This window comes from Pristiophorus japonicus, chromosome 18 (genome assembly GCF_044704955.1).
Source record: "Pristiophorus japonicus isolate sPriJap1 chromosome 18, sPriJap1.hap1, whole genome shotgun sequence".
Taxonomy (NCBI): domain Eukaryota; kingdom Metazoa; phylum Chordata; class Chondrichthyes; family Pristiophoridae; genus Pristiophorus; species Pristiophorus japonicus.
Window position 1 is genome coordinate 35,667,007 of NC_091994.1, and position 68,283 is coordinate 35,735,289.

General features: G+C 46.6%; 1 protein-coding gene across 1 annotated transcript; it reads left to right on the forward strand.

The window, feature by feature from the left end:
- Positions 1 to 20,452: 20,452 nt before the first annotated feature.
- On the forward strand, positions 20,453 to 55,885 carry LOC139228650 (ras-related protein Rab-11B-like). The gene is made up of 5 exons (XM_070859866.1): positions 20,453 to 20,635; positions 43,944 to 44,139; positions 45,945 to 46,138; positions 48,065 to 48,145; positions 55,134 to 55,885. The coding sequence occupies exons 1-5, from the start codon at positions 20,596 to 20,598 to the stop codon at positions 55,274 to 55,276; spliced, it is 654 nt and encodes a 217-aa protein (XP_070715967.1). The 5' UTR covers positions 20,453 to 20,595; the 3' UTR covers positions 55,277 to 55,885.
- The last annotated feature ends 12,398 nt before the right edge of the window (positions 55,886 to 68,283 follow it).

Consider the following 68,283-nt stretch of genomic DNA (forward strand, 5'->3'; position numbering starts at 1 on the left):
ACCGCCATGGGATACCTGGACATCCACGCTGCCAACGACTGGGATGGTGTCGTTTGTGTAGGTGAGCAGCTTCACTTGGATTGGGATGATTTTAGGTCGCTCGATTGGATTGTCCCAGAATTTCTCAAAGGCCACCTGATTCATCAGTGATTGGCTTGCCCCGTGTCGACCTCCATCAAGCCTGGGACACCGTTGATTTCAACTTCCATTTTCAATGGAGAACTCTCGGTGGAGCAGGTAAACACTCCGTACACCTCTTCCTGGGGCTGAGCTGCCTCCTGGACTCTCTCTTCATCTTCATCAGCGCTGGAGCCCGGGTGATCAGCCAACTCTCCAGCGACTCGGTGAGTAAAATTTCTCTTACACATTTGCTGTAGATGGTCTTTGACATTACAGCCTTTGCAAGTATAGTCTTTGTAGCGGCACCGGTGGGCCCTGTGATTTTCTCCACAGAGCCAGCATGGGGCTGGTCGGTTGGCCCCATGTGGCAGACTCAGGGTTGTGGGACTCGGGGTAGCAGCCTTGCCTCTAAAGTCGATTCATGGTACTTGCCGGTTTAGAGTCCTGGGGGTGAGTCAACATCCTCTTGGAATCGCAGGCTGAGGCCATGGATGCCTGGCTGACATTAATTGCCTTCTGCAGGGTGACCGTGCTGTCTGCAGAGAGCAGCCTATGGAGGAGGCCCTCGTGGCCAATTCCAATAACAAAGATGTTCCTCAGTGCTTCGGTGAGGTGGTTGCCAAAATCACTGTGCAGCCATTCGTCGAAGGTCTGCAGCATATTTTGTGATTTCTTGGCCTTCAGACTGCCAGTGGGTGTAGAATCGGTGTCTGGCTGTGAAGATGCTCTCTTTGGGTTTGAGCTGTTCCTGTATCATCGTTACGAGCTCCGCGTGCATTTTGGTTGTCGTCTTAATTGTGTTCCTAACACAGATGAGACTGCACACAGGGAGGTTAAAGTAACAGTGACCTCAGTCTTTATTAAGACACTTCAGAGTGAGGAACAGGCCTTAGGGGCCGGCTTATATACAGTGCTCCCAAGGGATGCTGGGATCCCTTGGGACTTCAGGGGATGTGCTCCCTGGTGGCGGAACATGGGAGTGCATGCTTTACAGATACACATCACTCCCCGCCAAAGTCAAAATGAAAACTATTTACAAGGTGAGGCGGTCGGGAGCCTTTCTTTCCCTGGTGGACCACCTCGGTACAAATGTCTGTTCTGGTGTGTTGGCTGTGCCCTCACTGGGCTGGCGTGTTGTTGGCCCTGAAGGGCTACTAGGTGAGCCTGGCCTTGCTGGGCTGTTGGGTGTGATGGGTTCAATTTACTGGTCCGTGGTGGTGTCGTTAATCCTTTGGGTGTGTAATGTGGGCTCGAAAAAGGTGGTGTCTGCTGTGGGTTGTTCAGAGCGGTCTGTGAACCGCAGCCTCGTTTGGTCCAGATGCTTTCTGCAAATTTGTCCATTGTCTAGTTTGACTACAAACACCCTACTCCCTTCTTTAACTATCACCGTGCCCGCGATCCACTTGGGACCATGTCCATAGTTTAGCACATACACAGGGTCATTCAGATCAATTTCCCGTGACACAGTGGCGCGACCATCGTTTACATTTTGTTGCTGCCGCCTGCTCTCTACCTGATCATGCAGGTTGGGGTGAACCAGCGAGAGTCTGGTTTTAAGTGTCCTTTTCAAGAGTAGCTCAGCTGGGGGCACCCCTGTGAGTGAGTGGGGTCTCGTGTGGTAGCTGAGCAGTACTCGGGACAGGCGGGTTTGGAGTGAGCCTTCTGTGACTCGTTTAAGACTCTGTTTGATTGTTTGTACTGCCCGCTCTGCCTGCCCATTGGTGGCTGGTTTAAACGGGGCCGAGGTGACATGTTTGATCCCATTGCGGGTCATGAATTCTTTAAATTCGGCACTGGTGAAATATGGCCCGTTGTCACTGACCAGTATGTCAGGCAGGCCGTGGGTGGCAAACATGGCCCTCAGGCTTTCAATGGTGGCGGTGGCGGTGCTTCCCGACATTATTTCACATTCAATCCATTTTGAAAAAGCATTCACCACCACCAGGAACATTTTACCGAGAAACGGACCTGCATAATCGACATGGATCCTCGACCATGGTCTGGAGGGCCAGGACCACAAACTTAGTGGTGCCTCTCTGGGCACATTGCACAACTGAGCACAACGCGGCATTGCCGTACACAGGTTTCTAAGTCAGAGTCGATATCGGGCCACCGCACGTGGGATCTGGCAATTGCTTTCATCATTACTATACCCGGGTGTGTGCTGTGGAGATCCGAGATAAACGTCTCCCTGCCCTTTTTTGGGTAGCACTACACGGTTACCCCACAACAGGCAGTCTGCCTGAATGGACAGCTCGTCCTTTCGCCACTGGAACGGCTTGATTAGCTCTTGCATTTCATAGAAACATAGAAACATAGAAAATAGGTGCAGGAGTAGGCCATTCAGCCCTTCTAGCCTGTATCGCCATTCAGTGAGTTCATGGCTGAACATGCAACTTCAGTACCCCCTTCCTGCTTTCTCGCCATACCCCTTGATCCCCCAAGTAGTAAGGACTTCATCTAACTCCCTTTTGAATATATTTAGTGAATTGGCCTCAACTACTTTCTGTGGTAGAGAATTCCACAGGTTCACCACTCTCTGGGTGAAGAAGTTTCTCCTCATCTCGGTCCTAAATGGCTTACCCCTTATCCTTAGACTGTGACCCCTGGTTCTGGACTTCCCCAACATTGGGAAAATTTTTCCTGCATCTAACCTGTCTAAACCCATCAAAATTTTAAACGTTTCTATGAGGTCCCCTCTCATTCTTCTGAACTCCAGTGAATACAAGCCCAGTTAATCCAGTCTTTCTTGATAGGTCAGTCCCACCATCCCGGGAATCAGTCTGGTGAATCTTCGCTGCACTCCCTCAATAGCAAGAATGTCCTTCCTCAAGTTAGGAGACCAAAACCGTACACAATACTCCAGGTGTGGCCTCACCAAGGCCCTGTACAACTGTAGCAACACCTCCCTGCCCCTGTACTCAAATCCCCTCGCTATGAAGGCCAACATGCTATTTGCTTTCTTAACCGCCTGCTGTACCTGCATGCCAACCTTCAATGACTGATGTCAACGGGGATGCTGGCCCAGCTCCCATGCAGTACACAGTTTTTTACTAGGGACAGCAGAGGATCTTGGCTGGTCCAAATTCTAATCTGGCGGGCCGTGACAGGTGATTTATCATTTTCAAATGCTTCCATGACCATCAACAAGTCTGCGGGCTGCGCCATTTCCACCCCCGTGGTGGGCAATGGTAGCCGACTGAGAGCATCCGCACAGTTCTCGGTACCTGGCCTGTGGCGGATTGTATAGTTATACGCTGATAGCGTGAGTGCCCACCTTTGTATGCGGGCTGAGGCATTAGTATTCATCCCCTTGTTCTCAGCGAACAGGGATATGAGGGGCTTGTGATCGGTTTCCAGCTCAAATTTCAGGTCAAACAAGTACTGATGCATTTTCTTTACCCCGAACACACACGCTAATGCCTCTTTCTCAATCATGCTGTAGGCCCTCTCGGCCTTAGACAAGCTCCTGGAAGCATAGGCGACAGGTTGCAACTTCCCCACAACGTTAGCTTGTTGTAATACACACCCGACTCCGTATGACGACGCATCACATGCTAGCACAAGTCTTTTACACGGGTTATACAATACAGCAGCTTGTTGGAGCATAAAATGTTTCTGGCTTTCTCAAAAGCAATTACTTGTTTTTTTTCCCATACCCAGTTCGCACCTTTACGCAATAACACATGTAGGGGCTCTAAGAGGGTGCTTAACCTTGGTAGGAAGTTACCAAAATAGTTGAGGAGTCCCAGGAACAACCGCAGCTCCGTGACATTCTGTGGCCTGGGCGCATTCCTGATAGCCTCTGTCTTGGCGTCTGTAGGCCGAATGCTGTCCGCCGCGATCTTTCTCCCCAAAAACTCCACTTCTGTTGCCATGAAGATGCATTTCGACCTCTTCAGCCGCAGCCCTACGCGATCCAGTCGCTGGAGGACCTCCTCCAGGTTTTGTAGGTGTTCGACGGTGTCTCGACCCGTGACCAATATGTCGTCCTGAAAAACCACTGTGCATCGTACCGACTTGAGTAGGCTCTCCATGTTTCTCTGGAAGATCGCTGCAGCCGACTGAATTCCAAACGGGCATCTGTTGCAGATGAATAGTCCCTTGTGCATGTTGATGCAGGTGAGGCCCTTCAAAGACTCCTCCAGCTCCTGTGTCATGTAGGCCGAAGTCAGGTCGAGCTTGGTGAACGTCTTGCCTCCTGCCATCGTCGCAAATAGGTCGCCTGCCTTATGTAGCGGGTATTGGTCCTGTAGCGAGAAACGATTAATAATTACTTTATAATCGCCGCAAATCCTGACTGTGCCATCACTTTTGAGTACTGGAACAATCGGGCTGGCCCACTCGCTAAATTCCACTGGGGAGATGATGCCCTTGCGTTGCAGCCTGTTCAGCTCGATTTCCACTCTCTCCCTCATCATGTGAGGTACCGCTCGCCTTGTGGTGAATGGGTCGTGCCTCTGGGACCAAATGGATCCGCACCTTTGCCCCGGAAAAGTTTCCAATGCCTGGCTCAAAAAGGGAAGGAAATTTGCTAAGAATCTGGGTACATGAGGCCTCATCGACATGTGATAACGCTCGGATGTCATCCCAGTTCCAACGGATTTTGCCCAGCCAGCTCCTTCCAAGCAGTGTGGGGCCATCGCCCGGGACAATCCAGAGTGACAGTTCGTGCACCATGCCCTCGTAGGTGACCTTGACCATGGCGCTGCCCAGGACAGTGATGAGCTCTTTGGTGTACGTTCTCAGTTTCGTGTGGATGGGGCTTAGGGCTGGTCTGAGTGTCTTGTTGCACCACAGTCTCTCAAACATCTTTTTACTCATGATGGATTGGCTAGCGCCAGTGTCCAGTTCCATGGCTACGGGTAAACCATTCAATTTTGCATTTAGCATTATAGGTGGACATTTCGTCGAAAATGTGTGCACCCCATGTACTTCAGCATCTGCCTCCTCTCTCTGAGGCTCGAAATTGCTTTGATCCATCATGGACCGATCATCCTCTACCACGTGGTGGTTAGCAGGTTTTGCAGAGCTTGCAGCTCGTCTGCAAGCTCGTTGAAGGTGCCCCATTGCTCCACAGCTCTTGCAAACATACCCTTTGAAGCGGCATGATTAGGCTGAATAGAAGCCTCCACAATGCCAACAAGGTGTGAATTGCCTTGCATTCATTATTTGTTGTGAACTCTGAGTCATCTGGGTCACCTGAGGCCTGCTGGCAGTTGCAGACTTGTGGTTTCTGCCCTGTACATTTCTGCTTGCAAACACAGTTCCAGTTAATTTATGAACATTGCTAGCACTTGTGTGCTGAGAGATTTGTTTGGTGTTATCACTGGTGTACATAAACGCCTGTGCTATCTCAATGGCCTTACTGAGGATCGGTGTCTCTACAGTCAAAAGTTTTCATAGGATGGTCTCGTGGCCAATGCCCAGTGTAAAAAAGTCTCTGAGCATTTGCTCCAAGTAGCCATCAAACTCACATTGTCCTGCAAGTCGCCTTAGCTCGGTGATATAGCTTGCCACTTCCTGACCTTCCGATCGCTGGCACATGTAAAACCGATACCTCGCCATCAGCATGCTCAACCTCGGGTTAAGATGCTCCCGAACCAGTGTACACAGCTCCTGATACGACTTATCTGTGGGTTTCACCGGAGCCAGAAGATTCTTCATGAGGCTGTAGGTCGGTGCCCCGCAGACCGTGAGGAGGACCGCTCTCCTTTTTGCAGCGCTTCCTTCTCCATCTAGCTCGTTGGCTACAAAGTACTGGTCTAGCCGTTCGACATAGGCTTCCCAGTCCTCACCCTCCGAGAACTTCTCCAGGATGCGCACAGTTTGCTGCATCTTTGCGTTGGATTCGTATACTCGTCGCCAGTTATTGTGTTCTGAGCACAGATGAGACTGCACGCAGTTAGGTTAAAGTAACAGTGACCTCAGTCTTTATTAAGACACTCCAGAGTGAGGAACAGGCCTTCGGGGCTGGCTTATATACATTGCTCCCAAGGGCTGCTGGGATCCCTTGGGATTTCAGGGGATGTGCTCCCTGGTGGCGGAACATGGGAGTGCATGCTTTACAGATACACAACAGTCTTCTCTGGGGCGAGCAAGTCCCTGACAGTGGAAGACACAAAAACCATTTGGGAATGTGGGAAGGGAGGACCTTGAGACAATCACTATCACTAGGGAGGTAGTGCTGGACAGGCTAATGGATCTCAAGGTAGACAAGTCCCCTGGTCCTGATGAAATGCATCCCAGGGTATTAAAAGAGATGGCGGAAGTTATAGCATTCGTTATAATCTACCAAAATTCTCTGGACTCTGGGGAAGTACCATCGGATTGGAGAGCAGCTAATGTAACGCCTCTGTTTAAAAAAGGGGGCAGACAAAAGGCAGGTAACTATAGGCCGGTTAGTTTAACATCTGTAGCGGGGAAAATGCTTGAAGCTATCATTAAGGAAGAAATAGCGGGACATCTAGATAGGAATAGTGCAATCAAGCAGACACAACATGGATTCATGAAGGGGAAATCATGTTTAACTAATTTACTGGAATTCTTTGAGGATATAACGAGCATGGTGGATAGAGGTGTACCAATGGATGTGGTGTATTTAGATTTCCAAAAGGCATTCGATAAGGTGCCACACAAAAGGTTATTGCAGAAGATAAAGGTATGCGGAGTCAGAGGAAATGAATTAGCATGGATAGAGAATTGGCTGGCTAACAGAAAGCAGAGAATCGGGATAAATGGGTCCTTTTCGGGTTGGAAATCGATGGTTAGTGGTGTGCCACAGGGATCGGTGCTGGGACCACAACTGTTTACAATATACATAGATGACCTGGAAGAGGGGACAGAGTGTAGTGTAACATAATTTGCAGATGACACAAAGATTAGTGGGAAAGCGGGTTGTGTAGAGGACACAGAGAGGCTGCAAAGAGATTTAGATAGGTTAAGCGAATGGGCTACGGTTTGGCAGATGGAATACAATGTCGGAAAATGTGAGGTCATCCACCTTGGAAAAAAAAACAGTAAAAGGGAATATTATTTGAATGGGGAGAAATTACAACATGCTGCGGTGCAGAGGGACCTGGGGGTCCTTGTGCATGAATCCCAAAAAGTTAGTTTGCAGGTGCAGCAGGTAATCAGGAAGGCGAATGGAATGTTGGCCTTCATTGCGAGAGGGATGGAGTACAAAAGCAGGGAGGTCCTGCTGCAACTGTACAGGGTATTGGTGAGGCCGCACCTGGAGTACTGCGTACAGTTTTGGTCACCTTACTTAAGGAAGGATATACTAGCTTTGGAGGGGATACAGAGACGATTCACTAGGCTGATTCCGGAGATGAGGGGGTTACCTTATGATGATAGATTGAGTAGACTAGGGTCTTTACTCGTTGGAGTTTAGAAGGATGAGGGGTGATCTTATAGAAACATTTTAAATAATGAAAGGGATAGACAAGATAGAGGCAGAGAGGTTGTTTCCACTGGTCGGGGAGACTAGAACTAGGGGGCACAGCCTCAAAATACGGGGGAGCCAATTTAAAACCGAGTTGAGAAGGAATTTCTTCTCCCAGAGGGTTATGAATCTGTGGAATTCTCTGCCCAAGGAAGCAGTTGAGGCTAGCTCATTGAATGTATTCAAATCACAGATAGATAGATTTTTAACCAATAAGGGAATTAAGGGTTACGGAGAGCGGGCGGGTAAGTGGAGCTGAGTCCACGGCCAGATCAGCCATGATCTTGTTGAAGGCGGAGCAGGCTCGATGGGCTAGATGGCCTACTCCTGTTCCTAATTCTTATGTTCTTATGTTCTGACAAGACCATAAACGGTGGGTCCACAACTGCTGAGCAGGATAGCTCTGCGCTTATCAGCCAGCGAGGTCGGTGTGTCTCCAGCCAAGTCATTCGCGATGAAAAAGTATTCGAGTTTTTCCAAAAAGGCATCCCAATCTTCCCCATCAGCGAATTGTTGAAAGTTGCCAAGGTTAGCCATTTTTCACGTGGAAATTCGTAATGTCGTCACCAGTTATTATATCTGTAAACACTCTAGTAATGACTCCACGAGGTAAGATATTGCACTCGAACTGTTGCGACCTTAGTCCATTTATCTCCTGAATGAGGGTACAGTAAGGTGAGTTCCCTTTTATACTTGGTTACCTGCAGTGTACAGGTGACCCCTAGGTCTCCGCCAGTTGCACCCTCTGGTGGTACAGGCATAGTGTATAGTGTGAAAATACATTCAGTGGTCTTATGTGACTGTACATTGAGTATACAAGGTATATACTTATTTTATACATACACAACATAAAGTGTGTAACTGACCATGTAAAATGTGCAACCAACGAGGAAAAGTCGCGCGACCGTGCTCGGACCTGTAGAGTGTCCATCATAAGTAAGGAAAAGCTGTGCGTTGCAGGATTTCCACTGCACGCAACCAATGCAGCGGGCAGACACCCATCAGATGCACACAGGTCCAGCAAGCTACTCAATGCTGTAGCCTGCGTCCCGGGGACCAGAGTCATGCACCACAAAGTGTGGCCACAAGCTGCCAACACACATGAGCTACGAAGCAAGCGACCTCAGCAGGGCAAAGGCACCGGTAGTGATACCATGCCCAGGGTCAGCTCCATCTCTCAGGCAACCAATGGCACCAACTGCCACAAGCCTGAAGGAGCAGACTGCACTAAGGCCATACCCCTAGATGTAGAGTCACCCGCCACTGTTTCCCCACAGGAAACAAGCACCAGACAGGATCTCAAACCAAGCGACGCTCAGGCCAGCGAATCAGTGGTTCCCTGTGCACTGCTAGACGACAGCTCCTCAGGGAGCAGCTGTGACCCAGGGCATAAAGAAAGGACAGAGGGGTCACAGACATCTGTGAACCTGTCTGCCGCTAGGGACCACGGCAACAGTCCAGTGAGCAGGCTACGCAAGCCAACCAGGTTCCCACTGCCAGCACCGGGCACTGAACCACCACCAGACTGCAGGAACACCACCCAGCAGCTCTGGAACTAGCTTGTCCTCGCGCACCGGTCACCGCATCAACAACGTATTTAATGCTCTTGTTGCATCACAGAACCACACACACAAAAAAATGCAAAAACCACACTTACCTGAACTTGTATGTACATGAATGCCAGGAGCCCCCGCCATATCAACGTGGGAGGGAGGGGAGAATGGAGTGGTCAGGAACACACACACACACACAAACAGCAACCACCAGCACGCTACTGCACCAACTACCCACCCAAGGTTGAGCCGGCCCGCCAGAGGTCTACCAGACAGAACCCTAAGTCCAGAGCATAATTAATGCAGAGGCGATGTGCACTGAGGATTCAGGAGGGAGTGATGTCATGTACCTTATATGGCCACTGTTGGTATTATATCAAGGTGTGCCACCAGAGGGCACAGCAGTGGGAGACTCGTAGGTTACCTGTACAGGCTGTGCCTGGCCTGGTATGAAAGGCAGGCCACCAGGTGTGATCTTCACTCTGGAGTTAACTAATAAAGGACCACACAAGAGGTTGGTGTGCAAAATCAAAGCACATGGTATTGGGGGTAATGTAGTGACATGGATTGAGAACTGGTTGGCAGACAGGAAGCAGAGAGTTGGGATAAATGGGTCCTTTTCAGAATGGCAGGCAGTGATTAGTGGAGTGCCACAGGGCTCAGTGCTGGGACCCCAGCTCTTTACAATATACATCAATGATTTGGATGAAGGAATTGAGTGTGATATCTCCAAGTTTGCAGATGACACTAAACTGGGTGGTGGTGTGAGCTGTGAGGGGGACTCTAAGAGGATGCAGGGTGACTTAGACAAGTTAGGTGAGTGGGCAAATTGCCTGGCAAATGTCGTATAATGTGGATAAATGTGAGGTTATCTACTTTGGGGGCAAAAACGCGAAGACAGAATATTATCTGAATGGTGGTAAATTAGGAAAAGGGGAGGTGGGTGTCATGGTTCATCAGTCATTGAAAGTTGGCATACAGGTACAGCAGGCGGTAAAGAAGGCAAATGATATGTTGGTCTTCAAAGCTAGGGGATTTGAATATAGGAGTAGGGAGGTCTTTCTGCAGTTGTACAGGGCCTTTTTGAGGCCTCACCTGGAATATTATGTTCAGTTTTGGTCTACTAATCTGAGGACCGGGATGGCTGGACTGACATATGAGGAGAGACTGGATCAACTGGGCCTTTATACATTGGAGTTTGGAAGGATGAGAGGGGATCTCATAGAAACATACAAGATTCTGACGGGACAGGACAGGTTAGATGCGGATAGATTGTTCCCGATGTTGGGGAAGTCCTGAACCGGGGACACAGTCTTAGGATAAGGGGTAGGCCATTTAGGACTGAGATGAGGAGAAACTTCTTCACTCAGAGAGTTGTTAATCTGTGGAATTCCCTGCCGCAGAGAGTTGTTGATGCCAGTTCATTGAATATATTCAAGAAGGAGTTAGATATGGCCCTTACGGCTAAGGGGATCAAGGGGTATGGAGAGAAAGCAGGAAAGGGGTGCTGAGGGAATGATCTGCCATGATCTTATCGAATGGTGGTGCAGGCTCGAAGGGCCGAATGGCCTACTCCTGCACCTATTTTCTATGTTTCTATGTTTCTAAGGTCATTACAGTTCAAATACAACACACTGCCTCATGGAGTCATTGTTAGAGCATTTAAGGATATAACACACTCCAAGGTCTCTTTGTTCCTCTGCACTTCTCAGTGTCCTACCATGACTAGGTGTAACCTGGTCAGTCTTTAATGGCTTCCAGAAGTGAGGATACAAAGGTGAAGTTCAGGTTATATACCAGGCCCAGCACGAGTGTACCTATGACCCTAGGACCTCCGGCGGTAGTGCCCCCTGGTGGTGGGCAGACCTTATGTACATACATTACATCATTCCCCTCCCAGTTCTTGGCACAAGTCCATATTACAAGTTCAGATGGTCTGGAGCCCCTCGCTCCCTGGTTGACCGTCTCAGTACAATCCCAGTGCTTTCCGAGTCACTCACAACTTGGGGCTGGGCGTTGACCACAGTGGGTTCTTCTGATGGCTGGACGTGAGTTCATGGTGTCTTCTTCCAACTGTTCCGGTTCGTCAGTGTGTCTTAGCTTGATTTGATGAATGTGTTTCCTGCACATCTGCCCATTCTTGAGCTTAACCATATACACCTGGTTACCCTCCTTATCCGTAACATTGCCTGGGAGCCAATTGGGCACTTGACCATGGTTAAGTACATACACTGGGTCATTTTCAGATATGTCGCGTGATACTGCGGCGCGATCGTGATACCACTGCTGGCGTTGACATCGGTTTTCGACATGATCGTTAAGGTCAGGATGGACTGGAGAGAGCCTGGTTTTGAGGCCTCTCTTCATCAATAGTTCCGCAGGCAGGACCCTAGTGAGCGTGTGTGGCCTTGTCCTGTAACTGAGCAATATGCGTGACAGGCGTGTCTACAAGGAACCGTGAGTTACCCGTTTCAGGCTCTGCTTGATGGTTTGAACTGCCCGCTCCATTTGACCATTGGGCGTGGGATTGAACATGGCTGACCTCACGTGTTCTATGCCTTTGCATTTCATGAACTCTTGAAACTCCAGGCTCATGAACCACGGTCCGTTGTCGCTGACAACGATGTCTGGCAGACCATGTGTGGCAAACATGGCTCTCAGGTTCTCAATGTGGCAGTGGAAGTGCTGGATGACATGATCACACATTCTATCCATTTGGAGTATACATCCACCACCACAAAAAACATTTTACCGAGGAAGGGGCCCGCAAAGTCGATGTGGATTCTAAACGACGGTTTGGATGGCCATGACCACAGACTGAGTGGAGCTTCCTTTGGGGCATTGCTTAACTGCATGCAAGTGCTACACTGATACATGCATGACTCTAACTCCGAGTCAATACCAGGCCACCAAACATAGGACCTGGCAATGGCCTTCATCATGACAATACCGGGATGTGTACTATGTAACTCCCGTACAAATCTTGACCTGCCTTTCTTGGGCATTACAACATGATTACCCCTCAGTAAACAGTCAGACTGGATGGAAAGTTCATCTTTGCGATGGCTGTACGGTTTGGTTTCATCACCCATTTCCTTGGGGATGGTCGACCAGTCCCTGTTAAGATCACAACGTTTTACAACCGATAGGGTTGGATATTGGCTGGTCCAGGTCTTAACTTGTTGAGCAGTGACAGGCGACCCTTCACTCTCAAAGGCATCCATGACCATGAGTAGCTCTGCGGGCATTGGCGTTTCCACCTCCGGTGTGGGCAACGGTAACTGGCTCAATGCATCAGCGCAGTTGTCGGTGCCTGGTCTATGGCGAATGACATAATCATAGGCAGATAATGTCAGCGCCCACCTCTGGATGCGGGACGACGCATTGGTATTGATACCTTTATGTTCCGAGAACAACGATATAAGCGGCTTGTGATCGGTTTCCAGCTCGAAGCGAAGCCCAAACAGGTACTGGTGCATTTTTTTTACCCTATAAACACATGCTAAAGCCTCTTTCTCTACCAAGCCATAGGCTCTTTCCACCTTAGGCAGGCTTTGAGGCACGTATACAACTGGTTGTAGTTTGCCTGACTCGTTGACTTGGTGGAGTACGCAGCCGACTCCATAGGACGACGCATCACAGGTCAAAACTAGACGCTTGCATGGGTCATATAGTACCAGTAGCTTGTGGGAACATAATAGATTTCTAGCCTTCTCAAAGGCTCTGTCTTGAAATTCACCCCACACCCAGTCGTCTCTTTCCTGAGCAGCTTGTGCAAAAGCTCTAATGCTGTGCTCAAGTAGTTGAGAAGACCCAGGAACGAACACAGCTCCGTCACATTCTGGGGCCTGGGCACATTTTTGAAGGCCTCTGTTTTCGCGTCTGTAGGCCTGATTCCGGCTGCAGCAATCTTTCGTCCAAAGAATTCGACCTCTGGTGCCATGAAAATGCACTTCGAATGTTTGAGCCTGAGTCCCACTTTGTCCAGACGACACCGAACCTCTTCCAGATGGTGCAGGTGCTCGGCGGTGTCACGACCTGTGACTCGGACGTCGTCTTGGAATACCACAGTCCTGGGGTCGGATTTCAATAGGCTCTCCATGTTTCTCTGAAATATGGTTGCCACCGAACGAATGCCAAAAGGGCACCTGTTGTAAATAAACAGTCATTTGTGCGTGTTGATACACGTAAGTTTCTTTGATGATTCAACCAGTTCATGTGTCATGTAGGCCAACGTTAGATCCAATTTGGTGAATGATTTTCCCCCAGTTAGCGTTGCAAACAGCTCATCAGCTTTCGGTAGCGGGTACTGATCTTGTTTCGAAACTCGGTTGATCGTGACCTTGTAGTCTCCACAAATCCTGACTGTGCCGTCGTTCTTTAACACCGGAACAATGGGGCTGGCCCATTCATTAAATTCGACCGGTGAGATGACCCCCTCGCATTGTAGCCTGTCCAATTCGAGCTCGACCTTTTCTCTCATCATGTGCGGGACCGCCCTGGCTTTGTGATGGATGGGCCTTGTGTCTGGGCCTAGGTGAATCTGCACCTTGGCTCCTTGAAGCTGCCAATTCCCAGAGAGAAATTTGCTCAGCACTTGAGCACACAAATCATCATCTGCTGATGACAAAGCTTTGATATCGTACCATTTCCATTTTATTTTCTCGAGCCAACTCCTGCCGAATAACGATGGGCCTTTGCCCGGATAATCCATAACGCTAGATCATGAACCGCTCCCTCGTACGACACTCTTACTGCTGCACTACCGATCACTGGTATGAGCTCTTTGGTGCAGGTACGCAACTTCGCATTTATCGGACTCAGCTTGGGTCTCTCTGCCTTGGTCTCCCACAGCTTTTCAAAAGTCCTCTGGCTCATTATCGATTGACTCGCATCCGTGTCTAATTCCATGGATACTGGCACGCCATTTAATTTTACCTCCGTCATTATCGGTTGGCTCTTTGTTAGGAACGCACGTACGCTATACACTTCCTCCTCGGAGCTCTCAAATGCCTTGGGCTGCATTGCCAGATCCACGCTGAATTGATCATCATCCACGTGGTGTGTCGCAGCTCGCTTGCTCCACTGCGGCCACGTCCGCTGAAGATGCCCCTTCTTCGCACACCCTCTGCATACGTACTGCCTGAAGCGGCACTGCTGGGGTCGGTGATTGCCCCCGCAACGCCAACACATTGAGCTTGGACTTGCGCCCAATGGCGGGCTTTGAGCGGCTCCCGGAGGCGGGAGCTCGGAGCAGCGCGAGTCCGGGGTCGGCGAGAGGCCTATAAAGGCCAGCGGGAGCTCGGAGCAGTCAGTCGAGGAGGCGGGAGCTCGGAGCAGCGCGAGTCCGGGGTCGGCGAGAGGCCTATAAAGGCCAGCGGGAGCTCGGAGCAGTCAGTCGAGGAGGCGGGAGCTCGGAGCAGCGCGAGTCCGGGGTCGGCGAGAGGCGTACCGGTGCAGCTACAGGGAGAAGGCAAAAAAACAAAGGTGACGTCACAGCCTAGGGGGTAAGTGATTGGCTGGTGATTGGTGAGTAGTTTTTCTTTTTCTTCTTATATTGGTCAGTAACTTTTAACATTGTTATTACCAGTTTAAGTGTATCTAAGGGTTAAGTCATGGCAGGAGAGCTCGGTCGGGTGTTATGCTCCTCCTGTACCATGTGGGAACTCAGGGACGCTTCCGGTGTCCCTGACGACTATGTGTGCGGGAAGTGTATCCGCCTCCAGCTCCTGACGGTCCGCGTTACGGAATTGGAGCTGAGGGTGGATTCACTCTGGAGCATCCACGATGCTGAGAATGACGTGAGTATCACGTGTAGTGAGTTGGTCTTACCGCAGGGAAAGGGTCCACAGCCAGATAGGGAATGGAAGACCAGCAGGAAGAGTAGAGCAAGGAAGGTAGTGCAGGGGTCCCCTGCGGTCATCCCCCTGCAAAACAGATACACCGCTTTGGGTACTGTTGAGGGGAATGACTCATCAGGGGAGGGCAGCAGCAGCCAAGTTCATGGCACCGTGGCTGGCTCTGCTGCACAGGAGGGCAAGAAAAAGAGTGGGAGAGCGATAGTGATAGGGGATTCAATTGTGAGGGGAATAGATAGGCGTTTCTGCGGCCGCAACCGAGACTCCAGGATGGTATGTTGCCTCCCTGGTGCAAGGGTCAAGGATGTCTCGGAGCGGGTGCAGGACATTCTGAAATGGGAGGGAGAACAGCCAGTTGTCGTGGTGCACATTGGTACCAACGACATAGGCAAAAAAAGGGATGAGGTCCTACGAAACGAATTTAAGGAGCTAGGAGCTAAATTAAAAAGTAGGACCTCAAAAGTAGTAATCTCGGGATTGCTACCAGTGCCACGTGATAGTCAGAGTAGGAATCGCAGGATAGCGCAGATGAATACGTGGCTTGAGCAGTGGTGCAGCAGGGAGGGATTCAAATTCCTGGGGCATTGGGACCGGTTCTGGGGGAGGTGGGACCAGTACAAACCGGACGGTCTGCACCTGGGCAGGACTGGAACCAATGTCCTCGGGGGAGTGTTTGCTAGTGCTGTTGGGGAGGATTTAAACTAATATGGCAGGGGGATGGGAACCAATGCAGGGAGACAGAGGGAAACAAAAAGGAGCCAAAAGCAAAAGACAGAAAGGAGATGAGGAAAAGTGTAGGGCAGAGAAACCCAAGGCAAAGAACAAAAAGGGCCACTGTACAGCAAAATTCTAAAAGGACAAAGGGTGTTAATAAAACAAGCCTGAAGGCTTTGTGTCTTAATGCAAGGAGTATCCGCAATAAGGTGGATGAATTAATTGTGCAAATAGATGTTAACAAATATGATGTGATTGGGATTACGGAGACGTGGCTCCAGGATGATCAGGGCTGGGAACTCAACATTCAGGGGTATTCAACATTCAGGAAGGATAGAATAAAAGGAAAAGGAGGTGGGGTAGCATTGCTGGTTAAAGAGGAGATTAATGCAATAGTTAGGAAAGACATTAGCTTGGATGATGTGGAATCTATATGGGTAGAGCTGCAGAACACCAAAGGGCAAAAAACGTTAGTAGGAGTTGTGTACAGACCTCCAAACAGTAATAGGGATGTTGGGGAGGGCATCAAACAGGAAATTAGGGGTGCATGCAATAAAGGTGTAGCAGTTATAATGGGTGACTTTAATATGCACATAGATTGGGCTAGCCAAACTGGAAGCAATACGGTGGAGGAGGATTTCCTGGAGTGCATAAGGGATGGTTTTCTAGACCAATATGTTGAGGAACCAACTAGGGGGGAGGCCATCTTAGACTGGGTGTTGTGTAATGAGAGAGGATTAATTAGCAATCTCATTGTGCGAGGCCCCTTGGGGAAGAGTGACCATAATATGGTGGAATTCTGCATTAGGATGGAGAATGAAACAGTAATTTCAGAGACCATGGTCCAGAACTTAAAGAAGGGTAACTTTGAAGGTATGAGGCGTGAATTGGCTAGAATAGATTGGCGAATGATACTTAGGGGGTTGACTGTGGATGGGCAATGGCAGACATTTAGAGACCGCATGGATGAAGTACAACAATTGTACATTCCTGTCTGGCGTAAAAATAAAAAGGGGAAGGTGGCTCAACCGTGGCTATCTAGGGAAATCAGGGATAGTATTAAAGCCAAGGAAGTGGCATACAAATTGGCCAGAAATAGCAGCGAACCTGGGGACTGGGAGAAATTTAGAACTCAGCAGAGGAGGACAAAGGGTTTGATTAGGACAGGGAAAATGGAGTACGAGAAGAAGCTTGCAGGGAACATTAAGGCGGATTGCAAAAGTTTCTATAGGCATGTAAAGAGAAAAAGGTTGGTGAAGACAAACGTAGGTCCCCTGCAGTCAGAATCAGGGGAAGTCATAACGGGGAACAAAGAAATGGCGGATCAATTGAACAAGTACTTTGGTTCGGTATTCACTAAGGAGGATACAAACAACCTTCCGGATATAAAAGGGGTCAGAGGGTCTAGTAAGGAAGAGGAACTGAGGGAAATCTTTATTAGTCGGGAAATTGTGTTGGGGAAATTGATGGGATTGAAGGCAGATAAATCCCCAGGGCCTGATGGCCTGCATCCTAGAGTACTTAAGGAGGTGGCCTTGGAAATAGCGGATGCATTGACAGTCATTTTCCAACATTCCATTGACTCTGGATCAGTTCCTATGGAGTGGAGGGTAGCCAATGTAACCCCACTTTTTAAAAAAGGAGGGAGAGAGAAAACAGGGAATTATAGACCGGTCAGCCTGACCTCAGTAGTGGGTAAAATGATGGAATCAATTATTAAGGATGTCATAGCAGTGCATCTGGAAAATGGTGACATGATAGGTCCAAGTCAGCATGGATTTGTGAAAGGGAAATCATGCTTGACAAATCTTCTGGAATTTTTTGAGGATGTTTCCAGTAAAGTGGACAAAGGAGAACCAGTTGATGTGGTATATTTGGACTTTCAGAAGGCTTTCGACAAGGTCCCACACAAGAGATTAATGTGCAAAGTTAAAGCACATGGGATTGGGGGTAGTGTGCTGACGTGGATTGAGAACTGGTTGTCAGACAGGAAGCAAAGAGTAGGAGTAAACGGGTACTTTTCAGAATGGCAGGCAGTGACTAGTGGAGTGCCGCAAGGTTCTGTGCTGGGGCCCCAGCTGTTTACATTGTACATTAATGATTTAGACGAGGGGATTAAATGCAGTATCTCCAAATTTGCGGATGATACTAAGTTGGGTGGCAGTGTGAGCTGCGAGGAGGATGCTATTAGGCTGCAGAGTGACTTGGATAGGTTAGGTGAGTGGGCAAATGCATGGCAGATGAAGTATAATGTGGATAAATGTGAGGTTATCCACTTTGGTGGTAAAAACAGAGAGACAGACTATTATCTGAATGGTGACAGATTAGGAAAAGGGAAGGTGCAACGAGACCTGGGTGTCATGGTACATCAGTCATTGAAGGTTGGCATGCAGGTACAGCAGGCGGTTAAGAAAGCAAATGGCATGTTGGCCTTCATAGCGAGGGGATTTGAATACAGGGGCAGGGAGGTGTTGCTACAGTTGTACAGGGCCTTGGTGAGGCCACACCTGGAGTATTGTGTACAGTTTTGGTCTCCTAACTTGAGGAAGGACATTCTTGCTATTGAGGGAGTGCAGCGAAGGTTCACCAGACTGATTCCCGGGATGGCGGGACTGACCTATCAAGAAAGATTGGATCAATTGGGCTTGTATTCACTGGAGTTCAGAAGAATGAGAGGGGACCTCATAGAAACGTTTAAAATTCTGACGGGTTTAGACAGGTTAGATGCAGAAAGAATGTTCCCAATGTTGGGGAAGTCCAGAACCAGGGGTCACAGTCTGAGGATAAGGGGTAAGCCATTTAGGACCGAGATGAGGAGAAACTTCTTCACCCAGAGAGTGGTGAACCTGTGGAATTCTCTACCACAGAAAGTAGTTGAGGCCAATTCACTAAATATATTCAAAAGGGAGTTAGATGAAGTCCTTACTACTCGGGGGATCAAGGGTTATGGCGAGAAAGCAGGAAGGGGGTACTGAAGTTTCATGTTCAGCCATGAACTCATTGAATGGCGGTGCAGGCTAGAAGGGCTGAATGGCCTGCTCCTGCACCTATTTTCTATGTTTCTATGTTTCTATGTCTTGCAGACGCTGTCGAGTAGGCCCTCGATGGCGAACTTTGAGCGGCTCCCGGTCTTGCAGACGCAGTTGAGTAGGCCCATCCATGTGCAGCTCTGCCAGCCGTTGATACAATTTAGTACACAGTACTTGCCGCAGAGTTCCTGTTTTGTCACGATATCTGCTTGGTGCTTTTCTGCATGGACATGCAAGCCTGGGTGATGGTGATGACCTTGTTGAGGTCCGGCGTCTCCGCAGCCAACAGCTTACTTAAGATCGCCTCATGGTTGACCCCGATCACGAAAAAGTCACGCAGCATGTCTTCCAACGCAGGCCCAAATTTGCAAGGCCCTGCAAGACGTCTCAGGTCGGCAGTAAATGTCGCTATGCCCTGGCCTTCTGGACGAACGTGCGTATAGAAGCGATGTCTGGATATGAGGATTCCTTCCTTGGGTTTAAGGTGTTCCCGAACTAGAGCACACAGTTCTTTATAATTCTTTTCTGTAGGAAGAGTGGGTGAGAGAAGATTCTTGATGAGTGCATAGATCATGGGGCCACAGACGGTTAGAAGAACTGCCCTGCGCTTCTCTGCATCCTTGTCTTTGTTTAGGTCGTTTGCCACGAAATACTGATGAAGACGATCCATGAAATCTCCGCAATCCTCTCCCTCATTGAATCTCTCGAGAATTCCAACAGTATTCGATCATGCTGTGTTCGCCATACTTTTGCGTGGGTTCGTATTTGCCTCATCGCCAGTTGTGGTGTATGAAATGATACAATGAACTCCGTACTGTGAGCCAGTGACTAGGTGTAACCTGGTCAGTCTTTAATGACTTCCAGAAGTGAAGATACAAAGGTGAAGTTCAAGCTATATACCGGGCCCAGCACGAGTGTACCTATGACCCTCGGACCTCCGACAGTATTGCCCCCTGGGCAGACTTTATGTACATACATTACAAATAAGGAATCCCCTCAGCTTCCTCTGTTCCAAAGAAAACAACCCCATGCTGACTGTCCTTGATTAATCTGTGTCTTTATAAATGAAGATTTATGCTGACCCTCAGAATTATTTCCAATAATTTTCCCACCACCGAGGTTAGGCTGCCTCGCCTGTAATTATTCTGTCTATCCCTTTCTCCCTTTTTAAACAACGGTACAACATTAGCACTCCTCCAGTCCTCTGGCACCACACCTGTAGCCAGAGAGGATTGGAAAATGATGGTAGGAGCCTCTGCTATTTCCTCTCTTGCTTCCCTTAACAGCCTGGAATGCATTTCATTCGGGCTTGGTGTGGGCTGACGACGATGAGTTCAGTCTTCGCAATGATTAGCTGGAGGAAATTTGAGCTCATTCAAAACTGATGTCAGAGAAGCAGTCTGACAATACAGGGGTTAAGAGGGGTGTTGGGGAGAGCTATGTACATATGGAAACTGACCCCGTGTTGGCGGATGATGTCGCCAAGGGGCAGCATGTAGATGGGGCACTCCAGGGGCATCAGTGTGGGGACGAGAAGAGAAGCCATTGTTGGGGATGGTCTGGCTATGAGCCCATAGATAAGAGTGGAACCAAGTAGCTCCATGCAGCCTATCAGTATAATGTTTTTTTAAAGTCTTCATCATATTTCCGGGGTAGAATTGCCGGGGCTCTGCCAGCATTTTCCCATTTGGTGTGGATGGTGAGTGGGTGCAGGGACAGTGCAGCTTTAAGGATGGCTCTGCCTCCTCCTGCTCGATCCCGGAAGGTCTCGGCTTCCTTCCGAACCTCGGGCTTCGGCAGAAAGCAGGATCTTGATGATTTCTTTATCCGGTGCGGAGAGCCGAGCGAGCGGTGACGGACAATAAGAGTGGCGGAAGATGGGGAGCAGAGAGGATGAATACGATTATTTGTTCAAAGGTGAGCTTTTACCATCAGCCCAGCCCGCTGTAGACCCACCCGCAGAGCCCAGGCTGGGGGCTGGCTCCGGGCTCCGCGCTCCGCCGCTCCTCGGGGGGCTTTCCCGGGACTCTTGTCATATCTGGCTGAGGATCTCTGGCGCACATTCCCAGGTAAGGGGTCGGGGTTTGCCGCCGGACCCCAGCTCTGCCCCTCGGTGTGTTCGATGGGCCAGGGCGAAGGTGCAAGAAAGATGCAAGTCAGCGGCCTCCTCTCTGCGGATGATTTTGCAAAACCTCTTTTTAACCTTAAAAAAAATTTCCGTCACTCGACCCTTTTGTTCCATATACTGTGTCAATTTAAACCCGTTTATATCAGCCTGTGCAAGCTTGAGGAGCAGGGGTTGGGGTTTGCTGCTGACAGCTTCGCACCCTTGCTGGATTAAGGCAAGGATTTTTATGCCAGAGGAAGAATTACAATTGGAACCACTCCATTCCTTTTGCTGGCTATTTTTGCACACCTATACATCTGTTGACATGTCCACAACTGTGATGCCAATGTAGACTTGTCCTACTGTATTTACAAGCCTCCTGCCAGGTGGATAACCCAGGGGTGTAAGAGAAGGACCCTTGTGATCTGAACTTGATATTGTGTGCTAATAAACCGTCCTGCTTATGTGATTCTCCACTTTCCAAAGGTGAACTGAGAAACACTTGGTGAGATCAGGCCAGATGCAAATTATCAAGCAGCTTTATTTCACAAACAGCAAGTAAACCTGCAAATTAAAGCACATCCCACTTTACTCCATCTTACTTTGAAAAATAAGAAGAAAATCATAAACCCCGTGTCCCGTCTCTTTCATGGACTGACTTATTTGTTTTTGGCATTAGTGTACTTTTTATTTCTAGACCAACTTCTAATTGCAAAGTCTGACCTCCTGTATTTCAGGTTCCAGTTCCAGGCCCAAGGCCTACATCTCAGAGTCTCTTGTTTAAAACCTCACTGCCTATATGTTCGGCACTCTTATTTCCAGTAATGCTAATTTTGTCCCCATTCATTATTTTATCAATAGAGCTCTCAATTAAAAAAAATATACCATCTCTCTTCCTCCTCGTCCCACCCCCCCGGGGTAAGGGCTTTAAAAAAAAATGCTCTTATTGGGCCATCCTGGTTAATGGTCCTAAGATGTGTCAATTGACCTTCATGGTTTCAGTTTCAAATAGAATCATAGAATGATTTGTGGTATCCACAAACTGTCTCGCCTGGCTTTAATATACATCTTCTACACCTCTAGACTGTGGCCTTTTTAACACAAAACTTGTGCAATTAATGTTGTTTAATATGCAACATTTAAGCATAAATTATTCCCCAAATCCTTTCTGTTAAGAACAATAATTAAAAGTCCCAAAATGTGACACTGACCCTTAACTTGTGTACCAAATTAATGTAACTGAATACGTTGTAACCCTTTAAGGTAGCCGGATCAGAGGACTCTGTTCTGTTTCTGCTTGTCTGTATGCAAATAAAAAGGGGAAGAAAATTGTAAATCTGATACTAAAACAGAAAAATGTTCAAAATACACTAGGTATGTCAGCATCTGAAAACAGGAAAGGCGGCAAAACATTTTGGGGGCACACTCTTTTTATAAGGTGCTGGATTTACACTACAACTGCAGCACTGATGTGAAATGGTTTAATTTTGAACTGACGTTAATGTTGTGGCCCATATATGGAATCTGGGCCCAAACTGATTCCAGAGCAAATGGAAGAGCTCTGGGTCTAACTTCAAGTGAAACCAGTGCTTGTCTATATTTATCTGCAAAAGTAGACTAGGAGTGAACACACTAGTGTGTTCTATGTAACCTTGTGCCAAGTTGGTTTCATTTGAAATTTCCACTCAAAGAAAATCGCACATGGTGTAAAACGGGCTGCTGATTTGCTATTGCCTGTTTTTTGCTCTGATAAATGTTAAAATTACCCCCCAGTATTTTTTAACCTAAGGTTATTGTCATACTAGTAAATTAACCTTTAGTCAGCTGCTAAGTTTTATACAACTAGTCAATCCTTTGTAGTGTTGCACACAGGGAGTCAAGACACCCGGACTTCAAGGGTTAAGTTACGAGGAGAGATTACATTAAGTAGGGTTGCATTTTCTAGAATTTAGAAGGTTAAGGGGTGATCTGATTGAATTTTTCCAAGATACTAAGGGGAACAGATAGGGTAAGATAGAGAGAAACTATTTTCACTGGTTAGGGATTCTAGAACTAGGGAGCATAGTCTAAAAATTAGAGCCAGACCTTTCAGAAGTGAAATTAGGAAACACTTTTACACAAAGTGTTATGTTCATAATAAAGTGATGCAACTGAGTACTGTAGGCAGTGAGTAAGTGTGACCTTAGCTCCTTTATTTAAACTCCAGAGTGCTCATACAGCATGGGAGGCCTGCTTATATACAGTGCTCCCAAGGGCTGCTGGGATTCCTTGGGACTCCAACAGGTAGGCCCTCTGGTGGCGGTATGATACAGGTTGCCTAGGGTTACATACATAACACAGAGGGTGGTAGAAGTTTGGAACTCTCTTCCGCAAACAGCAATTGATGCTAGATCGATTGTTAATTTTAAATCGGAAATTGATAGCTTTCTGTTAACCAAAGGTATTAAGGGACATGGGCCAAAGGCCGGAATATGGAGTTAGGTTGCAGATCAGTCATGGCGGAGCAGGCTCGAGGAGCTAAATGGCCTAGTCCTGTTCCTATGTTCCTGAGACCAAGTGCAGTCTTCAGCTAACCTGGGGTTAGAGGGCTTGGGATAATTGCACCAGGGCAAGCAGATGTAATTCAGCCCCATGTTAAAGTCATATATTCTGTCCTTATTTTTATATATTTGATTTTATATTACTAGTTTGCTAGATTATTTATTAGATCTCCTGTGGTGTTGCATAATACAATCAAGCAGAGTCAAGATGATTTTATGAAAGGGAAATCATGTTTGACAAATTTTATAGAGTTCTTTGAGGATGTAACGAGCAGAGTGGGATAAGGGGAAACCAGTGGATGTGGTGTATTTGGATTTCCAGAAGGCATTCGATAAGGTGCCACATAAAAGGTTACTGCACAAGATAAGAGCTCACGGTGTTGGGGACATTATATTAGCATGGATAGAGGATTGGCTAACTAACAGAAAACAGAGAGTCGGGATAAATGGATCATTTTCAGGTTGGCAAACTGTGGCAAACTGTAACTAGCGGTGTGCTGCAGGGATCAGTGCTGTGGCCTCAACTATTTACAATCTATATTAATGACTTGGATGAAGGAACCAAGTGTACTGTAGCCAAATTTGCTGGTGATACAAAGATGGGTGGGAAAGCAAGTTGTGAGGAGGACACAGAGTCTGCAAAGGGATATAGATAGGTTAAGTGAGTGGGTAAAAATTTGGCAGATAGAGTATAATGTGGGAAAATGTGAGGTTATTCACTTTGATAGGAAGAATAGAAAAGCAGAATATTATTTAAATGGAGAGACTACAGAATGCTGCGGTACAGAAGGATCTGGATGTCTTTGTACATGAAACACAAAAAGTTAGCATGCAAGTACAGCAAGTAATTGGGAAGGCAAATAGAATGTTGGCCTTTATTGCAAGGGGGATGGAGTATAAAGGAAGGTCGTGTCTGACTAACTCGATTGAATCTTTTAAGGAGGTAACCAGGAGGGTCGATAAGGGTAGTTCCTTTGGTTGTAGTGTATGGATTATAGCAAGGCTTTTGATAAGGTCTAACATGGCAGACTGGTCATGAAAGTAAAAGCCCATGGGATCCAGGACAAAATGGCAAGTTGGATCCAAAATTTGCTCAGAGGCAGGAAGCAAAGGGTAATGGTTGATGGGTGTTTATATGACTGGCAGGGCTCAGTACTGGGTCCCTTGCTTTTTGTGGTGTATATATCAATGATTTAGACTTGAATGTAGAGGGTGTTGATACGGGTTCTTTTCCCCTCAATCTGTTTCAGCGAATACACTGAGGCGATCACCAAAGCAGCTTATAACAAAGCAGTCTTTATTAATTGTTTCACCGGCCGGGACTTATCAGGACAAAGGAACGCTCTCCCTCAGAGTGCGCCCATTTCCCTCGGACAAGCCCCGTTACAATGTAGGGGCGCAACGGTTATACACTTTCAGTACGTAATACAATTGAGGGACATTCAGTTCACCCTATCCTTTGTGATCCCTCCTTCCCTTTGTCCACTCATGAGCCAATACCTGGCCTTCCTTGCCCAATTAGATACGGGCAAGTGGTTATAGCAACTTTTTCTCACCCATTCCTTGTAAATGTTACAATTTTACTGGCGTGACTAGTAATTAAGACCTTGAGCAAGTTTGTTATTTGTGCTGATGTTGTAATATTTGCAGTCTGACATTCTTTTAGTTATTTTTCCATGATTCCTTTGTTCACTTCACTGTCTCTATTACTTATACATTTTCTCACATTCACATTCCCCCCTTTTATCATTCCATGATAACCCTGGTGACTATTCCAGGAGTATCGCATTCAGCCGTTCGCACTCTCTTTCCTGATCCTCCTTGTCGAGTAGGTCTTTAGTTTGCTGGATCATAACCCGGGAGCCCCAGGCCACAAGAGGGTTTGCTAATCTTGCCATCATGACTTTACAACAAAGGTTAAAGCAACCAATAATCAAGCAACAGGTAATTATTACTACGATGAGAATAATCGCTCCATGCATTAGATACGATCCCCAGGATCCACCTAATAGCCAATCAAACCAACTAGATCCTCTTGCTGGCGTGGATAACTTCTTTACCTCCCTTCTTATGTGATCAGCGAGATTGGTTATGTTTTCTGAACTATCGGGGATGTAAGTGCAACATTCAGATCCTATCAGGGCACACGTTCCTCCTTTCTCAGCTAACAGATAATCGAGGGCCATTCGGTTTTGTAATGCCACGGTCCGTATGGCTATCATTTCTGCCGTGATGCCCTCCAGAGCTTCAGCAGTATAGTTAGCTATCTGTTCCAATACCCTCTCTAGGTTCTGTACTTCATCCATGGTGCGTCCTATCCCGAATGGGAACATCATGACCCCAAAGAACCTTTCGGCGGGGGTGAGGGCTCGCCTGTGTCGGCTGGAGGCATGTGCTTCCGCCAGGGTACGTGTTTGCCGCACAAATGGCACCGCATATCCCAAATAGCAGGACCCTGTCCATCGCCTAGGTAACCAGGGGTATGCCCTATACCCGCACACAAAATACGTGCCGTTATACGCTGCCTTCTTTATATTGTGTTTGGGTCCCAAGACTTGGCCCACAGACCTCCACCTGTTTTATTCGGAAGGTGAGAGAGAATAGTGACTCGTGCACCTGTTGTGATGTTGAGGTTGTGTGGGCAATCGCTGTACCCTATGATATGTCCCTTTCTGCTGGTGTCATTTCGGGTTAAACATATTCGGTTGGCCTCCCAATCCCCGAGGTATTGGTCAGGACTAAGAATGGGGGTTCCTTTTTATGGTCATAGGGTGGTTGGTACCATCCCTGGAACGTTTGACTAATGGGGTAGCCAGCACTCTCCCACTCGGTGACGTCCCCGTGGTTGTCCACGCGGTAACGGTATGATGCTCCTCCTGCCCTCTGTGATCCCTCTCTTAACCTGCCTTTCATCTTTCGTATTTGCATTGGCCCCCCTCCTTTCATGCTAGTCTGGCTCAGAAGCCACTTGACAGTCTCAGTTAGGGTCAGTGGAACGGGGCGCAAAGGAATTCCCCCTTTGGAATGTATAGGAATATGTGAGCACACCCAGCAACTAGAAAAGTTCCCATTTCGCGCATAAACATAAGACATATATAGGAACGTGTTTACATGGAGCTCTCGCTTCAGTCTCGCTTCCCACGCGCCGCACTTGACGTACACCAACGCTACTATACAGACTGTGGCACACAGACATAGTTTCATCTTATCGCTCTAGGTTAACAATTACTCGAGAACAAAATGTTTCTTGTAGCGTCTCTATGGACAAGGATAAATAGTCCGAATATTTTGCTGATTCAAAGAGTTTGGTTTTCTCGCCTCTCTTCTCAGGTCACCGTCGGTGTAGCTGGTTGTCTATCACTACGGGCAGGGGTTCAAACTGTTCTCCTCGGGACCCACTCGGTTAGTCGGGATGCTCCGAGGAATGACCTTATTCAGCCATGGAGAAGAGGAAGTCTGGAACAGAAACAGGGGTTAGGACAACCAGTAAAATAGGTTTGTTATGGGGTGACAAGTTTACAGTGGTGCAGGTGAACCCAGGCGCTCCTCCCCTTAACCTTGGCGACGGTGGGGGTGGTAAGCAATACCTGAAAAGGCCCCTCCCATCGTGGCACTAATCCCTTTCGATGGGAAGCGAGACTGAAGCGAGAGCTCCATGTAAACACGTTCCTATATATGTCTTATGTTTATGCGCAAAACGGGAACTTTTCTGGTTGCTGGGTGTGCTCACATATCCCTATACATTCTTAATCAGGACATACTTTTCTGGTGCCACGAGAGACGATTCAGGTAAGACTGGGAGGTCGAGGTGAGCATCTCGAACCTGGTTGTGGGCTATTCGCAGAGCCTGAGTCCGGGAAAGAACATAGGTGGTCATTTCCTCAGTCATGTGGTGGAATTGGACAGTGGAGGAGACATTCTGATTCCATGGGGTCCTAAGGGGCCTACCATAAATGACCTCCGCGGGGGTCAGTCTAGCCTTGCCAGTAGGAGTAGTGCGGATCTGGAATAGGGCTATGGGAAGGAGTTTAAGCCAATTGAGTCCGGTTGATGCTACCTGTTTTGCAAGCTTGGTTTTTTAAGAGTTTGATTAGCACGTTCGACTAATCCCGCAGCTTGGGGTCGGTAGGCACAATGCAGCTGCTGGTTAATGCGCATCTGAGAACAGAATTCTTTGTTAACTTGGCCAATAAAGTGAGGGCCATTATCGGAACTCAGTCAAGCTGGGATACCATATCTAGGAACAAATTCCCTCATTAACACTTTAAAAACAGTTTGAGCCTTATTGTCCAGGGTAGGGTAAGCTTCGATCCATTTGCTAAACACATCCACTATTACTAACACATATTTGTAACACTGAACTCTTTGCAACTCAATGTAGTCCAACTGCAAGGTCTCAAAGGGACCTTCTGGTAGGGGCGTCTTACCCCAATCACAGGGGACTCCCTTCCCTGGATTATGCTGTTGGCAAACAAGGCAGCGACTACTGATGTTCTGGGCCAGCGCCTGGAGTCTAGGGTGCCACCAAGTGGCCAAAAGCGTGTCACTTGTTGTCCTTGCTCCACAATGAGTAGCAAAGTGCATACATTCAATAACCCATAGAGCCAACTCGTCAGACATGCAAGTCTGTTCCGCGGGAGTGGTCCAGAGTTTAGAGACATTGTCATAAGTACATCCATAATCTTTCCACAACAGTTTATCTTTTTCAGGAGCGTCCTCCTGTGCTTTAATGACATCTTGGATGGTTGGCATTGGTTTTTCCCGAGGCTAACTTATCTTTTGCAAGGTTTTAGTCTGACTCATCTTTTATCCATGCATGTCGAGGTCACTCCGTGAAATCGGAGGTCAGGGTTAGGTTGGGTTTGTGGATTCCTCACCGTGGGGTACATTGGCTCTTTTGCCACAGGTGATGGTGCTATGGCTGTGCACTGTATTATCTGTCTCTGTCTGGTCCCGTTTTTTTAAAATCTCTTTCAGCTTATTTATCTTAGCCTTTTAACTCTTGAATTTGTTTTGTTTGAGTATCTATTTCTTTATTGTATCAGGCAAATATTATTACATAAGCTAGTTCTATTTTATTCTGACTATCCCACCATTTCCTTTATCTGTCAGGTGAGTCTTTATTCTATTAAGAAATCCAAATTAATAATGTTCAGTATAAAACGGCTGTCAATGGAAAGGGTTAACTCCTTTACAGATTTGTAAGAAGAGCTGATGTCATTGCGTGACTTCACGTAATCATCTGAAAAAAAAGTCTTTGTGCCTTCAAAACTTGCTTAGAAATTAGGAATCCGTTAAACAGCAGAAATCATTAGTAAAGCCGTCATAATAAAAGTCTTCTCATCAGGAAAGGCAGCATTTTAGATTAAACTCCAATTTTTTAAAAACTTCTAATTCAAGTAGTTGCCAAAGATTTTTTTTTATATTGATTTAAAACGAGACCACACATTTTTAATAGCTATTTGTTCACTGAAATTCAATTTCGTCATCAGCCTCGGTCAATGCAAAGCCAACCATTTGACTACGTAGTCTATCAATACCTTTCTCAGAGGTCCCAGTGGAACTCTTAGTACGTTTCTCGTGCGCGCACTCTTTTTTTTTAAGCTGTCTACGGGTTTAACATGTCCTCCTTCTGTCAATGAGAGTCCTAATTTAGTGGCGTTTTCCTGCCAACTTGACAGAAGTGATGCATCTTTTCAAACTGCAGTGGAACTTTCTCATAATTTAAAATCATTATCAATGGAAAGTGTCTTTTACCTCTTCCAAAATTTTTTCAATTAAGCCAATATCTTTTTCACGGCAAATATCAGCTAGTATTTAGTAAGTTATGTCCTTTTCCATCTCAGAACACTTTTTTTTCCTTTCAGCACCTATTTAGTACGTTACGTTTTTTTTTTAAAGATCTCCTTTCTTCAAATTAGGTTTTGTATTTGTTTTCTTTCAAGGTTGCGTCTTTTTTTCGTCTTTTCCATAACTAGAGAGGAGTCTGGCACGTAGGCTGAGAGGGCTGCTTTTCGTTATCTCAATTGTTCCAGTTTCAAGGTCGTTACCATGTCTCTTCGAAACTGCTAAAGCTTGCTGTTTTTAACATTTTTCAAAAGTCCCTTTTACACGTTCGCAGATAGCTCGCCACTCGCCCAGGAGTTTGACCTGATCCCTGAAGGTATTTCTAGATTGTTTCCAAATCTTTTAGTTTTATATCTCCTATTTTCTTTTAGAGATCAGATTTAATATAATAATTTTTTTTTTGAATCCACCTCAGTATTTTGCTGTACCTTCTCTGAATATCTCAAAATCCCAATTCAACCTTTGTAATTTCAATCTTTATTTAAAACTTTTTTTTGAGCTTGGAAGCTTTTTTTAAAAGGCATTCTTTATCTCATTCCGAGACTAAATTTATGTCTTTCAACCCAATGTAATCAATCATTGCATGTTTTCTTTCGGCAAGTAGGTGAGCGTGTCAAATAAATTCTTTTTTTTTTAACCACCGGGACCATGTATTTTTTATCTTTTACTCAACAAACCTATCCTTTGTGCATTTCCTAGCTCCTTAACTTATCATCCGAATATATCCACACCTGCGTTCCTAACTTAAAATGTAATTCAATAAGGTTCACACTCTTAAACTTCCCACATACAGGACAACACTACGAAGAGTTAAAAAAACTTTCACTCTGTTTGAAAAAGTGGGTGGAGCTAAAACAAACCACAACTCCCCGGTTTCCCAAACAGGCTTTCATTCTGCAGTCAAAATCACACAAGCACTTCTCATTTAAAACAGACGTTCACAAAAGTCTCTCTTCTTTCCTATTAATTGTTTTGGCCGGCTCTATTTTTGGATCCATGATCTTTCAGGGAATTCGTAGTTTTATCTAAATTACCCATCCTCGCGTCGCCCTGCGTAGGATCAGGGTCCTAATTAGTCCCGATTGTCCCCGCGTCGCCCTGCGGTGGAATAAGTTATCTTATCCAGAGCCTAGGTGGATCAAGTGATATACAACATCGACGCTGTACCTGGAATAAGTACAATTTTTAAATTTACACAGTCCCGCGTCGCCCCGTGGCTTAATTTTATGTAATTTCCTAACCTCCGCGTCGCCGCGCGATTGTCTATCGCTCCGCGTCGCCGTGCGGTTTTCCTGTTCGCGTTGCCGCGCGATAAGCCTTACTTAATTTGTTCTAGGTTCCAGATTTCCCTATTTAAATCCAATCAGTGCCTAGGTGGGCCAAGTGATATACAAGGTCGACGTCACACCTGACTTGGACACTTATTTCCTAAGTTTCGAAGGTATTCGCCAGATGGACCTGGATCTCATTCAGACACTACCTGAGAACCAGCGAGTGGCCAAACTTTCCTCAGACTTTTGGAACTGAAGGAAACTGAAGTGGTATTTTAAAGTATACTCACTCCAGTGGCCACTTTCCTCCCGTCTTGTCCAAGGCTAGTCTGGCTCTTAATTCGCAAGTTCTCAGCAGTCGTCTGTTGAGATCCCACTTCTGACACCAAATGTTGATATGGGTTCTTTTTCCCTCAATCTGTTTCAGCGAATACACTGAGGCGAACACCAAAGCAGCTTATAACAAAGCAGTCTTTATTAATTGTTTCACCGGCCGGGACATATCAGAACAAAGGAACGCTCTCCCTCAGAGTGCGCCCACTTCCCTCGGACAAGCCCCGTTACAATGTAGGGGCGCAACGGTTATACACTTTCAGTACGTAATACAATTGAGGGACATTCAGTTCACTCTATCCTTTGTGATCCCTCCTTCCCTTTGTCCACTCATGAGCCGATACCTGGCCTTCCTTGCCCAATTAGATACGGGCAAGTGGTTATAGCAACTTTTTCTCACCCATTGCTTGTAAATGTTACAATTTTACTGGCGTGACTAGTAACTAAGACCTTGAGCAAGTCTGTTATTTGTGCTGATGTTGTAATATTTGCAGTCTGACATTCTTTTAGTTATTTTTCCATGATTCCTTTGTTCACTTCACTGTCTCTATTGCTTATACATTTTCTCACATTCACAGGGGTACAATTAAACAGTTTGCAAATGATACTAAAATTGTCTGTGTGGTTGATAATAAAGAAGAAAGCTGTACACTGCAGGAAGATATCAATGAACTGGTCAGGTGGACAGAACAGTGGCAAATGGAATTCAACCTGGAGAAGTGTGAGGTAAAGCATTTGGGGAGGGCTAACAAGGCAAGGGAATGCACATTAAATGGTAGGACACTAAGAAGTGTAGATGAACAAAGGGACCTTGGAGTGCATGGCCACAGATCCCTGAAGGTAGCAGGCCAGGTAGATAAGGTGGTTAAGAAGGCATACAGAATACTTTCCTTTATTAGCTGAGGCATATAATACAAGAGCAGGGAGGTTATGCTTGCTGTATAAAACACTAGTTAGGCTACAGCTAGAGTACTGCGTGCAGTTCTGGTCAACACATTACAGGAAAGATGTGATTGCACTAGAGAGGGTACAGAGGGGATTTACGAAGGTGTTGCCTGGACTGGAGAATTTTAGCTATGAAAAAAGATTGGTTAAGCTGGGTTTATTTTCTTTGGAACAGAGGAGGCTGAGGGGAGACCTTATTGAGGTGTATAAAATTATGAGGAGCCGAGATAGAGTAGATGGGACAGACCTATTTCCCTTAGCAGAGGCGTCAACAACCAGGGGGCATAGATTTAAAGTGATTGGTAGAAGGTTTAGATGGGATTTGAGGGGAAATGTCTTCTCCCAGTGGGTGGAGGGGGGAGGGAACTCACTACCTGGAAGGGTGGTAGAGGCAGAAACCCTCATAGCATTTAAAAAGTACTTGGATGTGCACTTGAATTGCCGTAACCTATAGGGCTACGGACCAAGAGGGCTGAAATGGCCTTCCATGCTGTAAATTTCTAGAATTTTATGAAAAGCAGGGAAGTCTTGCTACATCATCATCATCATAGGTGGTCCCTCGAAACGAGGATAACTTGCTTCCACGCCCAAAAGAGGATGAGTTCACAGGTGTTTCAATAAAGGACCCGAACTACATGTTGAAGGGTGGAAGATGCCGGTGCGTGGATTTTTTTTAACGTGTGGTGGCCGTTGCACACCAGCCACCGCACGGGCTTGACCGAGCTAGGTCTTGATCCAGTGGCAAGGATTACCCAAGATGACTGGAGACCAGCTCTGCTGCACGGACTTAGTGCGCACACATATCACAGTGTGGGCTGGCCCGTGCTGCCCCTGGGCCCCGAACTTGCGCCTCCCCTGGGTCCCGATCACTTCCCTCTACAGTCTCTCTCTGCTCCTTCGCTCCGACCTCACCGCTCCTGCTGTATCTGCCCACGCTCCAATCACCAGCCTGGATCTTGATGACGTCACTCTTCGCTGCTGGCACCCTCCTGTACCAGCTCGCGCTAAACCTTGCAGTGGTACGCTGCCCATGGCCGCCGCTCCTTTTATGGCCCCCACCTGCTGCTACAACTGTAATGGGCGTTGGTGAGACCACACCTAGAATACTGCATACAGTTTTGGTCCCCTTTTAAGGAGGGATATACTTGCATTGGAGGCAGTTCAGAGAAGGTTCACTAGGTTGATTCTGGAGATGAAAAGGTTGTCTTGTGAAGAAAGATTGAGCAGGTTGGACCTATCTATACTCATTGGGGTTTAGAAAAATGGGAGGTGATTTTATTGAAATGTATAAGATTCTGAGTGGGCTTGACTGGGTAGATGCTGAGGATGTTTTCCCCTCATGGGGGAATCTAGAACTAGGGGGCATAATTTCAGAATAAGGAGTCGCCCATTTAAGACAGAGATGAGGGGAATTTCTTCTCTCTGAGGGTCATGAATCTTTGGAATTCTCTACCCCAGAGAGCTGTGGAGGCTAAGTCTTTGAATATATTCAAGGCGGAGAAAGACAGATTTTTGAATGATCAGGGAGGCAAGGGATATGGGGAGCAGGCAGGGAAGTGGAGTTGAGGACATAATCAGATCAGCCATAATCTTATTGAATGGCAGAGCAGACTCGAGGGGCCAAATGGTCTACTGCTGCTATATCTTATGTTCTTATATCATGACCAAGTATAATCTTCAAGTGAAGGGGGATTAGAGAGCTGGAGATAATTGGACCAGGCTGTACAAATGTAATTGTCCCCATTTTGTTATATATTTGGTCCTTATTTTAATATTTCCATTATAAATTCCCATGTCCAAATTTAGAATGATAGCTACCTGTGTAAACTTGTCAGGTTGTAATTATCCACACCCACTGTGTTGACAATGCAGTAATTCCACAATGGGGAAGTTTTAATTATTGCATGACAATTTTGCCTATGTAGTTTTCATTATAATTGTGCACATTGGAATTTATAATGCAAAAGGTTGACAGGAAATGCAAGCCAACATAAGATTTCTACTATGTTAATAGATATAAGTAGACATTTAATTAGCAAAAATTACAGGAATTTGGGAAGCAGGGAACTAAAAGTTGGTTGGAACACAACAGTTTCTCTGCAGTACAACCAGAGGAGCTACAGCACCAGCACAGGCAGGAGGATGTAATTACAGATGATTTTGTATGGGCCATTTCCATTATAATTTATAAAAGTGTAACAAAGATATGATGGGAAGTAAGGTTTTATAGACAGGAATTTCACACAGAAGTAAGATTGTTAATATAGATATATAAAATGGCAATAGAATTAGGAGAAGAACTTCAGAAACTCCTTTCACAGAGACATCTAGTGGCCAGAGTCTGTATTACCATTGACATAGCAACATTAAATGATAAATGTTGACTTGGCAAGTTACAATGGTAAGTGTTGACAGAAAAAGAGACCAAAAGCCATGATGAGAAGAAGCAAAGATTAGTGTGGGGGCTCTGCAAAATTTTTATTAAATAGATTTTAAAAAAACCTCACCACCAACGTAAGATTGGATGTTGTTCTTCACACATGTGAAAGAGAGAGGTTGGGTAGTGGAGGCAAACACTTTGGAATCATTTAATAGATGGTCGGATACTCTGGTGGAATTGGGGCTGTAGGTTTTCTTTTCCAAGATGAACTAATATGGACTATATTGCCTTCCTCATCCATATCTATTGAAGGTTTTTTCTAGCATTCAGTGTTCCTGGAACCCAAGCCCACCCTGCTCCGTGTACTCAGTTTATCTTCACCTCATCCGTGTCCTCACCCACCCCAGCTGGGTTCAGTGAGGTTCAGTCCCAGTCCACTTCTATGTCCTTCAGGCAAACTTTGTTCCAAAAGACTTGTGATTGATACCTATAATGGTCTCTAGATAGGGTGGAGGCAAAAATACTGGAATTGAAGAGACAGTTAGATGCTGTAATGGGGGGTCTCAGGATTCTATCGAAGCATAAGTCGGATGGGCTGATTGGCTTCTCCCACCTGAACCTGATGTTGTGAATATCAGCACCACCATTATTGTTGTTGTAATCTTGTTTCCACAAGCTGGTCATTTCTCAGCACCACTTCACAGCACCACTTTTCCCCTCTGGGTGGATTATTGGGCAAGAGATCGTGGCCTCGGAGACAGACTTGTATATTTAAAGTATTATGGTCCCTTCCAGCATCTTCTGGTATTGCTGTCTTTCGACTGTCATGGAACTTGCTCTGTGCAGTATGTTTGTTGCCGGTGAGTAGCCATGTGGTGTGTGAGATGTTCTACTTTGTTTTTATCTAGTGACCGTTTGCTGGCATCTTCAGAACCAACAGAACTTAAATGAAAAGGAGAAATTAAACAGCTGTTTCTGAGCCCAGATAAGACCCTGAGTAAGACAAGAGCTCTTAGCATTGTGTGCTTTTTACAGAAAGAATCCAGAATATTCTGCCATGGTATAATGTAGAGCTGATGGTAATGGGGACGTCCACATTTTATTTTTATTCCATTTCCCCCCACCTCTCCTGAAGGAGCTGCAGTTCCCCTGGAACCAGTGTCCCTTCAGTACAATTTCCAGTTTCTTTTGTTCCAGATATTGCTCCTTGAGCCTCCAGATTCCCAGTCACCATCCTACATTTCCCAGTCTTTGCACACATGACGGTTTAGGTCCAATATTCCAGCCCTGAGTGCAGGGTCAGAATACCCTGTTCATCAAATTTGCAGTCACATGTCCTGTGCATTATTCCCAATTTGTGGCTTAAGCATTCCAAATTACTTTTAACAGTTTCAGTACATTAACCTGACAAAGGGTTCCCCTCCAGAACATTAAGCTGTCTTTTAGTACCAGATGCTGACAGGCCTGCCATGTATTTCCTCCAAATTTGTTTTATCAACGTGAAATTTGCTTGTGGATTTTTTAATAAGTGGTTCCATCTCGGTTTCTACTGGATCTGCAGAAAATCATTAGAAATAGAGTTGTTCAAGGTTATAAATTTGTGCTGGTACAATATTTTGTGCCGTGATTAATGTAGAACATGCTTCACTCCCCAGAGCTATCTGGCATTCTGTGCCGTGATTAATGTAGTGCGGCACACTCCCTGATAAAATGCAATATTCTGTGCCATGATTTCTGTAGTAACCGAACTCATCATAGGCAGTCTCTCGAAATCGAGGAAGACTTGCTTTCACTCTAAAAGTGAGTTCTCAGGTGACTGTACAGTCCAATACGGGAATTACAGTCTCTGTCACAGATGGGACAGACAGTCATTGAAGGCAGACAGTTGTGAGGTCTTCTTTGGCCTCACAAAGGCCTTTGACACTGTCAGCCGCGATGGACTATGCAGTGTCCTCCTCTGTTTTGGCTGCCCCCAAAAGTTTTTCACCATCCTCGGCCTGTTTCACGATGACAAGCAAGCTGTGATCCTGACCAACAGATCCACCACAGACCCAATCCAAATCCGGACCGGGGTCAAGCAGGGCTGCGTCATTGCGCCAACCCTCTTCTCGATCTTCCTCGCTGCAATGCTCCATCTCACGCTCAACAAGCTCCCCGTTGGAGTGGAACTAAATTATAGAACCAGTGGGAACCTGTTCAACCTTCACCATCTCCAGGCCAGATCGTCGAACTACAGTACGCGGACGATGCTTGCATCTGCACACAGAGGCCGAACTCCAAGTCATCATCAACACCTTCACCAAGGCGTATGAAAGCATGGGCCTTGCACTAAACATCTGTAAGACAAAGGTTTTCCACCAACCTGAACTGACCCCGCCACAAAGCACTGTCTTTCCCCCCCCCCCCCCCCCCCCCGCCCCGGTCATCAAAATCCACGGCACGGCCTTGGACAACGTGGACAATTTTCCATACCTCGGGAGCCTACTATCAGCAAAGGCAGACATCAGTGACGAGGTCCAACACCGCCTCCAGTGTGCCAACGTCGCCTGAGGAAGAGAGTGTTTAAAGACCAAGACCTCAAATCTGGCACCAAGCTTATGGTCTACAGGGCAGTAGTGATACCCGTCCTCCTATATGGCTCCGAGATGTGGACCATATACAGTAGACACCTCAAAGCACTGGAGAAGTGCCACCAGTGTTGCCTCTGCAAAATCCTGCAAATCCACTGGGAGGATAGACGCACCAACATCAGTGTTCTCGGTCAGGCCAACATCCCCAGCATTGAAGCACTGACCGCACTCGACCAGCTCCGTTGGGTGGGCCACATCGTCCACATGCCCGACACGAGATTCCCTAAGCAAGCGCTCTACTCAGAGCTCCGACACGGCAAGCGAGCCCCAGATGGGCAGAGGAAATGTTTCAAGGACACCCTCGAAGCCTCCTTGATAAAATGCAACATCCCAACTGGCACCTGGGAATAGCTGGCCCAAGAACGCCCAAAGTGGAGGAAGTGCATCCGGAAGGGCGCTGAACACCTCGAGTCTTGTCGCCAAGAGCATGCAGAAATCAAGCAGCGGAAGGAGCGTGCGGCAAACCAGACTCCCCACCCACCCTTTCGTTCAACGACTGTCTACCCCATCTGTGACCGAGACTGTAATTCCTGTATTGGACTGTACAGTCACCTGAGAACTCACTTTTAGAGTGGAAGCAAGTCTTCCTCGATTTCGAGGGACTGCCTATGATGATGATGACCACTGATAAGTATCAGTATCAGTGACCCTTAGTGCGGGCAGACAATTAAGGAAAAAAAGCAGGACAAATGTTCCACAAAAAACACACCTCATTTTGTTAATGACATCGAATTTACAGCACAGAAACGGGTCATTCGGCCCAAGAGGTCTGTGCTGTACACGAGCCTCCTCCCACCCTACTTCATCTAACCCGATCGACATACTCTCCTATTCTTTTCTCCTCGTGTTTATTTTTTATTTATTTTTTTAATTTTTTTTTATTATTCGTAGCCAATCTTTCCAATTCTTTGTCAAATCACAAACGCCAGAGGTCACCTTGCACACATCAAGGATCACTCTGCGCCAATGCTCTTAGCCAAAAGGCCGAGAGCCACTGCACCGTTCCTGGAAGTACTGCAATACCAGGTTCGTGCCATGGAGGTGGATGGGTCAGGCCCCCCACACACCTCCGTGGAGGTGGATGGGTCAATCCACCCCACCCACCTCCTATTTATCCAGCTTCCCTAAATGCACCTGTGTTAATCGCCTCAACCACTCCTTGTGGTAGCAAGTTCCACATGCTCACCACCCTCTGGGTAAAATGAGGCAATAAACAGTTTGCAAGTAAAGAAGTTTGCTGTCTGGTCATTTTCTAATCTTATAGCTGTTAAATTTCCTGTCTTAAATTTGAGTAAATAGCAGCTGCAATCTGCAGCAGACACCTTGTGACCTCTGACAGGATGGAGGTAGAATTCTGTATAGTCAGCCTTCCTTTACTCGGTTATCAGCTAATTCCAGCCTGACCCTGTCGGGCTATAGCCTGCTTTTGTGTCACTAGTGCTGTGTTAACATCTTTAAAAGTCATTCATCAATATGCCCATTATTTTACCATAAACTTTTGCTGTGACCGTTTGTAAAAACACATGTATATCTCTCCTGTTGCACTGACTCATGTTGGGGCACAGTCCCAGAGGTAGTGGCTGCCCGATGGTACCTCCGTTAAGTGGCCAATCTTCATGTGAGCTTAGGCAGTGAGTGTTGACATGCTATTTGGCCATGGGGGCATCACAGCCTAATCGTGCCCTGCTGACACACAACTCTTTTGCTGAAACAAAATAAACATTAACTCAAGTGCCCCCTTATTAAAGGGGGGAGACACTCCAAACGCTTTTCAAGTGCCCTTTTTTTTGTTGTTTTTTTTAGGGCACCAAGAGGCAAATTATACAAGTGCCCCCTGACTGGGAGGACACTAAAACCCGGCATTAAAACAAATTAAACTTTAAAACATATAAAATCAAATTAAAATTTGGTTGCCGGGGGTGATAATGCACTCCAGTCCCTCCGGCGCCCACCTCTCGACAGTTTCTCAAGCACTTCCCACCTGTTTGTCATCGGATAGCAATTGGGAGCAAGAACCCTTGCTGATATTCTTCTCCCTAATTTAGGGTTGCAGAAGCCAATTGTTGCTAAACTAACTCAGGACAGAGCGCGATTTGAAGTTGGCTTAATACCACACAAGGTGGGTGCACCCTTCCCCCAGAGCCATTGAGGGAGCTCGAACTGCTTACATGGGTCCACTTTACATGTATTGAGTCATCCAACAAAAGCAAGTTAAAGTTCACCTGCATTACGCTAAAAGATTCTGAATCAGTAATGCATTAAAGAGAGAAACACTGACAAAATACTAACCTTCTAATGAATCAATCCATTTTCTGATTTTAACAAGAATCCCAAGCTTAAAATCTCTGAGAGGATCTGGGCCTTGGGAACGAGCTGATTTTGCGGGCCTGCTTCAGGTTGTAACTTGTTGGCTGCAGTTTTTTTATTATTCAATTTAAAAGCTCCAGCTGGTCTCCAAATGTTGGCTGGGATCACTTCTCACTCTCTGTTTTTCAGCTGTGTTCATTGATGCAGAACATGAAATTCAGACTGAATCCTGCACAGGTTTACAAAACACCCCAAAACAGGTCACGGGGCTTGGGCTCACGACAGAAAAATGCAAGCCTGCTGTTTCTCCTGGGAAATACAAGTCGTATATAGTGGAGAACTGCAAGGAGTAGGCTTTGGAAGATTGAAAAACTGCCAGAACTTCCAGTCAGGAACTTGAATGTTTTTCAGTTTGGTAGAATTTTGCGCTCATCAAGCTGAAGGATTTTAGTGCTGAGGAATTGCATATTTTGCTGGTTTTTGTTGCCCAGTCTCAGCATCAAGTTCTCATGTAGGTATAGCTGAGCCATGGGTATGGTGTCCGAGATGTAGTCCTCTGAGATATCGGCGCTCCTCTAATTCTGGCCTCCTGATTTTAATCAATCCACCATCGGTGGCCGTGCCTTCAGCAGCCGAGGCCATGGGCTCTGGAATTCCCTCCCGAAACCTCTCCGTCACTCTACCTCTCTTCCTCCTTTAAGACGCTCCTTAAAACCTACTACTTTGACCAAGCTTTTGATCATCTGCCTTAATATCTGCTCATGTGGCTTGGTGCCAGTGTTTTTTGATAATGCTCCGTGAAGCGCCTCGGGATGTTTTACTGTAAAAAGTGTGGTATAATAACAACAACAACTTGTATTTATATAGCACCTTTAACGTAGAGAAACATCCCAAGGTGCTTCACAGGAGTATTATGAGACAAAATATTTGTTTCTGAGCTGCATAAGAAGAAATTAAGGCAAGTGACTAAAAGCTTGGTCAAAGAGGTAGGTGTTAAGGAGCGTATTGAAGGAGGAAAGAGAGGTAGAGAGGCAGAGTGGTTTAGGCAGGGAGTTCCAGAGCTTGGGGCCTGTGCAGCTGAAGGCACTGCCACCAATGGTTGAGCGATTATAATCAGGGATGCTCAGGAGGGCAGACATCTCCGGGATGGGGGGGGGGGGGGCTGGAGGAGATTACAGAGATAGGGAGGGGCGAGACCATAGAGGGATTTGAAAACGAGGATGAGAATTTTGAAACTGAGGCATTGCTGCTGTTGCGTTGGATCCTATGATTTTGACTCTACTCTGATTTCCGGGTTCACGGGGGCATCCAGCACACCCAGGGGAGGTGGAGCAGGTTAGATACAAAGTAATGCTCTGCTTTCACAACCATGTGCCTCAGGTGAAATTTCAGAAAAAATGTCCCCTCCTGCACCACTCTGAGATTTTTCCTGTTTCTTACGCCAGCCATCACACGGCCTTTCTGATTGAGATTGCCAGTTTAGCGAGAGAGTTTTCTTCCTTCTTCACAAAATTGCCAACCTCTACTTTTTCTGCTGCCCCGAGGGTTGACTTTTCTAACACTCCCTTAGCTAGCCACCTCGCCTTAACAAGCTTTAGTCCATCCGTAATGACATAGCCTGTGTCCTTACCCACAAAACACCCCCACGCCCATCACCTACATTCTCTCGAAGCTCCTTTAGCGCTTTGGGCTCCAGCAAGTTAACTTCCAAATCCGTCCATGCCTTGCCCCTTAGTGATCCTCTCCTGTCTTGCATCCCATGCATTCCCCCACCTCTAACACCAGGCTTCTCCTTGTCCTCATCTCCCTTTGCTCCACACTTTGTGGATACTCATTCAGCCACTGCACCCCAGCCCAATACCTTCTGTCTTAGAAGCTCCCTTCCTGTGTTCAAAAATCACAAAATCTTGGATTGTTCCTTTGTTTCCCTATTGTAGCATTGTCAATTTTCCCCTTTCCTCTCCACAATGCCCACTCTTTATTTTCCTCCTCAATGTGTGGAGGCTTTTTTTGTGTAAGTTTCATAATGTGGGCCCATGCCCACCAGGAACTCTTAATTGCCCTCTGAAATGGCATAGCAAAGCACTCAGTTGTAAAAAAAAACAAGCTACGAAAAAACATTGAGTAACAGCACTGTGGGAGTGCGTTCACCACACAGACTGCAGAGGTTCAAGGCGGCGGCTCACCACACCTTCTCAAGAGCCATTAGGGATGGGCGATAAAAATTTCTTGCCTTGCAAGCGACGCCCACAGCCCATGGACAATTTTATTTTAAATGGGCTGAGACTTTGGTGGACCCAAGTTAGAGCCAGCACACTGAGAATTTCATCCATCAGTCTAGGCAGGATTCAAACCTGGGCCCCAGAAGGGAAAGGTCAAATTGTAATCCACTGCATCACCTAATACCTTAGAAATTAGAGTTTTTAATTGGCTGGGATTGTCAGTGATCCTGATTTAGAGTGGTGAAAGATCAGCCAGAGTTCCTGCTCATGATCACAATCCAGTGAGTCCATGAGCAAAGTCCATGTGCAGTGACCAAAGAGAGCAGGAACAGGCTTGGTGGTGATGCATCTTGTGGTTGACTAGCTGGCTCTTGTGGTTGACTAGCTGGCTCACTGTTCAAGGTCATATATGATGAATAGCCACTTGGGAAAGTTGCTAGTAGAACTCACACCTCAGCAAGAGTCCGCACCCAGGGAACCCAATCCCCAGTGAGAGTCAGTACTCGGGGAACTGTACCCCAGTGAGAGTCAGTACCCGGGGAACTGTACCCCAGTGAGAGTCAGTACCCGGGGAACTGTACCCCAGTGAGAGTCAGTACCCAGGGAACTGTACCCCAGTGAGAGTCAGTACCCGGGGAACTGTACCCCAGTGAGAGTCAGTACCCGGGGAACTGTACCCCAGTGAGAGTCAGTACCCGGGGAACTGTACCCCAGTGAGAGTCAGTACCCGGGGAACTGTACCCCAGTGAGAGTCAGTACCCGGGGAACTGTACCCCAGTGAGAGTCAGTACCCGGGGAACTGTACCCCAGTGAGAGTCAGTACCCGGGGAACTGTACCCCAGTGAGAGTCAGTACCCGGGGAACTGTACCCCAGTGAGAGTCAGTACCCGGGGAACTGTACCCCAGTGAGAGTCAGTACCCGGGGAACTGTACCCCAGTGAGAGTCAGTACCCGGGGAACTGTACCCCAGTGAGAGTCAGTACCCGGGGAACTGTACCCCAGTGAGAGTCAGTACCCGGGGAACTGTACCCCAGTGAGAGTCAGTACCCGGGGAACTGTACCCCAGTGAGAGTCAGTACCCGGGGAACTGTACCCCAGTGAGAGTCAGTACCCGGGGAACTGTACCCCAGTGAGAGTCAGTACCCGGGGAACTGTACCCCAGTGAGAGTCAGTACCCGGGGAACTGTACCCCAGTGAGAGTCAGTACCCGGGGAACTGTACCCCAGTGAGAGTCAGTACCCGGGGAACTGTACTCCAGTGAGAGTCAGTACCCGGGGAACTGTACCCCAGTGAGGGTCAGTACCCGGGGAACTGTACCCCAGTGCGGGTCAGTACCCGGGAACTGTACCCCAGTGAGGGTCAGTATCCGGGGAACTGTACCCCAGTGCGGGTCAGTACCCAGGGAACCCAATTCCCCAGTGAGAGTCAGTACCCAGGGAGCTGTACCCCAGTGAGGGTCAGTATCCGGGGAACTGTACCCCAGTGAGAGTCAGTACCCGGGGAACTGTACCCCAGTGAGAGTCAGTGCCTTCAAGCGATGCGGGGTGAAAATTGGAAAATGGGGGTAAAAGGCACAGAAAGGAGTGAGAGTGGCATTGAACATTGTGGCTCTGGAATGGAAATGATGAGGTAGAGGTTTGCACCATGAGGCCTTGCACTGTGAGTTACTGGGCTGAGTGGTGAGGTAGGCATGTCCACACAGGGAGAGTAACTCGGGCTGTGCACACACACCCTGACCTGCCTCTTGCTGGTGAACGTGTGCGACTACAAGCAGGAGAGAGCGAGAAAAATTACAAGAGAAGCTCCACAACCAAGGATAACACTAGTCCGTTACAAGCAGATACCAGCTTCGGAAAACTATGGGGAGAAAGGATAAATCCCCTTACTGCGGTGTGACAGTTCCTGACCTCTCCTCGGGGTCCCAGCTGAAGGGTGATCACGTTCCAAGTTTTCCTGATCGTTTACTTTGGCTGAATTTTCAAGTGAAGCCTTTAATCAAACTGTCGGTTTTGTGTTCTGTGAATAGTGACCCGAGTGTTAATGGTATAAACATAAGAACATTAAGAAATAGGAACAGGAATAGGCCATTTGGCCCCTCGAGCCTGCTCCGCCATTCAATAAGATCATGGCTGATCTGATCATGGATTCAGCTCCACTTCCCTGCCCGCTCCCCATAACCCTTCACTCCCTTATCGCTCAAAAATCTGTCTATCTCCGCCTTAAATATATTCAATAAGTTAACAGTGTAACTGATGTCTCTACAAGACCAGTTTCTTCATACTATTCGAGAAGAGTTCTGTGGATCCGAGTCCGGAAAGAATGCATGTCACGGGTTTGTGGCCAAATTCTGAGTTTCCGCCTGCAATGTGTTCGGAGAGGGGCACACAATGCCAGGCACATCCCCGTAGATGGGAGCAAAAATCAGAGGACAAGTCACTACGTGGTGCGGTTCCCAACAGCTGGTGGTAGAACAGTGGCAGTGGCTTGGCAGCAGGGCTCCCACCCTGTGGAGCAGAGATGGTCTGAACCACAGGGAGAGAGAGGACAGTACAGCTGGGAATGACACACTCAGTCCTTTTACAATGGTTCTATTACGATATTTGACTCTGAAACACCAACGGCTTCAAACCATTTCTCTTCCAGTTGTGCTGATTGGGGATTCCGGGGTTGGAAAGAGCAATCTCCTGTCGAGGTTCACGCGCAACGAGTTTAATCTGGAGAGTAAGAGCACCATTGGAGTGGAGTTTGCCACCAGGAGTATCCAGGTAGATGGAAAGACAATTAAAGCACAGATCTGGGACACAGCCGGACAGGAGCGATACCGCGCCATCACTTCCGCGTAAGGACCTTTTTTTGATCAATTTTTCTTCCCTAATATCCCCAAGGCCTACACCTTTTCCACTTCCATCCGGCGGCTTCCCGGATTTCTCCAGTGCCACGATATAGCCAGCTTCGGGAAAATGTCAGTAGCCCGGAATGAGCAGGCTCCAATTTCCCCTCGGTGCAGGGTTTTAAAAAAAGTAAGAAATACAAACACCACATCTTGGAGCTTCCTTTAAGTCAATAAATAGTAACAAAGAGGAGGAAGAAGTGATGCGGCACACAGTGATGTAATGTCACAGAAGACATGATGTTTCCTCAAAGCAACAAAAAAAAAATCTTTTGCAATAGCTGTGCCTGCAGTGGGTGACTGGTGCTGTTCCTGGATACTGACCCTCACTGGGGTACAGTTTCCCTGGATACTCACTCTCACTGGGGTACAGTTCCCTGGATACTGACTCTCACTGGGGTACAGTTTCCCTGGATACTCACTCTCACTGGGGTACAGTTCCCTGGATACTGACTCTCACTGGGGTACAGTTCCTGGACAGTTACTCTCACTGGGGTACAGTTTCCCTGGATACTGACCCTCACTGGGGTACAGTTCCTGGACAGTTACTCTCACTGGGGTACAGTTCCCTGGATACTGACTCTCACTGGGGTACAGTTCCTGGACAGTTACTCTCACTGGGGTACAGTTTCCCTGGATACTGACCCTCACTGGGGTACAGTTCCTGGACAGTTACTCTCACTGGGGTACAATTCCCCGGATACTGACTCTCACTGGGGTACAGTTTCCCCAGATACTGACTCTCACTGGGGTACAGTTCCCGGGTGCTGACTCTCACTGGGGTACAGTTTCCCTGGATACTCACTCTCACTGGGGTACAGTTCCCTGGATACTGACTCTCACTGGGGTACAGTTCCCGGGTACTGACTCTCACTGGGGTACAGTTCCCAGGTACTGACTCTCACTGGGGTACAGTTCTCTGGATACTGACTCTTACTGGGGTACAGTTCCCCGGGTACTGACTCTCACTGGGGTACAGTTCCCGGGTACTGACTCTTACTGGGGTACAGTTTCCCTGGATACTGACTCTCACTGGGGTACAGTTCTCTGGATACTGACTCTTACTGGGGTATAGTTCCCGGGTACTGACTCTCTCTGGGGTACAGTTCCCTGGATACTGCCTCTCTCTCGGGTACAGTTCCCTGGATACTGACTCTTACTGGGGTACAGTTCCCCGGATACTGACTCTTACTGGGGTACAGTTCCCCGGATACTGACTCTCACTGGGGTACAGTTCCCCGGATACTGACTCTCACTGGGGTACAGTTCCCTGGATACTGCCTCTCACTGGGGTACAGTCGCCCGGCTGCCACCTGCCCTCTATTGTTTAATTCAATGTGTCCATTGTTGATATGCGAGCCTGGACAGTAAGTGTCAAGCGGCTATTTGACTGTCAGAGGCACCATAGCCCACTCCGTGCCCAACATCTATACATCTGCATGCTTTCTAGCAAGGTCACTGAATCGCGATGAAGAGCAGGAATCCTGATTTCCCCCTCCCAAACCCTGGAGCACTGAGGCAGCTGTAACACCCGTACTGCCGCCCTGTATGAGCCCAGCTAATTCAGCACCGATCAGAGATAGAAATGGTAACCTTCCTGCTCTGTATGGATGAGTACCACAGAAGTCAATTTGTTAACATATATTTTTATTTGACACTTTCAGTTCCATGTACCATGTACAACGTACACTGGCTGGTTTTGGCAGGTGAGCAGGGGTGAGGACTGATACAATCTGGATTGTGTATTCTCTCAGATACTACCGTGGGGCTGTCGGTGCTCTGCTCGTGTACGATATTGCCAAACATCTAACGTACGAGAATGTTGAGCGATGGCTGAAGGAGTTGCGTGACCACGGCGACAACAACATTGTCATCATGCTGGTCGGAAACAAGAGTGACCTCCGTCATCTGAGAGCTGTGCCAACGGATGAGGCTCGGGCCTTCGCTGGTGAGACACGTCGCTACAAACAGACTAAAATTCTAGGCCCTGTGCTCGGAGTGAGTGGGAGACTGCGGAACAGAAATAATGTGAAGAGCAGTGTTGGTGCATTTTATAAGACCAGTTTTATTCTCCTGCTCCCCCCTCCCCTTTCTCTTCTGGTGCCAGTAACTCCTGCATAACACGGAATGGCTGTTATGGCTCAGATTTATACGTGTTGAGTCGTTGAATTGCCAAATGCTCACAGATGTGATTTATTGGGTGGTGTTGCGGAAACCCTTTATTGCTTTCTCATAAGCCCCGATCTGAGAACACTCAGGATTTACCTCTGGGGTCAGAATGAGACCCAAGATAGGTTCCCCAGATGTCCCTATGACCAAACTCATTCAATTTTTAGTTTTCGGTTTTATTTCACTCATTCCATTAACTCCCCCTCCCCAGCTTTCTCCCTCCTTTCAAACCCTGCTGTACAATGACTATATTGTAGACCCTCTCCTCCCTCCTTTCAAACGGAGACAGTACTGTGGGCCCCCTCCTCACTCCGTACAAATGTAATGTCCTGCTTTTGTACATTTGAAATTTGTTCAGATGAGTTTAAAAGAATTAAAAATCCTTTTTATCTTCCTGGATACTCTTGTGTACAATAAAAATAATCTAATGTCAGTTAAGTGACCTGTGACCTGTGACATAACAAGCCCCCAACCCCTCTGGGGGAACTTGCACACCTGTTCAAACACCATGTCCAATGAATCCCGGGGAGAGGGCAGGGGTGTCTGGTAATTAATGAAGTTTCAGGTGAACTAAGAATCTGAATCTATTTTCCTGGACGGATTACAATGGGTCTCGTATTCCCTATGCTGTGAGCAGGGGACCCGGCCACTAAAGTGGTTTCCCAGGATTCGAACAACGCTGGGTCAGATTTTGTGACATCCAGCAGTCTTGGCTGCCATTATGATGCACAGGGTCATTCCTGTCTGTGATCTCGCCTAGCGTTACGGAGACCCGACATGGCAAGTCTTTGTGAGGTGACAGTTTTGACTTTTTAAAAAGTCTCGATCAATATTTTATATGTTCTTGCGGACATCTGGTGGCATTGCTCATCGATTGGGGCATTTTGAATTGTTGGCTGCCTCCTGGCTTGTGGCTTTAATTCACTGTTCAGTTACTTCCTGTGTGGAGGTGATCTAAATATCATGTCGGTAGAGCCTATTTACTGTTACTGTTGGAGGTTTCTCTGAATTGACAGCTGCCTGGTCCATTCCCTTCAGCACAAACTCACAACAACTAATGACTATATTTTTTAATATACTTTTTTTTTAAAGTGTCTAGTTATTATGGTGTTTTATACAAAGTTTGGCATCTGAACGGTGACATGCATCTCATAACTTTCATATATTACTAATGACTCTCCTGGTGCTGCTCACCGTCAGAGACTACACTATCATAAGGACAGGAACATTACACTATGTACAACACAGTGTGTGATACTACTGTTGAAGTGTAGGTGCTTGTCACTCTCGGGTTACAAAGTCTAATTATAAGTAAGTGGGTTCATGCACAAGTGAATTGAGAGGCAGCAGATATTGTGGCTCGGGTATGTTCTGTTCTCGGACCATTTCTATGCTCGCCTTTGTTTCTTTTTAAACTTTTCTTTGCAACAAATCTGAATTATACAGATAGAAGTACAACAAACAGGAAATGCACACATATGTAAAGTTTTTATTATATTTTTTCAGTCTAAAATTCAGGAAAATTGAACAAAAGCATCTTTCACCCCATCTTTTCCTCCACTTGAAACACATCCTGCATGCATGGATTCTTCCTGGAGCTTACTGATCTCTAGATTGTCACATGGGCCAACATCGGAGGGGTTTCTGTCTGACTCGCCAGGTTCATCGAGATTATTGATGTTTCTTCTGTTCCCTTTTCATGTAGAGAAGAATTGTCTTTCATTTATTGAAACATCTGCCTTGGATTCAACTAACGTAGAGGAGGCTTTCCAAAATATCTTGACAGGTACAACCAAAAAGATTGTCTAGATCCAAATAAATGTATTTATCTGTAGTGTGACTGAATGAATGAAATATAACAGGAATATCTTGGATAAAAGAGAAAACTATAAATCTGAAATCAAAACAGAAATTGTCAGAAATTCACAGCACTTAAGAATAATGTGCAAAAGAAAAGACCACTACGCTTAATGCTTGACACTATCCAATGCTTTGGGTTGGAAATCCTTTACAAGGTCCTTGAGTTCATGCTGTATATGGCAAATTTTCTGGTTGAACTACAGGTTGTACCTCTCCAGTCCGGGACTCTTTGGTCCAGCAACATCCCTGGTCCGGCATCATTCCTGGCAGGGGGTCGCGACCCGCACTGTGTTCTCGGCCTGGTTGCTCCTCTTCTCCCCACTGCCTCTGGTGTTCCCTCCTTGGTCGGGTTGGCGCGAAGAGGGAGCGAGGAGCGTGACGGCTGACTGAGGCACTGAAGCTGGGCCTGAGAAATGCTGCGCAGTAGGCTTCTGCGCCGCGCATGTGCAGAACGCGGCCGGGTTGTTGTCAGCAGCACCTGGTAAGTCTATGATACTGCTGCCAACACTAGGGTCAGCGTGCCCTCCCATGGTCCAGGAAATTCTGTTGTCTGGCACCGGTCAGGTCCCAAGGGTGCCGGACTGGACAGGTACAACCTGTATAATAAAATGAAATTGCAATGCAAAATGGTGAGGGTGGGCGGGTAATTAAAAGTCATATCCGGGAAGGGAGATGATGGATCAGAGATGGGTCTTAATTCAAATCATAAAAGACATCAGGGCCAAAATTTTCCCTTTCCATAAGAGCCGTGACCGCCTCAAAGAGCAACGAGGCGGCCGTGGGTCAGTAAGGACTTGTCGCTTGGTCGGCGCAGAGGGGCTGCCATTTTGAAAATTGCCCTCCTTTATTTCTGGAGCGGTGTACAGGACCGCCCCATCGGGCACATGCCGTCCCCTTACCAACCAGCAGCGACCCCCTTTCTGCTCTGCATGGGAAATTCCCAATGGGAATTTGCCCCACGAGTGGATCGGCCCTGGCGGGAAGCTATTTTAGAGTCGAGGACAGTAAAAATATCCCAACAGTGGATAATCAAGGGGCTATGGGGGGGGGGAGGGGAGGAACTTAACACAATCACAGTCACTAAGGAGGTGGTACTCAGTAAGATAATGGGACTAAAGGGGGATAAATCCCCTGGACCTGATGGCTTGCATCCTCGGGTCTTAGAAGTAGCGGCAGGGATAGTGGATGCATTGGTTGTAATTTACCAAAATTCCCTGGATTCTGGGGAGGTCCCAGCAGATTGGAAAACTGCAAATGTAATACCCCTATTTTTAAAAAAAAAAGAAGGCAGACAAAAAGCAGGAAACTATAGACCAGTTAGCCTAACACCTGTGGTTGGGAAAATGTTGGAGTCCATTATTAAAGAAGCTGTAGCAGGACATTTGGAAAAACATAATTCAGTCAGGCAGAGACAGCATGAACTTATGAAGGGGAAGTCATGTTTGACAAATTTGCTGGAATTCTTTGAGGATGTAATAAACGGGATGGATAAGAACATAAGAACATAAGAATTAGGAACAGGAGTAGGCCATCTAGCCCCTCGAGCCTGCTCCGCCATTCAACAAGATCATGGCTGATCTGGCCGTGGACTCAGCTCCACTTACTCGCCCGCTCCCCGTAACCCTTAATTCCCTTATTGGTTAAAAATCTATCTATCTGTGACTTGAATACATTCAATGAGCTAGCCTCAACTGCTTCCTTGGGCAGAGAATTCCACAGATTCACAACCCTCTTGGAGAAGAAATTCCTTCTCAACCCGGTTTTAAATTGGCTCCCCCGTATTTTGAGGCTGTGCCCCCTAGTTCTAGTCTCCCCGACCAGTGGAAACAACCTCTCTGCCTCTATCTTGTCTATCCCTTTCATTATTTTAAATGTTTCTATAAGATCACCCCTCATCCTTCTGAACTTCAACGAGTAAAGACCCAGTCTGCTCAATCTATCATCATAAGGTAACCCCCTCATCTCCGGAATCAGCCTAGTGAATCGTCTCTGTACTCTCTCCAAAGCCAGTAAATCCTTCCTTAAGTAAGGTGACCAAAACTGCACGCAGTACTCCAGGTGCGGCCTCACCAATACCTTGTACAGTTGCAGCAGGACCTCCCTGCTTTTGTACTCCATCCCTCTCGCAATGAAGGCCAACATTCCATTCGCCTTCCTGATTACCTGCTGCACCTGCAAACTAACTTTTTTGGTTTCATGCACAAGGACCCCCAGGTCCCTCTGCACCGTGGCATGTTGTAATTTCTCCCCATTCAAATAATATTCCCTTTTACTGTTTTTTTTCCCAAGGTGGATGACCTCACATTTTCCGACATTGTAGTCCATCTGCCAAACCTTAGCCCATTCGCTTAACCTATCCAAATCTCCTTGCAGCCTCTCTGAGTCCTCTACACAACCCGCTTTCCCACTAAAGGGGAATCAGTGGATATAGTGTATTTTGACTTCCAGAAGGCATTTGACAAGGTGCCACGTAAAAGGTTACTGCACAAGATAAAAGTTCACTGATTTGGGGGTAATATATTGGCATGGATAGAGGATTGGCTAACTAACAGAAAACAGAGAGTCAGGATAAATGGTTCATTCTCGGGTTAGCAATCAATAACTTCTGGGGTGCTGCAGGGATCAGTGCTGGGACCCCAACTATTTACAATTTATATTAATAACTTGGATGAAGGGACCGAGTGTAACGTAGCCAAGTTTGCTGACGGTACAAAGATGGGAGGAAAAGCAATGTGTGAATATATCTAACGAACTGGCATCAACAACTCTGCGGTAGAGAATTTCACAGGTTAACAACTCTCTGAGTGAAGAAGTTTCTCCTCAACTCGGTCCTAACTGACTTACCCCTTATCCTTAGACTGTGACCCCTGGTTCTGGACTTCCCCAACATCTGGAACATTCTTCCTGCATCGAACCTGACAAGTCCCATCAGAATTTTATATGTTTCTATGAGATCCCCTCTCATCCTTCTAAACTCCAATGAATACAGGCCCAGTCGATCCAGTCTCACCTCATCTATCAGTCCTGCCATCCCGGGAATCAGTCTGGTGAACCTTCGCTGTACTCCCTCAATAGCAAGAACGTCCTTCCTCAGATTAGGAGACCAAAACTGAACACAATATTCCAGGTGAGGCCTCACCAAGGCCCTGTAGAACTCCACTAAGACCTCACTGCTCCTATACTCAAATCCCCTACTATGAAGGCCAACATGCCATTTGCCTTCTTCACCGCCTGATGTTCCTGCATGCCAACTTTCAATGACTGATGTACCATGACACCCAGGTCTCGTTGCACCTTCCCTTTTCCTAATCTGCTGCCATTCAGATAATCTGCTTTCGTGTTTTTGCCACCAAAGTGGATAACCTCACATTTATCCACATTATACTGCATCTGCCATGCATTTGCCCACTCACCTAACCTGTCCAAGTCACCCTGCAGCCTCTTAGCGTCCTCCTCACAGCTCACACAGTCACCCAGCTTAGTGTCATCTGCAAACTTGGAGATATTACACTCCATTCCTTCATCTAAATCATTAATGTATATTGTAAATAGCTGGGGTCCCAGCACTGAGCCCTGCGGCATTCCACTAGTCACTGCCTGCCATTCTGAAAAGGACCCGTTTATCCCGACTCTCTGCTTCCTGTCTGCCAACCAGTTCTCTATCCACGTCAATACATTACCCCCAATACCATGTACTTTAATTTTGCACACAAATCTCTTGTGTGGGACCTTGTCAAAAGCCTTTTGAAAGTCCAAATACACCACATCCACTGGTTCTCCCTTGTCCACTCTACTCGTTACATCCTCAAAAAATCCCAGAAGTTTTGTCAAGCATGATTTCCCTTTCATAAATCCATGCTGACTTGGACCGATCCTGTCACTGCTTTCCAAATGCGCTGCTATTTCATCTTTAATAATTGATTCCAACATTTTCCCCACTACTGATGTCAGGCTAACCGGTCTATAATTCTGCGTTTTCTCTCTCCCTCCTTTCTTAAAAAGTGGTGTTAGATTAGGTACCCTCCAGTCCATAGGAACTGATCCAGAGTCGATAGACTGCTAGAAAATGATCACCAATGCATCCACTATTTCTAGGGCCACTTCCTTAAGTACTCTGGGAAGCAGACTTTCAGGCCCTGGGGATTTATCAGCCTTCAATCCCATCAATTTCCCTAACACAATTTCCTGACTAATAAGGATTTCCTTCAGTTTCTCCTTCTCACTAGACCCTCGGTCCCCTAGTATTTCCGGAAGTTATTTGTGTCTTCCTTCGTAAAGACAGAACCAAAGTATTTGTTCAATTGGTCTGCCATTTCTTTGTTCCCCATTTATAAATTCACCTGATTCTGACTGCAAGGGACCTATGCTTGTCTTCACTAATCTTTTTCTCTTCACATATCTATAGAAGCTTTTGCCATCAGTTTTTATGTTCATAGCAAGCTTCCTCTCATACTCTATTTTCCCCTTCCTAATGAAACCCTTTGTCCTCCTCTGCTGAATTCTAAATTTCTCCCAGTCCTTAGGTTTGCTGCTTTTTCTGGCCAATTTATATGTCTCTTCCTTGGATTTAACACTATCCTTAATTTCCCTTGATAGCCACGGTTGAGCCACCTTCCCCGTTTTATTTTTACTCCAGACCGGGATGTACAATTGTTGAAATTCATCCACGTGATCTTTAAATGTTTGCCATTGCCTATCCACCGTTAACCCTTTAAGTATCATTCGCCAGTCTATTCTAGCCAATTCACGTCTCATACCATTGAAGTTACCTTTCCTTAAGTTCAGGACCCTAGTCTCTGAATTAACTTTGTCACTCTCCAATTAATAAAGAATTCTACCATATTATGGTCACTCTTCCCCAAGGGGCCTCGCACAACAAGATTGCTAATTAGTCCTCTCTCATTACACATCACCCAGTCTAGGTTGGCCAGCCCTCTAGTTGGTTCCTCTATTGGTCTAGAAAACCATCCCTAATACACTCCAGGAAATCCTTCTCCACCGTATTACTACCAGTTTGGTTAGCTCAATCTAAGTGAGGGAAAAAATTTGGCAGATGGAGTATAATGTTGGAAAGTGTGAAGTTATGCACTTTGACAGAAAAAAATCAAAGAGCAAATTATTATTATTTAAATGGAGAAAAATTGCAAAGTGCTGCAGTACAGTGGAACCTGGGGGTCCTGATGCGTGAAACACAAGGTTAGTATGCAGGTATAGCAAGTGATCAGGAAGGCCAATGGAATCTTGGCCTTTATTGCAAAGGGGATGGAGTATAAACGCAGGAAAGTCTTTCTACAGTTATACAGGGTATTGTCGAGGCCACACCTGGAATACTGTGTACAGTTTTGGTTTCCATATTTAAGAAACGATATACTTGCTTTGGAGGCAGTTTAGAGAAGGTTCACTAGGTTGATGCCGGAGATGAGGGGGTTGACTCATTGGAATTCAGAAGAATGAGAGGTAATCTTATCGAAACGTATAAGACTATGAGGGGGCTTGACAAGAGAGGATGTTTCCACTGATAGGGGAGACTAGAACTAGAGGGCATGATCTTAGAATAAGGGGCCGCCCATTTAAAACTGAGATGAGAAATTTCTTCTCTGAGGGTTGTAAATCTGTGGAATTCACTGCCTCACAGAGCTGTGGAAGCTGGGACATTGAATAAATTTAAGACCGAAATAGACAGTTTCTTAAACGATAAGAGTCAATTTCCGCATGTAGGCTGGTGACACCCAGCTCTACCTCCCACTTCTCTTGACCCCTCCACTGTCTCTAAATTGTCACACTGCTTAGTCAACTTCCAAAATTGGATGAGCAGAAATTTCCTCTAACTAAATATTAGGAAGACAGAAGCCATTGTATTCAAACTATGTTCCCTAGCCACCCACTCTCTCCCTGGCTGAGGCTGAACCAGACTGTTCGCAATCTTGGTATTGTATTTGACCCCGAGATGAACTTCCGACCACGTATCACTAAGACTGTCTAATTCCACCTCTAACATTGCCCAACTCCGCCCCTGCCTTAGCTCATCTGCTGCTGAAACTTTCATCCATGCCTTTGTTACCTCTAGACTTGACTACTCCAACGCACTTCTGGCCATTATCCCATCGCCCATGCTCCGTAAACTTAAGGCCATTCAAAACTCTTCTATCCGTGTCCTAACTCTCTCTAAGTCCCATTCACCGATCACCCCTGTGCTCCCTGACCTACATTGGCTCCCGATTAAGCAACACCTCGATTTAAAAATTAATTAAAGCTTGAATTTATATAGCATCTTTTAACGTAGTAAAACATCCCCAGGCACTTCACAGGAGCATCATCAAAATTTGACATCGAGCCACATAGAGATATTGGAACAGATGACAAAAGCTTGGTCAAAAAATAAGGTTTTAAGGAGCATCTTAAAGGAGGAAAGAGAGGCGAAGAGGTTTCGGGAGGGAATTCCAGAGCTTGGGTGTTGAAGGCATGGCTGCTAACGGTGGAGCGATTTTAGAATCGGGAATGCTCAAGAGGCCAACATTGGAGGAGCACAAAGATCTCGGAGGGTTGTAGGAATGGAAGAGGTTACTGAGATAGGAAGGGGCGAGGCCATGGAGGGATTTGAAAACAAGGATGAGAATTAGAAAATTCTCCGTTGCTGGACCAGGAGCCACTGTAGGTCAGCGAGCATAGGGGTGATGGGTGAATGGGATTTGGTACGAGTTAGGACATGGGGCAGCAGAGTGTTGCATGAGCTCACATTATGTAGGGTGGAAGTTGGGAGGCTGTGGTACATGATCGAATGTGAAGAATGGCCATATGAGAAAAATGGTGGAGGGGCACGTGCCCATTGCCTTGGGTGGGGCATGGGATCGGCTGAAAAATAATTTTATAAAGAGTGGGATTCCAGAGTAACTAAAATTCTTTTTCTTTTCTAGAAATTTACCGCATAGTTTCTCAGAAGCAGATCTCTGACCGATTGGCCCACGAGTCGCCTGGGAGCGACGTGGTGGAGATCGATGTCCCCCCAACAAGCGACGGGCAGAAGTCTAATAAACTGCAGTGTTGCCAGAATATGTGAGCTGCTTCAGCTGCTGCTCTGATTCCCCACTCCTGCCTGTGCGTTATAGTGTGTTTGGAACGCTTCTGTCCAATGCCCTATATGATTTAATCCGTTTCTTTTGGATGTTTTTTTTTGCTGCAACTACAGAACAGATATTTCAAACTTTCGAAATGAGCAGCAATGAATTGGCTCAAATACACCGGTGATGGCACGGGATCCCTCTGCACGAGGCCCGGAAACATGCTGCCACTAATTCAAAGATAGGTTTACTGGCTCCTTATTCTCCACTGAGGATAACTATGCAGAGCCACGCTCGGGTGATTCAGGGCCTGGCTGATGGGACGAAAGATTTCCCTCTCTGCTGGCTCGAAAGGCCTGAGGGAGGCGAGTTTGGCACTGTCTCATTCCAATTCCAAGTGGGGCTGGATCCACAGTGCAAACCTGGAATAATTCAGGACAAATTCCATTTCAGGCCACCCGAAATCACAAGGCAATAACCTGAAGTAATTTTCAAAAGTGAAATTATTTATCCAGAAATAAGATGGTGAAATACTTGTTATATTACAGAACTGCTGCAGTTTTATAGTAAATAAAATTCAAAAATAAATGTATTGTGAAATTCTGGCAGTGACTCAGTCTGTTCTTGTATTTATTTATTTGTAAACGAGCTGCTATAGCCAAGACCAAAGCTTGTGCCCGTCCATGTGTCCTATTCATATAACAACTTGGGTTTCTACAGGGCTCCTCAAATAGAGTGATGTCCAGAGCACTTTACAGGGTGATGGGCACCAAGCAGGAAGTAGATGGGGACTAGGTGAGGATGTAAGCACATTTGAAGAGTAAGGGTCTTTAAAAGGGTGTTGAAGGCAGAAAGGAGGTGCCAAGGCAGTGATGGTGAGGGAGGAGTTCCAGAAGATGGGGGAAAGGTAGCTGAAGAATTGGCCACTGACAGTGAGTGGACAGTAGGGGAATGAGAAGTAGGTCAGTATTAGGGGAGCGAAGGGTGCACATGGGGTTACACAGCTGGAGGAGATGCTGGAAACCAGTAAGTACAGTGAAGCTTTCTTTACTCTGCCCCAACCTCAGAAGGTTGCCCCTTATTGCACCAATATGACTTTTTTTTCCATATTGCATACAGGCCAGTCTGTAGCCTCTCTGAGTGAGATTTCTTAACTAAGAACAGCTTCATTCTATGGGTCCATGTCCACTTGGAACTGGGTTGAGATTGCCTTGATTATATTCCTATTCAGTGCCATGTATAGGTGTATGTTTTAATTAAACTGATGGAGAACTAACTTCAGGAAGTGGAAAGGTGTTCAGAATCGTGCATCGCTATGGAAAAAAACTGCAGACTGTGCACTGCAAGTGTGAGCGAATCGCGTAGCTTCCCTGCATCAGATGGGTCTGCATTCAGTGAGCTCATTTGATTTAAGAATAGAAGTCTGTGGTAAGAAATCAGCCCATCAAGCCCTCAAACTCACTCGCTCCATTCACAGTCAATTTCTTATTATTTCATAGACTGCTAATGCCCTACTTTACAAACATTAAGGCCTGGATTTTAGGATTTTCTGTTTTGAGGCTAAAACTGAGGCGGAGTGAGAAAATTACTGGCCAAGAATAGGTTGCGCTCTGTTATGGAATTTTCGCCATCTGGGCCCTGCGCCAGGGTGCGTAGCACTAAGGGAGGTGTTGTACAACTTTCGAGGTGCAAAAATGGGAAACTTGTGAACTAAAGTGCCAGGCCGTGTGCGTGCTGAGAGAGGCCTGGGGGTGGGGGGGGTGGTAACCTTTCAAAAAAAAAACACAATAACATTCCCCATACCACCACAACACAAATTGCTTAAAAACATTTTTTAAACATTCGCATTTATCTTTACAGAACGTTATCTTCCTCACCGCCGGCATAGCTGGCCTGCTCTGATTTCCCAGGTGGTCATTGCGAGGCACGATTCCAGGCGTTACACACCTGGCGCAGTTCCGCCACCACAACAACGGACCGGAAGATCCCGAAGGGGCGCAGGAGACCTGAACGCCACCTTTCACTCGGAGCGCAAAGGACCGGAAAATCCAGCCCATAGTTCCTTCCCTGCCCCCCCCCCCCCCCCACTACCTCCTGAATAAATATGTCTCTAATCTTCATTCCCCTTTCTCAACAGATAGACATCTAATCCCTTTTAAAGGTGCTAACTGACACTGAATTAGCTTCCATCTCTAGATAATACAAACCGAATCAGCTCTGAAAAGTTTTATATGCAGGGCATCTGAGTGCTGCTGCCACTGGTTTTGCATCATATATGGAATTACAAAATGTACAGCATGAAAACAGCCCATTTGCCCAACTGGTCTAAGTTGGTGTTTGTGCTCCACACGTGCCTCCTCCCACTCTACATCCTCTAACCCTATCAGCATATCCTATTCCTTTCTCCCTTTATCCAGCTTCCCCTTAAATATATATCGTGCGCAATTTGTCAGTCACTCAGACCCAAAGAATAACAATGCATTAACTAACTGGTTAATAGAGTCACAACCGTCACAGGTTAACCACTGTAAATTACTAGAGCACCACTTATATTAAAAAAAAACTAATTTTCCTCGAGTCCTTCCCTCAAACAGTCATCATCATCATAGGCAGTCCCTCGAAGTGAGGATGTCTTGCTTCCATGCCAAAAAGGAATGAGTTCACAGGTATTTCAATGAAGGACCTAATATTCCAGATCCCGAACTATATATTGAAGGGTGGAAGATGCCTGTGCTTGGATTTTTTTAAACTTGTGGTGGCCGTTGCACACCAGCCACCACACGGGCTTGACAGAGCTAGGTCTTGGTCCAGTGGCAAGGATTAACCAAGACTAACTGGAGACCTGCTCCGGGGCACGGACCTAGTGTGCACACACATATAGCAGTGTGGGCTGGCTCGTGCTGCCCCTGGGCCCTCGTCTTTTCTGGGCCCCAGACCCACGCCTCTCCTGGGCCCGGTCACTTCCCTCTACAAACTCTTGCCGCTTCTTCACCCCTCCCGCTGTGCCTGCCCGCACTGCAATCAGCGACCAGACATCAGACGTCGCACGCTGCTCCCTCTGATGACCCCAGCCTGCTGATGGTCTTGCAGGCCAGGACCGCGCCGGTTTCAGTGTCCTCTTGGTGACTCACAATGGGAAGGAATAGCTAAAGCCACAAGGCACCGCCAGTCAATTGGCCATTCTGCAGACCTGCTTGTGGATAGTGAGTGGCGGTTTATTCTTCGACTGTGGGATCACCACACACACCAGGTGAACAATGTTCTGCACATGCATCAAAGAGCTGCAGTATGCTCACGCAATAGCCTGTGCCCTGGACATTGTCTGCTGTTTGTCCCCTTTAGAAACATAGAAACATAGAAAATAGGTGCAGGAGCAGGCCATTCAGCCCTTCTAGCCTGCACCGCCATTCAATGAGTTCATGGCTGAACATGAAACTTCAGTACCCACTTCCTGCTTTCACGCCATACCCCTTGATCCCCCGAGTAGTAAGGACTTCATCTAACTCCCTTTTGAATATATTTAGTGAATTGGCCTCAACTACTTCCTGTGGTAGAGAATTCCACAGGTTCACCACTCTCTGGGTGAAAAAGTTTCTCCTTATCTCGGTCCTAAATGGCTTACCCCTTATCCTTAGACTGTGACCCCTGGTTCCGGACTTCCCCAACATTGGGAACATTCTTCCTGCATCCAACCTGTCCAAACCCGTCAGAATTTTAAACGTTTCTATGAGGTCCCCTCTCACTCTTCTGAACTCCAGTGAATACAAGCCCAGTTGATCCAGTCTTTCTTGATAGGTCAGTCCCACCATCCCGGGAATCAGTCTGGTGAATCTTCGCTGCACTCCCTCAATAGCAAGTATGTCCTTCCTCAAGTTAGGAGACCAAAACTGTACACAATACTCCAGGTGTGGCCTCACCAAGGCCCTGTACAACTGTAGCAACACCTCCCTGCCCCTGTACTCAAATCCCCTCGCTATGAAGGCCAACATGCCATTTGCTTTCTTAACCGCCTGCTGTACCTGCATGCCAACCTTCAATGACTGATGTACCATGACACCCAGGTCTCGTTGCACCTTCCCTTTTCCTAATCTGTCACCATTCAGATAATAGTCTGTCTCTCTGTTTTTACCACCAAAGTGGATAACCTCACATTTATCCACATTATACTTCATCTGCCACGCATTTGCCCACTCACCTAACCTATCCAAGTCACTCTGTAGCCTCATAGCATCCTCCTCGCAGCTCACACTGCCACCCAACTTAGTGTCATCCGCAAATTTGGAGATACTACAATTAATCCCCTCGTCTAAATCATTAATGTACAATGTAAACAGCTGGGGCCCCAGCACAGAACCCTGCGGTACCCCACTAGTCACTGCCTGCCATTCCGAAAAGTACCCATTTACTCCTACTCTTTGCTTCCTGTCTGACAACCAGTTCTCAATCCACGTCAGCACACTACCCCCAATCCCATGTGCTTTAACTTTGCACATTAATCTCCTGTGTGGGACCTTGTCGAAAGCCTTCTGAAAGTCCAAATATACCACATCAACTGGTACTCCTTTGTCCACTTTATTGGAAACATCCTCAAAAAATTCCAGAAGATTTGTCAAGCATGATCTCCCTTTCACAAATCCATGCTGACTTGGACCTATCATGTCACCATTTTCCAAATGCGCTGCTATGACATCCTTAATAATTGATTCCATCATTTTACCCACTACTGAGGTCAGGCTGACCGGTCTATAATTCCCTGCTTTCTCTCTCCCTCCTTTTTTAAAAAGTGGGGTTACATTGGCTACCCTCCACTCGATAGGAACTGATCCAGAGTCAATGGAATGTTGGAAAATGACTGTCAATGCATCCGCTATTTCCAAGGCCACCTCCTTAAGTACTCTGGGATGCAGTCCATCAGGCCCTGGGGATTTATCGGCCTTCAATCCCATCAATTTCCCCAACACAATTTCCCGACTAATAAAGATTTCCCTCAGTTCCTCCTCCTTAATAGACCCTCTGACCACTTTTATATCCGGAAGGTTGTTTGTGTCCTCCTTAGTGAATACTGAACCAAAGTACTTGTTCAATTGGTCTGCCATTTCTTTGTTCCCCGTTATGACTTCCCCTGATTCTGACTGCAGGGGACCTACGTTTGTCTTTACTAACCTTTTTCTCTTTACATACCTATAGAAACTTTTGCAATCCGCCTTAATGTTCCCTGCAAGCTTCTTCTCGTACTCCATTTTCCCTGCCTTAATCAAACCCTTTGTCCTCCTCTGCTGAGTTCTAAATTTCTCCCAGTCCCCAGGTTCGCTGCTATTTCTGGCCAATTTGTATGCCATTTCCTTGGCTTTAATACTATCCCTGATTTCCCTAGATAGCCACGGTTGAGCCACCTTCCCTTTTTTATTTTTACGCCAGACAGGAATGTACAATTGTTGTAATTCATCCATGCGGTCTCTAAATGTCTGCCATTGCCCATCCACAGTCAACCCCTTAAGTATCATTAGCCAATCTATCTTAGCCAATTCATGCCTCATACCTTCAAAGTTACCCTTCTTTAAGTTCTGGACCATGGTCTCTGAATTAACTGTTTCATTCTCCATCCTAATGCAGAATTCCACCATATTATGGTCACTCTTCCCCAAGGGGCCTCGCACAATGAGATTGCTAATTAATCCTCTCTCATTACACAACACCCAGTCTAAGATGGCCTCCCCCCTAGTTGGTTCCTCGACATATTGGTCTAGAAAACCATCCCAGAAGCTTCTGCTGGAGTAATGTAACATGTTTCTTCTCATGTTCACAAACATTTAGTGTTTTGTTTCAATTAAAAATCCCTGCAGCCTGTTTGAATTATTTGAATATTGCGACACTGCCCAGCTCAGGAATAAAGGAGAAAGGGATTCAATTTTGCTGTGGAACTGTAGATGGCAGGTCTGCAGCTGTCTGATTGGTGACCTGTACTGAAGAAACCTGAACCCTCAACAGGAAATGACAGCAGGATGACTTTGAGTTGCATTTTTGTTACATAATACCGTTTCAATTTCTTAATTTTTACTCAGCATTTCCTTTCACCAAGTTAGTTAGAAAATGGAAAACTAAAAGACAAAAGGCCAGGCCCCTTATTTTCCTTTATTAAAGGGAATTTCATCCCATTTAAAACTAAATAAGATCACCATCAGTAAAATTAGGTCCAGCTAATTAATACTCTCAATTTATGAGGCCATATATTCACTGTGCCCATCATAACTTATGTCCAAGCTAACAATAAAAATGTTTTAATACTGGAATATTGGTCCCAGACACAGAGAAAAAGTACAGAGTAGGTTTTAGGGAGCGTCTTAAAGGAGGAAAGAGAGGTAAAAGAGGTTTAGGGAGGGAATTCCTGAGCTTAGAGCCCAAGCAGCTAAAGGCACCGCCGCTAATGGTGGAGCGATTAAATATTGGGGATGAGGCAACAGGCTGTAATTGGAGGAGCGCAGAGATCTAGAAGGCTTGTAGGGCCGGAGGAGGTTACAGAGATAAGGAGGAGCGAGGTCATGGAGAGATTTGAAAACAAGAATGAGAATTTTAAAATTAAGGCTTTGCAGGTCAGCGAGCACGGGTGCTGGGTGAGCGGGACTTGTTGCGAGTTAGGATATGGGCAGCAGAGTTTTAGATGAGCACAAGTTTATGTAGATGGAAGGCCGGCCAGGTGAGCATTGGAGTAGTCAAGTCCAGAGGTAACAAAAAGTATGGATGAGGGTTTCGCAGCGGATGAGCTGAAGCAGGGGCGGAGTTGGGCAATGTTACGGCGATGGAAGTAGGTGGATTTGGTGATGGAGCGGATATGTGGTCGGAAGCTCATCTCAGCGTCAAACATGGCACCCAAGGTTGCGAGCAGTCTGATTCAGTCTCAGCCAATGAGAGGGTGGAGTTGGTGACTAGGAAACAGAATTTGTGGCAGAACCAAAGACAATGGCTTTGGCCTTCTCAATATTTAGCTGGAGGAAATTTCTGCTCATCGAGTACTGGATGTCGGGACAAGCAGTGTGACAAATCAAAGACAGTGGAGGGTTCAAGAGAGGTGACGGTGATGTCGTCAGCATACATGTGGAACCTGACATTGTGTTTATGGATTATGTTGCCAAGGGGCAGTGTGTAGATTAGATATATGAGGGTACCAAGTATAGATCCTTGGGGGGCTCCAGAGGTAACGGTGCAGGAGCAGGAAGAGAAGCCATTATAGGTGATTCTGTGTCTATGACTAGATAGATAAGAATGGAACCAGACAAGTGCAGTCCCACCCAGCTGCACGACAGTGGAGAGGCGTTGGAAGAGGATGGTGTGGTCAATTGTGTCAAAGGATGAGAAGGGATAGCTTACAATAGTCACAGTCACATAGAATATCATTTGTGACTTTGGTAAGGGTTGTTTCAGTATTATGACGAGGCAGAAAATCAATTGGAGGAATTCAAACATGAAGTTATGAGAAAGATGGGCACAGATATAGGAGGCGATAGCACGTTCAAGAACTTTGGAGGAGGAAAGGGAGGTTGGAGATGGGGTGGTAGTTTGCAAGGACGGAGAGGTCAAGGGCAAGTTTTTTGAGGAGAGCGGTGATGACAGCTGATTTGAAGGAGAGGGGGACAGTACCCGAGGGGTAAGTGGTTTCCCTTAGGTGTTTTCGACGCACCCCTATGTTACAATAGTTCTAGACCTGGGAGTGATTACTCTACTGAACAGATGAAATAGTCACAAATACCTCGGTCTCAATCGTCAATGCTTTATTAAAGCTCCCTCAACACAGCAAAACTACAAGTAAATATCGTGACGATGTCGTACAATCCAATGCCCCGACATGTCTAAACTGCCTCTATCGTGAAGTACCCAACGTCTAAACCCTCTGCTCGCATTCACAGTGTACCCCTGAATCTGTACCGACTGGCTGGGCGTACCCCTATGGTCCTCACAGCAAAACCTCCCCACTAAAACTCTTCTAAGGCTTGGTTAGGAGAACACACGATACCTCCTCACTCAGTGGCTGTGATCTTAAAGATGCGTGGGCATGCTCGCCGATTCATTGGCTTACTCGCTGCTTCTCCTGGTGAAAACGTGTCTCTTCTGGTTCCGTACTGTCTATGGTTTCTTCTCTCCATCCCAGACAGAGTGTTCGGTCCTTGTAGAGGTGAATCAAGCGAGAGCAAAAGAGAGACACATGGCCACACGAGCACCTTGTATATTCAAAGTCTGTTTCCTTCTTCTGGCCCAATAAAGTTTTTTCCTTGTTTCGAGGCTTCTGTCTGAGTGGCCCATGTGTATTCCAATGATGGCTGGGGATGGATTTTTTTGCTTCCAACCGGTCTGGGCTTAATAGCTTTCTTTTGTTCTGGTTTCCTGCCTGTCGGGGTTATCTCATGCAGGTAATGGCTCTCTGACGAGTTCACATTGCTCAACAATGGACCTTCCGTCTTTGCCCATTACCTGTGATGAGTTGCCTTCTCCTAGCCATTGTAACTTCCCAGACCACCCCCACCCATCAGATGTGGATTTTTCATCTACAACATGGAAAAATACCTGAGCCCCGCCCACAACAGGGGCTGCCAGCTCTTTTCTGCAGTGAGAAATATTAAAACGCAATGTCCAGACATCCAACAATCCTTGGGGAGCTGATGCTTAGAGGAGAGGGAACCGTTTAGCTTACCAGCGAACATGGGGGCCAGGAAGGGAAGTTGAGTGGTCAGCAGTTTGATGGGAATAGAGTCAAGGGAGCAGGAGGTGGGTCTTGTGGACAAGATAAGCTCGGAGAGGGCATGTGGGGAGATCGGAGAGAAACTAAAGATATGAGTTTAGGGTTAGGGAAGGGGAACCTTAGGGGAAATTTGGCCCAGTGGGCTAGAGGAAGGAAGGGACTCGCAGAAGTAGCTGAACGGATGGTCTCAATCTTTGTGACAAAGAAGTCCATGAGCTCCTCGCACTTGTTTTTGCAGGTAAGGGTGGAGGAGGCATGGTAGAGGAGTCTAAGAAGACAGTTTATAGTGAATAGAAGCCGGGGATTATCTTTGCATTCAAGGTTGATCCTGTAATAGTGAGCAGGACTCAAATGGTGCTTTATGTGGTCCAGCCAGATCAGGCAATGAATGGTTAAACCAGCTGTCTGTCATAGGCATTGAAATCCCTTGGACATAAAGGAGTGGAGATGAGGGCCATACCAGGGAGAAAGACCAGGGTGAGAAAGAGAAATGAAATTAATGGGGACAAGGGCGCCAAAGATGGATATGAGAGTGCGATTGACAGATCAGTAGTTGTAGAAATGGCATGGGTGAATGGAGGCCCAAAGGCTAGCCAGTTCAGAATTTGAAAGTGCAGTTGTAAGTGATTTGGGGGAAGTTTTTTTTTTTCCCAGGGTGAACACAGAAGGAAGTAGGGTTGGGAGGGGGAAAGGTGTGTAGGTGGAGAGGGATACAAGGAAGGGATCAGAGATGACCTTATCTGTAATTGACACAATGGGAGTAGCAAGACCACATGAGATGGCAGGGTTGAGGAAGTGGTCTGAATATGGGTAGGGGAATTCAAAAATGGAGGGAGAGATTTAGAGGATAGGAAGGCAGCAAACTCAGATGAGAGCATGACGAGTTGAGATGGAGGTTGAAATCGCCGAAGATGAGAAGTCACTATATGCAGAGGCTGAGGGTGGAAAGCAGTGAAGATAGCTTGATGAGAAACTTGGCTTCATACTTGGGTGGCTGGTCGAGAACGAGGATTTTAAATGAGAGGCAAGAGGGGTGGAACAAGGCGAGATGCTGAAAGGAGAGATGGTCCCAGAGGAGAAGGTGGACAGACCAAGTTATGATTTGGTGATAAGGGGTCACCGCACTGCAGTGGTTTAGGCAGGGTATGTGGTGGAAGGTGTAGCCAGGCAGAGTAGCTTCATTAAGGGGCAAGGAGTCATCACACCTCAGCCAGGTTTGTGTCAAGGCCATGACAGCAGTACAATGTACAATAAGCTCATGGATGGCCAGAACCTTGTTCACAAGTGAACGGACATTCTGGAGGGAGATGCAGTGATAGCTGATCAGCTGGCAGAGCACACAGTGTCAGCGCTGGGAGGGATGAATGGGACAGTAAGGAGATTGGCAATATTAACCCCCAGTGTGTGCACTGGGTGGGAAGGTCAGTGAGACAATTGGGGTTGCTGCTTGGAGGAATCCAAGAGAGGCACAGAGGGAAGCTGTAGGCTTATCCAAGAGGGAGTCAAACCTCGGATGGCAGCAGGAGAGTAGGAAGGTTGAGGATTGCTGAAGGGCTGGGATGGGGATTTGAGAGCAGAGTTCCCAAGAGGGGAAAAGTGAAATGAGGCATGACGATAGGGGAGGGGGGCCTAGGAGGAGCAAAGAGAAAAGAAAAAAGGGGAAATAGAAGTGATGGGCTGGGTCGGGTAGCGGGTGCTAGGAATGCAGCATCATACATGGGCTGAGGATGAGAATTTTTTAAAATCGGGGCATTAAGGGACCAGGAGTCAGTGTAGGTGAGTGAGAAGAGTGATGATGGGTAAGTTAGGATACAGGCAGCAGACCAAAAGCAAAACATTGCAGAAACAAAATTCTCATCTCTGCCCCCTTCTCTGCTTTGGCAAGATGTTAAGATGTTTATGTTCCTTTTATAACTAGGATTTGAAATGGATATTTGACATCTTGCAGTGGAGTAGTAAGTGCTTCAGAAGCTGATAATGTGGCAGCATAAGCTCTTTGCAATTCAATCCAATATTATGATGTCGTAAAACTTCTTCATTCCTGGTATCCTTGTTGCGTCATGTAATAGTTAAAGCTCTTCTGTATTACGCAAAAGGTTGAGTTGCAAAAGAAGTAGCAAGTTATAATTTATTAAATAAAACCACTCCATTTCCACTCATTAGGATCAATAGCTTCTCTTCCCCCCCACACCCAACCTGCAGGCAATGACCTGAGCAATGGTTCAGTGGTATAACCCCCACTAGGCATCGACTTGCCCTGGGAGATAGTTCAATGGATATACTCTTCTTTCTTTCTTTCCTCCTCCTCGCACCCCCCACCCCAGGCATTGACGTGTCCTGGGGGATGGTTCGATGGATATACCCCCCGACCATGCATTGACTTGTCCTGGGGATGGTTCCACGTGCACCAACTGCTCTCTTGCAGCTTGCCCAAATGGGTTTTCTTTAGGCGCATATATAAAGACAGAGAGCAAGTATTTGAGGGAATCACTGCCAAAGCCCATCCTTTCCTTACCAGTCAGCCACATGTGCATTTTCCAGCTGGAGTCATTGAACAATCAGGAACAGGATTCTTGCCCAATTCCAATTTTTTCACCTCACTGGGGCACCCAGCACTCCAAATGTTGCTCCAGCTGGCAACTCAACACAGACTGGAATAAAACCTGCATCTTTCTGGTCTATAGGGCTCAGTTGCACACCCTAATCCATGCTTAATATATATTTAGCGCAGATTTAAAAATGAAATTCCAATACTCAAGTCTTAAAAAATGGAAATGTACATATAGAAAATAGGGGCAGGAGTAGGCCATTCGAGCCTGCACCACCATTCAATAAGATCATGGCTGATCATTCACCTCAGTACCCCTTTCCTGCTTTCTCTCCATACCCCTTGATCCCTTTAGCCGTAAGGGCCATCTCCAACTCCCTCTTGAATATATCTAATGAACCAGCAACAACAACTCTCTGCGGAAGAGAATTCCACAGGTTAACAACTCTCAGTGAAGAAGTTTCTCCTCATCTGTCCTAAATGGCTTACCCCTTATCCTTAGACTGTGACCCCTGGTTCTGGACTCCCCCAACATCAGGAACATTCTTCCTGCATCTAACCTGTCCAGTCCCATCAGAATTTTATATGTTTCTATGAGATCCCCTCTCATTCTTCTAAACTCCAGTGAATACAGGCCCAGTCGATCCAGTCTCTCCTCATATGGCAGTCCTGCCATCCCGGGAATCAGTCTGGTGAACCTTCGCTGCATTCCCTCAATAGCAAGAATGTCCTTACTCAGATTAGGAGACCAAAACTGAACACAATATTCCAGGTGAGGCCTCACCAAGGCCTTGTACAACTCCACTAAGACCTCCCTGCTCCTATACTCAAATCTCCCAGCTATGAAGGCCAACATGCCATTTGCCTTCTTCACCATCTGCTGCACCTGCATGCCCAACTTCAATGACTGATGTACCATGACACCCAGGTCTCGTTGCACCTCCCCTTTTCCTAATCTGCAACCATTCAGGTAATATTCTGCCTTTGTGTTTTTGCCACCAAAGTGGATAACCTCACATTTATCCACATTATACTGCATCTGCCATGCATTTGTCCACTCACCTAACCTGTCCAAGTCACCCTGCAGCCTCTTCGCGTCCTCCTCACAGCTCACACCGTCACCCAGCTTAGTGTCATCTGCAAACTTGGAGATGTTACACTCAATTCCTTCATCCAAATCATTGATGTATATTGTAAATAGCTGGGGTTCCAGCACTGAGCCCTGTGGCACCCCACTATTCACTGCCTGCCATTCTGAAAATGACCTGTTTATCCCGATTCTCTGCTTCCTGTCTGCCAACCAGTTCTCTATCCACGTCAATACATTATCCCCAATACCATGTGCTTTAATTTTACACACCAATCTCTTATGTGGGACTTTGTCAAAAGCCTTTTGAAAGTCCAAATACACCACATCCACTGGTTCTCCCTTGTCCACTCTACTAATTACATCCTCAAAAAATTCCAGAAGATTTGTCAAGCATGATTTCCCTTTCATAAATCCATGCTAACTTGGTCCGATCCTGTGAGCGCTTTCCAAATGCGCTATTTCATCTTTAATAATTGATTCCAACATTTTCCCCACTACTGATGTCAGGCTAACCAGTCTATAATTCCCCATTTTCTCTCTTTCTCCTTTTTTTAAAAAGTGCCGTTACATTAACTACCGTCCAGTCCATAGGAACTGATCCAGAATCGATAGACTGTTGGAAAATTATCACCAATGC

Bases quoted from the DNA above. Each gene is read 5' to 3' on its own strand.
- LOC139228650 (XM_070859866.1), top strand. From the start codon at position 20,596: ATGGGGAGCAGAGAGGATGAATACGATTATTTGTTCAAAG. The intron at 46,139-48,064 runs GTGAGACACGTC...CTTTTCATGTAG, and splicing joins TGAGGCTCGGGCCTTCGCTG to AGAAGAATTGTCTTTCATTT. The intron at 48,146-55,133 runs GTACAACCAAAA...TTTCTTTTCTAG, and splicing joins TTTCCAAAATATCTTGACAG to AAATTTACCGCATAGTTTCT.